Genomic DNA, 72,089 nt, shown 5'->3' with positions numbered 1-72,089 from the left:
TTGGTTCCTCTGTCACTTGCTGTTTCCCATACCCGCTAAGTAAATACTGGGCTCATATCCACATACCGCCTTGGGTACACTCTACATGAACATTTCAAAATCATTCTCATACTTAAACAGGGGTTGACTCTAGACGCAGACTGGTGGGGTACACAGATGCTGTCCTGGAGGAATGCTACAACGCATATAGCAAATGCAGTCCCTGTGGAAAAATGAGAAAAAGCAAGGGTGAGAAAGAAGATGACGATTTACAAACTGACGCTTCTTTCATTATGTTTCATATTTCAATTATCTGTCAGTAAATTTCAATAGAGCAGATTCCTCATGCATTCAGAAATTGTATTACACTAGGAACCTTGCACCTGGTAGGATCGTTAATTTGGTCACACATTTTTAAAGTGCAAAATTAACAGTAAAGGGATATTCTTACTTACTGTTAGCATCACACTGGAGTCAACAACTAGAAAGGTCTGTTACATGCCAATGACGCTGCAGAGGAGAGGGGGGAGGAGGGGGGGAGGGAATTGTGTGTGGCACTTCCAAGCCAACTGTTCTTTATTTTTAAGGTGATCTATGTAATAAAATCAGTTTGGTTTAATGTATGTCGTGCCTTATTAATTGATGTTTCCTTCACATAATCTGTTCACAACACTATACATCTCATCCTTTTTTTTTTTTTTTATCGACAGTGGTCTGGCAACGAGCAATCATTGCAACAGATAGATCAGGAGGGTCACCATATAATTTGATGCACAATAAGGGATTAGTAAAGTAAAACATTACAGTACCACAGTTTACAGCTTTTTTATATATTCAACATTTCTAAAATAATTATAAAAACAGCAAGATAAATTAAAAGGTTCACAAATTGTTTTTATATAAAAAAGGAGACTGCTTTGGTTGCCTCACTGGAGGCAGAAAAGCTACGGCAGCATAAATTGTATTAAAATATGGAAGTGTATTCAGAACTGTTCATTTACAAACTTGTAATGATTATATCATTACAATGATTTAAATAATTCTGAACACCAATGAATTAGATGGAAGTATGTAATCTGGACCAACTAAATGAACATTAAAATTACTGATCAGTGAGGTCGTGGTCGAAGAAACTCTTCTGTTCCTAACGTTTTTTCCAGGACTGTGCTGGACATCTTCAGAGGTGCTCCTCTGCTGAGTCTTGCCGACTGATAGGTCAGACATCCGAGAGCGACATATATACTGTAGGAAAAGGGGCGTGGTCGAAGTAACATGTGATGAGGAGAGATAATCCTTGTCAAAGATAAAACTTAACTATCGATTGTTGTCTTGAGAAAGATGTTTAAGTTTTATCTTTGACAATGATTCTCTCTGCTCATCATGTGTTACTTCAACCACACCCCCTTTCCTACAGTATATATGTCACTCTCGGACATCTGACCAGTCAGTCGGCAAGACTCAGCGGAGGAGTGCCTCTGAAGATGTCCAGCGCAGTCCTGGATGAAACATTAGGAACAGAAGAGTTTCTTGGACCACGACCTCATATCCCCAAAGGTCTACCAGCAACATTAAAATTATTGTTTCACAGCAACTATAAACTGAAACAGTGCACCTATGACATACACATCAACGACAAGGTGCTTTTTGAGTGTTCAGAATTAATTACTCAGTGCGCTCCCTGCCGCCGTTGGATAAGCAGCTGCCAGCAGCAAGTCGTATACTCTTAGCTCACTTATTTGTTACACAGTTTAATTCTTATTTTCTTTGCGTGTTTTTGGGTACATGCATTGTTCAATTCATAAATTTCGGGCGTATTGTAGTATTTGAGAGTTGTAGCATTGCATTTTAGTACCTGAATAGTGTAAAATCGCTCTCCTTCCGCTGCTGAACAGTGTGTCAGCAGTGCGCAAGTAGCAGCATTACCGCATTTACTAGGCAATCTTGTATTTTAATAACTGTTTAACTTTTGTGTCGAATTGTTTGTGCTCTCTGTAGATTAGTTCAGACGTTCTTTGCACAACACTTTTTAGCATGGATAGGGACTGCAACTGCTGTGTTCAGATGCAGGCTGAGTTAGCATCCCTTCGTTCCCAGCTTCAGGCAGTGTTGGCTTCGGTCACACAGCTTGAGGCTGTTGTCAATGGGCATCACTGTGGGGGTCCGGATGGGGGTTTGTCGGGGACGGCCAGCTCGTCCCACACATCCCCCGATCGGATTACGACTGTGGCTGCCCGGGATACTGCCCACATTGAGTCTGAACCCTCACCTGTGGTAGAGTGGGAGGTCGTATCGAGGTGTGGCAGGGGGCGAAAGACATTCCAGAGGGCTGAACGGAAGGCCTCTCCAGTTTGTCTGACAAACTGGTTTCAGGCTCTGTCTCAGGCTGATACTGATCTTCGGCTGGACATGGCTGCTTGTCCTGTTTCAGAGGTTACCCCTCAGTCTGCAAGATCCGGGCGGTCGCAGAGGGTGGGCTTACTGGTAGGTGGGAGCTCAAACGTCAGGCGCGTAATGGGGCCCCTTAGGGATATGGCAGCAAGAGAGGGGAAGAAAACCAATGTGCACTTCATGTGCATACCGGGGGGAGTCATTCCAGATGTGGAAAGGGTCCTTCCAGATGCCATGAAGGGTACAGGGTGCAACCATCTGCATGTGGGGTCGCTCATGTCGGCACCAATGATGTGTGTCCCTATGGATCAGAGGAAATCCTCTCTGGCTTCCAGCGGCTATCTGATTTGGTGAAGACTGCCAGCCTCGCTAGCGGGATGAAAGCAGAGCTCACCATCTGCAGCATCGTCGACAGGACTGACTGCGGACATTTGGTACAGAGCTGAGTGGAGGGTCTGAATCAGAGGCTGAGACGGTTCTGCCACCGTGTGGGCTGCAGATTCCTCGACTTGCGCCATAGGGTGGTGGGGTTTCGGGTTCCGCTGGATAGGTCAGGAGTCCACTACACGCAGCAAGTGGATACACGGGTAGCAGCGGTTGTGTGGCGTGGACTGGGCGGTTTTTTAGGTTAGATGGCCTCGGGCAAGTACAGAAAGGGCAACAGCCTCAAAGGGTGCGGGGCAAAGTCAGGACATGTGGGGACCAAGCAGCAATCGGTATTATAATTGTAAACTGTCGAAGCTGCATTGGTAAAGTACCGGAACTTCAAGCGCTGATAGAAAGCACCGAAGCTGAAATCGTTATAGGTACAGAAAGCTGGCTGAAGCCAGAGATAAATTCTGCCAAAATTTTTACAAAGGCACAGTCGGTGTTTAGAAAGGATAGATTGCATGCAACCGGTGGTGGCGTGTTTGTCGCTGTTAGTAGTAGTTTATCCTGTAGTGAAGTAGAAGTGGATAGTTCCTGTGAATTATTATGGGTGGAGGTTACACTCAACAACTGAGCTAGGTTAATAATTGGCTCCTTTTACCGACCTCCCGACTCAGCAGCATTAGTGGCAGAACAACTGAGAGAAAATTTGGAATACATTTCACATAAATTTTCTCAGCATGTTATAGTCTTAGGTGGAGATTTCAATTTACCACAGATATAGGCTGGGAGACTCAGATGTTTAGGACGGGTGGTAGGGACAGAGCATCGAGTGACATTATACTGAGTGCACTATCCGAAAATTACCTTGAGCAATTAAACAAAGAACCAACTCGTGGAGATAACATCTTGGACCTATTGATAACAAACAGACCCGAACTTTTCAACTCTGTAAGTGCAGAACAGGGAATCAGTGATCATAAGGCCGTTGCAGCATCCCTGAATATGGAAGTTAATAGGAATATAAAAAAAGGGAGGAAGGTGTAACTGCTTAGAAAGAGTAATAGAAGGCAGATTTCAGACTACCTAACAGATCAAAACGAAAATTTGTGTTCCAACACTGACAATGTTGGGTGTTTATGGAAAAAGTTCAAGGCAATCGTAAAATGCGTTTTAGACAGGTACGTGCTGAGTAAAACTGTGAGGGATGGGAAAAACCCACCGTGGTTCAAAAACAAAGTTAGGAAACTACTACAAAAGCAAAGAGAGCTTCACTCCAAGTTTAAATGCAGCCAAAACCTCTCAGACAAACAGAAGCTAAATGATGTCAAAGTTAGCATAAGGAGGGCTATGCGTGAAGCGTTCAGTGAATTCGAAAGTAAAATTCTATGTACCGACTTGACAGAAAATCCTAGCAAGTTCTGGTCTTACGTTAAATCAGTAAGTGGCTCGAAACAGCATATCCAGACACTCCGGGATGATGGTGGCATTGAAACAGAGGATGACATGCGTAAAGCTGAAATACTAAACACCTTTTTCCAAAGCTGTTTCACAGAGGAAGACCGCACTACAGTTCCTTCTCTAAATCCTCGCACAAACTAAAAAATGGCTGACATCAAAATACGTGTCCAAGGAATAGAAAAGCAACTGGAATCACTCAACAGAGGAAAGTCCACTGGACCTGACGGGATACCAATTCGATTCTACACAGGGTACGCGAAAGAACTTGCCCCCATTCTAACAGCAGTGTACTGCAAGTCTCTAGAGGAACGGAAGGTTCCAAATGATTGGAAAAGAGCACAGGTAGTCCCAGTTTTCAAGAAGGGTCGTCGAGCAGATGCGCAAAACTGTAGACCTGTATCTCTGATGTCGAACTGTTGTAGAATTTTAGAACATGTTTTTTGCTCGCGTATCATGTCGTTTTTGGAAACCCAGAATCTACTCTGTAGGAGTCAACATGGGTTCCGGAAACAGCGATCGTGTGAGACCCAACTCGCTTTATTTGTTCATGAGACCCAGAAAATATTAGATACAGGCTCCCAGGTAGATGCTATTTTCCTTGACTTCCGGAAGGCGTTTGATACAGTTCCGCACTGTCGCCTGATAAACAAAGTAAGAGCCTACGGAATATCAGACCAGCTGTGTGGCTGGATTGAAGAGTTTTTAGCAAACAGAACACAGCATGTTGTTATCAATGGAGAGACTTCTACAGACGTTAAAGTAACCTCTGGCGTGCCACAGGGGAGTGTTATGGGACCATTGCTTTTCACAATATATATGAATGATCTAGTAGATAGTGTCGGAAGTTCCAAGCGGCTTTTCGCGGATGATGCTGTAGTATACAGAGAAGTTGCAGCATTAGAAAATTGTAGCTAAATGCAGGAAGATCTGCAGCAGATAGGCACTTGGTGCAGGGAGTGGCAACTGACCCTTAACATAGACAAATGTAATGTATTGCAAATACATAGAAAGAAGGATCCTTTATTGCATGATTATATGATGGCGGAACAAACACTGGTAGCAGTTACTTCTGTAAGATATCTGGGAGTATGCGTACGGAATGAAGTGGAATGATCATATAAAATTAATTGTTGGTAAGGCGGGTACCAGGTCGAGATTCATTGGGAGAGTCCTTAGAAAATGTAGTCCATCAAAAAAGGTGGCGGCTTACAAAACACTCGTTTGACCTATACTTGAGTATTGCTCATCAGTGTGGGATTCGTACCAGATCGGGTTAACGGAGGAGATAGAGAAGATCTAAAGAAGAGCAGCGCGTTTCGTCACAGGGTTATTTGGTAACCGTGATAGCGTTACGGAGATGTTTAGCAAACTTAAGTGGCAGACTCTGCAAGAGAGGCGCTCTGCATTGCGGTGTAGCTTGCTCGCCAGGTTTCGAGAGGGTGCGTTTTTGGATGAAGTATTGAATATATTGCTTCCCCCTACTCATACCTCCCGAGGAGATTACGAATGTAAAATTAGAGAGATTCGAGCGCGCATGGAGGCTTTCCGACAGTCGTTCTTCCCACGAACCATACGTGACTGGAACAGAAAAGGGAGGTAATGACAGTGGCACGTAAAGTGCCCTCCGCCACACACCGTTGGGTGGCTTGCGGAGTATAAATGTAGATGTAGAATTCTGACTTTAGGTTGTACAGCTTTGTGACGCCACCAGTAACCCCCCCCCCCCCCCCCCAACCCATCTCTGATTGTTTAAAGAATCGAACCTCCACGCCCTAAAACAAAGTCACCGAGTGCTCTCTGTATCATGTACTGGATGAGTACAATCTGGGCAGTCTGCTCTCCATTTTAAGGAAGTCCAGCTTTTCATGCATCACAGTGTTTATTGCTTCATATCTACAGAACAAAGTGTCCTATAGTTGTATAATTTTGCAGGTATATTCAGTGGCATATTTGGATACAGTCTGCAAAATGTGTTGCAAATGGAATTAGTAGTAAAGAAATAATAAATTGTCATGCCACACGCTGAAGTCTTTCTAAACAAACAGTGAAAATACAGTAACTGATAAACTTTTTCCCTTTTCGTTATTTTTTGGGTGATGTTAGTGAGAATAAGTAACAAAAGTTTTTTGAATTGTGTGTAAAGTTTTTTGAAATTGCTAAGTGTTTACAGTCTCAAAGACTGGATGATTTGCAAGTCCTGAATTATGTGGCCACAAGACATATAAAGTTTCTAAATTTAATACTTACTGCATTAAACTATTAGCACATGATAATACCTCTTAATGAGTAGATTATGATAGCATCTTAATCTTTTTACTTCAGTAAATAATTATATGAAATACTGAAAAACAAATTTTTGTTTCCTGTGGAAGCCATTAGACAGACAACCTGCAACTAAAAATTTGTGACCATTTTAGCCTTTTAGTTGTACATACAGCACTGCATAGTGATAGCTTGTAATAATACAATGAGTGAATAAATGGATCAAACTGGACTATGCAGCAAATACACTGACCACCTAAAATGAAAACTAGAGAAAGTATGTTCCAGAATTCCAATGCATTGTTAATAGCAATAGTTCCTGCATAACAATCATCAATCAACATAACTGACAACAGAAAAAAAAAAACTGATGCAATAAGAGTGAAAAACTTTTTATAAATATTCATTTCCAATGGGAAACGAAAGTGTCATGAAACGCTGAAAAATTTAGCTGCTTAACAAACTGTTTCTAATCTTCAGGAAAAACAGTGATTGGGCTCTAAAATTGATGATTACAAGAAACAACATAAAAAAATTATTTATCACACTGTATTTTATACAGCAAAATATGTAAATACAGAAAGAATATAATTTTATTTTTCACAGGAACCACACACCCATTACTATTGACAAATGAAACCAATGATTGAATTTTAAGAATTTTTCACATCAAAAACTTGCACAAGAAACAACTGCATTTTTGAAAATTGAAATAAAATTCAACAACATAATTAATTATTTACAACAACCACATCAAAACAACAGTATAGTAGATTAATGAGCTTTGTTCACTGTCACCTGAAGAATAATTGTCAATCCAAAAACCATAACTGAAAGCTCAAATATCTTCAATTTGTGGCCTACAGAATTCCACTAGCTCTTCAGTCTTTAGTGTGCTTTCTTAATTTAAGACTTGATAACTTAGAAAAATTCTTGAACATATTTCATGAAACCAGTTAATGGACATGGTAACTTGATATCACAGAGATATTTTCATAAACAATTTCAAAATCAAAACTGAAATTAACGAAAATAACAGACAAAACACAACGTATAAATCAGAGGGTACAAAAATCACCTCATGATGTACTATTTTTTATTTCACATTTTCCTCTCTAAAAGGAAAGTCTGTCTTGATACTTTACATTGTCTGTTCTTTTGTGTTCTGCTGTTAATGGCACTGCAGTTCCCCAAGTGACACATGGTTTACCTTTATTTGCTTCCGTTTAAGGAGCACTGATAATTGTTTGAATAAACAGTGAGGTAGGGATAATTGGTTACTTGCCATTCACACTGCTTAGATGCCTAATCTATGTTCAGTAATATAAGTCACGCATATAACATATATTGCAAATATGAAACAAACAGTTAAACTAAGAATGTAATTAACCATTTGACTTCATCAGCTTGAATGGCCACAGTAGTCAGTGCACTTCACAAGAACAACAGGTTTTTCTGTGCAGTGACTATACTTTCAAAAATAAATTATTATATTCAAAAAAAATAAATATGATTCTAAGCCAACAGATTCTAGTTAAGAAGGTATTTTGTTCTCCTATGCACTTTATTCCCTAAAAACGATGGTACAACTGAAAATGGAAGACCAAAAGCGTATATATTTTATGGAATCAACTTACAATTAAAATACATGTATTTTGTATATCCACATGGAAATGCACTAATATAAAAATTATGTTTTACAACATTTTGTGTAGGGTTTTTGTACAATTGGCAAAGAGATATAAAATTAACTCATGTAAAATGGTTCACTTAAATTTTTCAGAAATAAAGATACAAAAACTGAATAATTTGTATATAAGGAACTGTAATAATATTGTGCATAAAATACTGACATGTAGAATTGCACTAAAATTCTAGACAATAGGTACCATGAGAAGAAAGGAAGATCAAGAGTTTAGCATTGCATGGATGATAGGGCCATTAGATGCTGAGTACATTCTCTACGTGAACATGATTGGGGAAGCGTCATTTTCAAGGAACAGTTTCAGTACTTGTCTTAGGCAATTCACAGAAACACTATTTTTGCACTGCTCTTTTCAAATATGAATCCAGTGCCTTAACCACTGCACAAAGAATGTGTTTAAAAAAAGGCATATTATACACACACACACACACACACACACACACACACACACACACACACACACACACACAGGCTACTTTTCTGGGTCCTTGCTTAGCAACATCTCATTTGGAAACACATTTGCTACTTTTTTTATTGGTTATGCCGAGTTTGTATGACCAGACTGTCAGTTTGATGCACAGAAGCAGTAAGTGACAGATTTGGAAAGCTCAGATAGCTGAGCACAATTTGTGAAATTAAAAGATCCAAAGCACAAAAATTGGACAAGTAACAACAAAAGCGCACACTTATCTTGCTCCTTCACTGCATTCTACATCACCACATAATGTCAATATTAAAGGTAAAAGTCAATCTACAAATTAAGTTGCCAGTAAAGTGTTAGGAGGGAGGGATTAGGATCAATAGCAGTTCTGTTAAGCATTATGTTCATTCCAATAGTGTTCTAAATAAGTATTGCAAAATGTGAAACTATTGCAGGGAGAAAGTCCGGAAAAGCAATTTATAATTTTTTGTGGAGGTATCTTTGCATTAAATGAGAAATCGTTTATTCATATTCATTCTTTTCTTATCTGCTACCTACTGTTGACATGCTGCACTGTTATCCATAATTGCGGATGTTTTAAACAATTAATTATCTGAATTTTTAGTGATGCAGATGAAACTGAAATATAAGTAATGTTGATGGTAATGAAGATTGTTTCAATTCTATTACTAGCACTTTGAGATTCTCTCACAAAATAGTAATGTATTATTAATAAATAACAATGGCAAGAAATCTGTGAATATAAATATCTACTATTTTAGTGATTTACAAATGATAAATTTATTAAGAAGTGCAAAGCATCTAAGTTCAACAAAAGTCCACATATGCTGAGTAAAACATATCTAGTGTGTACAGCTCCAGATAACAAAGACTTTTTCTGAGTTGGAAAATATTTGTTTCTTTATCTTGTATTAGCAAAACTATGTTCAAATTCCACAAATCTCTATGTCTACGAGCAGCTCAAATCTATAAAGAGAAGGTATCAAATTAAAGCTGGGATTCTCCTGCAGATTTCAAAACTGCAAATGTAGTGAACAAAAGGATTTTATGTTTTATCTCTCTCAGAAGAAACTGATGAAAGTGGCAGCAATTTCATTGTCTCTGTATTATACAAGTAATTTTATAGGAAAAAAAAAATGTAAGAGTTAGGACACTTGACACAGTTTTGGAGGACATGGACGACATGTTTGTACAACAATAGACACAGGCACTGTTAATACCTGAACAACAACTAATTGGAAATATTATTGACCAACACATTTTTAATCTTTTATTGATATTTCAATAATCTTGTGACAAGTCTATTGCCAAGAACTTCAATATGGAATTTGTGATTACTGTACTATGTGTCTACAGATTTTTATTCATCTGTACATTTAACCTAAAACAATTCACTATATGAATCTTTTGCACATGTCCAACAGAAAAAGTGAATGAAATTAGATAATGGTCCTCATTAGCGTAGTAGCTGTGACGAGGAGTCCATGCTATCCACTCAAGGAAAACAGGTTATTAGCAATGGTGATTTCCGTACACTGTTCCTGGTTTACTTATAAACTAAAAATGTGAGCAAAAATCTTTATGCAACTCTCCTAGTTTGAAAACATTAGTCTAAATTATTCTGAACAGAAAGATCAGTACACTTCCGATGAAGTTTACACCAAACTACAACAAACTTTTATTGTTAACCACAATTTATTAACATAAATTAGTCAGTCACAGACTTCTGGTCGATAATAAATATCAAGGACAATAAATAACAGGAATAAAATATTAAATCTTGATAACCAATATTTGTTTTTTCTTCCATCTTATGTCTCTGGAAATATGCAAGTCCTTAGCCTGGTGACACTGTACTTCTCTAAATGGCTGTAAATTATTCACACAGGCCAAAATTTGATACCTGTATAGTGCACATAGTACAAAAAGTTGTTGATAAAGGATAAACTTTTAACCTGCATATTGCTGTATCTATGAAGAATAATACTTCTACTGAGCTGATGTGAGGGATGCCAGAATGGATTTTAAGGAGAGAATCAATACTATCTATAGCTGTATAATAAGCATTCACAACTCAAAAGCAGATGAAAGCAATAAAAATGCATACAATAATTTGTATCTGAAAGCATGAGTTCTCGGACAATTGCGTGGTGGCAGTAGGACTACTGCTAATAACGCTGCAAAACATCAAGTTTGTCAGTAAGAGAGTGGGGGGAAAAATATTCTGTTCTACGAAGAATAGGGGAAGAATACAATCAAAATTGTAACATTTCTTCATCAAAAATTGTGCATAATAATGGTTCCAATAAAAACTTCTGCATTAGTTTTCCTTATGCTCAGGTCCACAACCATTAAACCTCCATTGAGAATAAGTTACAATTCTTTTGATTCTGTATGTTATTCGAATAAGGTGCTTTCATCCGCAATATTAGGTAATTTTTATCCAAGACATCATTTTCCTGTGTACCTACCACTTTGGGCCTATTCCCATACACAGGACAAAGAAATAACTCGACACTGTCAATAGACTCGCATGACTGCAGGATAGCATATCTGTGCTGTATAGTTTGTTGTGCATCAAGTATGAGCACAGTTACCGAGTATTATGTTCTGTAATGTTATTAATATTCAGCTGGTGTAATTTGATGCTACGTATTAGCTTGCTTATATACTGTACTCATCATAATACTAATCTATGCTGTATCAGGATTTTCACTTTATTTTTGATTTCATATTACCACTACCAGTAGCATATATACGAGCATATCTCCACATAAGCACCAGTTATTTCTCTTAGTATACTCATCACTGTATACCCCTCTTGGTTATGACTTTGTACACAGGTATCTCTCCTCATTCATGCCATCATACATGACCAATGTTAATACTATGTACACTTTAAAACTACTGTTATGCTGAAATTGGTCAACAGTGGTGAATAAAGCATCTTATTGAAATAATACACAGCCTCTGTGGAACCATAACTTTTCTAAATTGATCTTCCATTAAACAGAAGCTGTGGATTCAGAATGGCTGAGATAACTGTATAGGAAAGATCCCATGAAGAAAGAACCACATGCTACAAATTGTGTCTTACTTTGAGAAGTTTCATGACATCAGTTACATAAAATTTGCATGTCACTGTAGTCTAAAATGACTAGAAGACCAAATGCCACCAAGCATTCTTGTATCAAATTTTGGAATCTATCTTTTGTCAGTGGTGGTTGTTGTCCTTGACACACAAATTCCACATAAGCCAAAATCAGCCTAGTTTGGACACCGCATTGACACAGATTGCCACCAACACTGAGTCATGAAATCCAATATTAAGGGATTGAACATGGGGTTCAAATCACAATTGTAACTGAGGGGCTGCTCGGGAAGATGACCGAGGAGTTGTCGCAATCAGGTATTCAAACAACAACAGCATGGTGATATTCAGTACACAGGCTAAGTACACATGGAAACAGCCTCCGGTCAACCAGCACGTGACCAAGGTCCCGTATAGCAGCTTGTGACAGTGACACAAGTGCCTCGTGAGTTTCCCATATGTGGCAATGTACACTTCTCGTTGGCAATGTGCGTCAGGGGAACGTTCTACAAACTCAACCAGCATTATAAAAAGTGGACCCACCCCAGGCCAAGGGGGAGAACAGTTGGTAGTCATCTGGAACGCTAACCCTGTGCCGGGCGTCACCAGGCTGAGGACTTAGAACAGTAGAGAGTCACATCAGGATCAAGATAATATTGATAAGATAAGTCTCAGGACCATGAGATAGAAGGTAGCTGACAGAGTTACGTGAAGCCATACATCATAAAATTATGCAATGAATAGAAGAAGCTAAAGTCAAAAGTGCCAGAAGTGAACTTCCAATGAACTTTATTAGTCTTAGTTTGATTAGACGTGAGTTTCCTTCTGCTGTACACTGAGGTCTGTGTCATAGAACACCCTCTTTAGCTTGTTGGTTTTGTTACAGGGTGGAGTTCTGCAAGCTGCCTACACAAAATTCGCCCATCGAATGCATTGATCGAGGTAAGCCCTTGCTATTACAACATGTCCTCCTCACTCCCTCAAGACACGAGAAGCATGGTGAGCTCTTTTTGATGCCAGGTGTAGGGTAGGGTGTGTTTTGAGAACTGAGTACACGAATTGAGTCAAGTACTTACATGAATCTGAGCACTGGAATAGGTGCAGGTAAGCTCAGTGGGTCACTATCGCCAACTAGGAACATGTTGAGGGAACAATTTCGAGACCAAAGGGGCCGTTGCTGCCACTACAGCTGTACCACCGTGAGTTAGAGGCTCACCATACCAAAGGGGCTGTGACTGCCGCCGCTGACACACACAATGTGAGCAAGAGGCTCAGCTAACTCGGAAGCAGACACGGAGAGAACGACAACGACAGTAACGGAAGGTTAGTGAACATGAGTCGACCTAATGAGGCAGGGAGCGACTTCCCACACAATAGCGATTGAGAATTTTCAAGTTTTAGCGCGGCAACCAAATTAGTGCCAGGAAAATTTGATGATGATCATGAACAATTGTCCAAATTCATAAACAACTGTGATAATGCATATGAGTTAGTGGATCCTAGTTGTAAGAAACTATTTTAAAAATTTTTGTAGGGCAAATCACTGGATCATTTAATAGAAAATTATTAGTATGTGATCATATGGAAACCTGGTGCATAGTTCATATGATTTTAATTGAAAGTTACAAAAATAACACTTTAGACTGTTAAGTTTGAAAATTATTTGGCAGTAAGCAAGCATGCGATGAGAGTGTGGCTCAATGGGGCGCCAGAATAGATGCAATGCAATTTCATTTTGGGGAGGCCATGAAAAGAATAATGAATGCAGAAGATGTCTGGGGAAGTAATGCATTGATCGGAAATCCCAGACAAGCAGTTTTATTCTATGAGAATGGAGAGTGTCTAACATTGTCGCAAGCCATCGAATTAGCAGCAATCGAAAAGAGTGCCATGACCTCAGATCGAAAAGAGTGCCAGGGGACAGCCCCTCTCTAAAACACAGCCATGGAGTGAGTACCAAGTGTTTTACATGTAGTTGGGAAGGGCACTTGGCACTCAATTGTAGGTGCAAATATCAAGTACGACAAATCAATCAGACTCAGATGCCTCCACCACGACAACGTTAGAATAGAATTCCCATTAAAGAGATTGATATTCGTAACTTCAGAGGAGACGGGTCCAAATCACAGTGTCCATCTGCAGTATGGTGCAGTCAGTGCAACCTGATAGGACATACTACTTCCCCCCCCCCCCCCTCCCCCCCTACGTGTACACAATGAAAACAAGGGAGGTGTTTTACCTGTCACTGTCCAGGACACTATGCCAGGGACTGTAGAGAGAGCCGATGGCTGAATATGCGTAAGAAGATTGGGCAGGGAAACAAATGCAATGCTTAATGGAGCAGTCATGTTATGCTGCATCCAGCATTATATGTGCCGCGGACTGCACCAGCAAGAATGACTTTATTCAACTGAACTGTGTAGATATGTATAACCTTCAGGTAAAGTTATTAATAGATAGAGGGGCACATGTAAGTTTAATAAAAGAAGAAGCACTGAAGCCCAGGAAAAACTGGAATAAAAGGAAAGCTGTCACTATTCAAAGTATTGCAAATGAGAAGATCGGAACTGAACGCGGAGCGAGATTAGTCTTGTACACTCTACAGATGACAGAATGTGTAGAAAATTTCCAGGTCATTGGAGCAAGCATTGATTTACCCTTTGATGGGCTATTGGGAAGGGACTTCCTGGACCAGCACAGCATAATTGTTGACTATGCCAGCCAAAGACTTAAGATGTGGAATGAGTGGGTCAAGTTGCAAGAGGCTGACGAATATAGCTAAATTGGAAAGGTTGCCAAGCACAAGTACCAACGCAAGAGTTATAAGGAACCAGAGGTACACAAACAGCGAAGTGATAGTGCAGAAACCAGCAGCTGCACAATCAAGAGGGTATGTTTAACCAAGCAAGTAAACACAAGCGGAACTAGAAATATGGGCCACCGGCAAAAGCAGCCAAACAGACCATTAGCACATGTTGCACTTGACCAAACTAAGGCTATCAGCATCAAAAAAAGAAAAGAATTGCAACCGCAAATTTTGCCAGAGTGACTTGTTGCCAGGCAGCAGAGGAACCACAGTAGTCAGACGACAAGAAGCCAGCAGCAACGGCAAGCAGCGATTAACATAGAAGTGCAGATAGGTCCATGAGAAGAGTATTTTGTGAAAGTAAGGTTAACTCAAATAAAAAGGACCGGAACTATTATTCTGAGACAAGAAATACGACCAGTTGTGTACACTCCAACCACAATAGTGACCTTGAAGGGCGGAATAGGTATTATGAGCGTGATGAACACTAGCGAAGAAGTGTGAATGCCAATACCAGAGTTAACTGCGGAGCCTGTGGCTCAACCAACCAACTGCAAAATCAGACACGAAGAGACCCAACAGCTACTTTCAAGTCTAGGAAAAGCCTTCTGCTAAAGAACATGCAAGTAGGTCGTATGAATAGTGAAGAGAATTAATCGTTCACCGAATTGTGTGTTGCTTACAACGATGTAGTCCATTTACCTGGTGTTCAACTAATGCCTGTGACAGTAGTGAAGCACCAGATACTGCTACTAACAGAGGCAGCAGGCAGGATAATCAATCAAAGGCAATACAGAATTCTGCACACTCAGCAAGAGGCACTGAAGGAGGAGGTTGACAGTATGTTAGCAGATGGAGTAATATCCCCTAGTAATAGTCCTTACAACTTTTCTTTAGTTGCCAAACAAATTAGATGTGAGTAGACAGCAAAAGTGGAGAGTGGTAGTCGACTACAGAAAGTTAAATGAGATAATACTCAACATGGTGTATCCTCTTCCCCGTATCGGTGAAAAACTAGACAGCTTCGGAAAAGCAAAATACTTTTCCACATTGGACCTGACGAAAGGATACTACCAAGTGTACTACCAAGTGCTTATTGACAAAAAAGATCATGAGAAAATTGCATCTAGCACGCCCACAGGTCACTTTGAATATAATAAAATGGCCATGGGATTGAAGACTACACCATCCACGTTCCAAAGATTGATGAACACAGTGTCAACAGGAATACATGGTAACCAAGTTTTCATATATTTAAATGATACAGTCATCGTGGGAACTTTGCTCGAGGAACATAACGCTCAATTAAAGGTAGTGTTCGAACGACTGAGACAGCAACACTTTAAAGCTACAGATAGATAAGTGCGAATTTCTGAGAAAAAAAGTCACTTTTTTGGGTCATATGTGGACAGTCAAGGGACTTCAGACAGATCTATCCAAAGTGTAAGCCATCAGGAAATACCCACAACCACAAATGACAGCGCAGCTGAAAGCGTATTTAGGCCTGGTGGGGTAGTACTGGCGTTTTTCAAGCCACTTCAGTAAGACAGCCAAACTGTCGTACGAATTGCTGAAGAAGGGAGTTCCATATAGCTGAGGGACTCAACAGGAAGAAGCTTTTCAACAGTTTAAGGAGAAAATAATTAGTCCACCTATATTACAGAACCCAGATTTTGAACAACAATTACACAGGCTAAGACTAAGCAAACATTGGAGATAATGCCAACCCCAGAATTTATATTCAAGAAAGACTGGTAGCAAGTACCTTTTGACATTTCAAGATTCCCTGACGAAATTCATTGTGGCGGAGCCACTGGACGAACAGGATACAGATACCGTCATGAGGAAGTTGGTAGAGAACATTACTCTAAAATTCAGTATACCAACTGCACTGCTGAGTGATATGCGCAGTAATTTTGTGAGCGACATGTGTATGCAAACTGTTAAGAATTGAGAAGCTGCAGACAATGAGCTACCACTCGCAAACAAATGGAGCACTGGAGCAAATGCGCAGAATATTAACGGAAATGCTAAGACGTTATGTAAACAGAGATCAAACCAACTGGGATAAGTGGGTGCCATTCGCAACATTCGTATTTAATACGACCCCCCGTTGTACTACGGGGTATATGCTGTTTGAATTATTCTTCGGCAGAAAATGCAACCTACCCTGACTTCTGCAAAAGAAGCCGGCGAATGTTATCTATAACTACCATGATTACATCACAGAGATATGCCAGAGGATTCAACTGTTACACCAAGAGGCCTGGGCAGCCACACAAGAAAGTAAAGAAAGGAATAAGATTCAATACAATAGGACAAAAAATCCCAAGTCATTTAAGGTTAACGATCAGGTGTTATGTTATGAGGAGAGCGTACGAAAGGGTATATCGAGGAAATTACATAGCCAATGGAGAGGACCCTATCAAGTGGTCGTTGTGGATAGACCAAATGTAATAATTAGAATAAAGGGGTAGAAATGTAGGAAGATACATGCAAATAGGCTGAAGGAATTCTTATAACTACAGATGGCAGGAGTATGAGACTTGTGGAGAAGGCTAATCTTCGGCAGTATGGTAACCAGCATTGCAGGAGAAATTGAGATGGCAAGGGACATACAGTTTCAATGAGTCCAGTCCGCATCTGGGATTTATTATGACAACCAAGGAATGGTTAGTTTATAAAGTACTATTTAGCACATAGTGACATATTTGAATTTGAAGGACTTGCATGATAAGTTTGACAAGACTCACCAAGCCATGAACCTAGCAGTGTCAACCTGCATAACAAGATTACATACAGTGAAGTTGGCCACAGTCAAGTGTGAACACGCACATCAAGCCATAAGGTGGTGTGTAGAAAAAATAAGTAGAGCGAAAGAATTGATAGGGCAGTTAGCGAGACATGAAACGTCAGCTGGAAAAGAGGAATTTTGAATTTTATACGGGAAGCAAGCAAGATTTTGTTTGGCACTCGCGTCATTTTTCAACACTAAGACAGATGTTCTGGAGGAACAGAAACGGGAATTACTAAGGCTGTCCAAGGACCAAGTGACAGTAGTGCAGGCCTCCCTAGTGAGTTTTAATCAGACAATCAATGTGGTTACAAAGAATGAGAAAATAATCACTGAAGGAATTCAAAAGCTAAGTAAACATGTGGCAGATTATGAAAATAGTACACATAAAGAGTTACAGCAAGCCTCAGTTCTGTTAATGATGACTGAACAGTTGGTACAATTAACAGCAAATTTTAATGAATTGGAAAGGGAATATGATTTGCTAATTAAGGCCATATTGAATGCACAGAAAGGATTGTTAGACCCTCACGTAATAAACCTAGTATAGGTAGTGCGATACTTGGAGTTAATTTAAGATTACATTAAAGACAAGAGGTTCCCCATTGCACTAACTGAGGACCAGGGTTACCAACTGCTTCATATTATTGTTTTAGATGTATTTTTAGCCAGCAGTACTTTAAGCTATGTTCTAAATGTATACAACTAACAGATTGTTTACATATATTACTCCCACAACAGAATTCATAATAATCGATGAAGCCAAAAGGCAGAATGCGCACCTGTCTCTTGAATAATTAAAATGTAAACACATTAATAATAAGCATCACATATGTAAGCAGAGCTTTGTACTTATGTCTACCTACGATCATGAGAGATGTGAAGCACGAATGCTGCAGCTGTTTCGAGAGGTGTCAAAGGATTGCAATAAAAATACATAATTCTGAACGAAATTATCTGTATGCAGATATGGGAGACGAGTGGTTATATGTGGCTCCCAAGAATTGAGGATTAACAGATCTGTGCAATGAGTTGCACCTGACCAATGCCATAGTACACGGTACCGGCAAGTTAACATTTCTAGGAAAATGTAAGGGCTATGGAGCTCAAATCACACTACAAACAAAGTGTATGCTACATACCGATATAAGTAATGTAGGTATAGTACCTGCCTCAAACATTGAAGTAGACTGTTTTATTACAGAAGATGAAAAACAGCAAATATCAGAAATACCTGAAATGTTACCTTTAGAGCATGTAGTTCATCAGCTGGATAATTTTAAAGCTGCAGGGCATAAGATTGATGAGTTGCAAGATGAAATTAACTGTCAACAAAGAACAACTTTCAAGGGATGGTTGATGAGTGAGTATTCCACATGGGGTACTCAGGGTCCGCTAAATTAATTTTAATTGCAATTTTGTGTTCTCTGTGTGTTTGTTGTAGATGTTGTAGGATTTGTGGTAAGAAATTTTGTCAAATAGCCAGTACAGATTGTTGCGCAAGAATTTGTGTAACAAATACCATTGTACATGAACATGCCCCAGGCACATGTGTCTGATATAGCCTAGCTCAGCAAATTGATGTGAACTATGAGGAGAATGAGTTGGACTCTTATGACACTCAATCCAGTATCCTGTGTCAGCTGAATGACGACTAAGAAGGGCTACCAGTCCTCTGCCAGGGAGGATTAGGGAGAATGACTCCCTCGCCCCTATAATAGATTCCCTACAATTATGCACCAATAAACGATAAATTCCCAAAACAGACTGGACAATGATGCTTGCAGCATTTGGATGTTGAATTATTTTATAAATAAGTAACTACATCGTAAATAAAAAATAAGACCAGCTATACTTCTAATGATGGAAAGATGTACGTAATGTTGTCTAATCTTGTTGACAATGAGAAAATGAATGGTCACATGTAATAATGTATGCAATGTTGCCTAATCCTGTTGATAATGAGAAAAATGAATGGTCGCATGTACTGATGTATGTCAAACATAATTCTGCTGACAGTATGGAATGAATGTAATAAACGGAACCAGTGATCTGGTGGCACTAGTGATCATGCAAATAGAAAATTTTATAGTCCCTGAGGACAGATTCTATAAAAAAATTTCCAGGGGGATGGGAGGAGTCCCGAAATCTACTATTAAGGAATCGAATACGGCATTGAATTCAAAGTTGTAACTGAGGGGCTACTTGGGAAGACAACAGAGGAGTCGTTGCAATTGGGTATTCTAACACCAACAGATTGGCGACAGTTGGTACACAGGCTAAGTACACATGGAAACAGTCTCTGATCAGCCAGCGCATGACCAAGGTCCCGTATAGCAACTCGTGACAGTGACACAAGTGCCTCATGAGTTTCCCATATATGGTAATGTACACTCCTCATTGACGATGTGCATCAGAGGGAATATTCTAGAAACTCAACCAGTGTTATAAAAAGGGGACCCACCCCAACCCAAGGGAGAGCACAGTTGGTAGTCATTTGGGCTGCTAACCCTGTGCCGAGTGTCAACAGGTTGAGGACTTAGAATACTTAGAGTCATGTTGGGATCGAGATAATACTGGGAAGCTAGTCTCAGGGCTGTGAGGTAGAATGCAGCTGACAGTTACGCGAAGCTGTACATCATAACATTATGCACTGAATGGAAGAAGCTAAAGTCAGTGGCGCCAGAAGTGAGCTTCCAATGAACTTTATTAGTCTGAGTTTGATTAGACCTGAGTTTCCCTGTGCTGTACACAGAGTTGTGTGTCTGTCCCTGAACACCCTCTTTAGCTTGTAGATTTCTTTACAGGGTGGAGTTCTGAAAGCTGTGTATGCGAAATTAGCCCATCAATTATGTCGATAGAGGTAAGCTCTTTTAATTATGACATGTCTTTCTCACACCCTCTCAGGACATGACAACTGTTCAGGGTGACAATTTTACTTTCTTAAAAAAAATAGTATAAGAAAATGTGTGTAACTCAACATGAATCAAACATAAATGTCAATATTGTCAGTAATCAGTGTAAAGTACCACCTGAACACTCCCCCCCCCCCCCCCCCCCGCCCCCTGCCACACACACACACACACACACACACACACACACACACACACACACAAATGAAAACAGCACAGATAAAAAAAAGTTACCAAAAGTCAAGAATTAAGCCAAGAGATTTAAACATCTAAGGGACTAAGGGCTAAAGTAGTAAGTCTGACTGGTACCAAAATCCAAAACAGGTACAAAAGATGATACTAAATGAGTGTTTTACACATTTTTACAAGGCAAAAAAAAGATAACAGGGTAATACATTTCACAGATTTCAAATTTTTCTGCAGTTTATTTTTTGTAAAATAAATTAAATGGTTATTGTTAGTGTACAACTATTTCTTAATGTTTCTATTTTCATGTATGGTATATGTATAATATTTTTTCAGCACACAAGTAAATATGAAGTTCCTTTATGCCTGGGATGAGAAACCATAAAAATAATGACAAACTGCAGAAAAATTGCCTGTAGTAATAACATAAAACCTATTTTGATTCTTTTACATACTTTGGCACATACATAAGGATGTGTAATTTGCCAAATAGTTAAATATCGCAAGTCACTGATATCAAATTCAAACATAAATTTTGCACACATTCATAAATTGTGCCATTTACAGCTAACATATACAAAATGAACAAGGTCATCTATTTGATTGACACGTTCATAATCATGTTGTAAGATATTCATATAAACACGCATTTCATTTCATTGGTGTAAAACACCTAGGATACTTTGACAGAATGATTTTCTGCTAATGTGAGAGTAAGATGTGACTGTATTTGTTATAAGTTTCACATTATCAGTACATTTTACATATCACATTAGTAAAAGTTATTCTGAGGATGCACAGCACCTCGCCATGGGTAACCCAGGACGCTACGTTTTACGTGGTGCTGGTGACTTCCCATACATTGCATCTAATGTTAAACCAGTAAACACAAGAATGGCTGCAAGCCACTGACGTGGCCACACAAGACGATTCCCAAAAAATAACACAGATGCCAAAACCGTGAAAAATTTTCGAGTTGTCGTTGCTACAGAGCAGGCTAGTGGGCCAAATTCAGTAACAGTTAGAAAGATGAAGAGCTGACCAAGGGCAGAAGAAAGTGCCAATGTGGCCAAATGCGATGCAGCTGCTGGATGACGTTGGCAAAACTGCAAAGCAGCCAGCCCGTCACCAGTTAGCAAGACAGCTACACTCAGGAACATTGTTGACCTGGAATTGAAGGTTAATGATAACAGCATGAGAATGTGAAATGTTTGATTACAAAATCCATTACATCCAATACAACAGTTTACAATTAATTCTGATTTCATACCACAGGTTCATTCCACGCATCATGTGCCCTGACTTTGTTCCATGCTCAGCTGCCATTCGCTCTTGTGCTGCTGCCGTAAGCCCATCCATTGTCAATGACAACAGTAACAGCACCTCTCCTAGCCCTCCACCTTCACTCTGGCTACAAAAGAGAAAAACCAATAGTATTAAGTCACACTACTGTAGAGCGAAATATGTGGAAAACTGTCACTGAATATTTATATTACGTTGAACGACAGCTGGTGTTAATTAATGAGATCTTTCTATTAACATTCCCCAGAACAGTAATAAGAACAGTTAATCATCCACAACATCCTAATTAAAATGTAACATATTAAACATATTTGGAATATGGGGTGTAGCTTCATATCCCTCAGTCACATTAAACAAGATTTAACTTTACCAGCATATAAACAGCTGATAGTGTTATGTGTAAAGTTGGACAAATGCTTAGCTTGTGGGATTCGATAAAAACAGCAGCTGAGTGGTATAAGAATAAAAACAGTAGTTTTTTAATGGTCACTTTTCTGCTTATAAAGTAGTCTAAAATTGAGTGCATAGGCTTCTATGGCCAGTTGTTCAAATGGATTATATTCAAAATTATCTAAATGTAATTCCCATAAATTATCATCAATGTGGGTAGAGTAACACTGGACATAAGTGGTTTTTAGTACACTTTATAAAAGTACCCTCTAGAGGTCACTTCTGTCAATTCGTATAAAGGATGTTTGATGTATGTCACAAGTGCCATTTTTGGCATTGCATGAGAACCAATACACTTGTAGATAGGCTCCAATCATTGCAAAGGCACTCTGGCCCACTGACTGGACAACGTGTCAGGTGGTGTATCAGAGTTAAAACAAAATAAACTAAAAGAGTTTGGAGCGGTCATCAAATAAATCCAGAAAAGTCGCTGTGCCATTTAGCACTTCAGACTGGTGTGTTGCTAGCACATACTTACAGAGCTGTAAACAGATTCAAACCTTACTGTAGATGTGAAATGTTTATGTTAATCTCTATGCCATGTAACATACCTCTGTCTTTTGTTATTGTACTAAAATGTGTGTGTCTTGCTGTAGCAATCACATTGAGAGTAAGCTTTATATTGTGCCCTTTTTTTTCTTGAACTTTCTGCAATAGGTTATGGGCCCAGACTGCAGATCAAGAAAAAACTGGGTACCATAATTTTGTATTTTGTGACACCAAAAATGCATTAGCATGTGTTGTGGAATACATGTAGTTCATATCGTGTATATGTGAACAATTGCTGCACATTCTCGTGTAGAATCTTTGCAGCTGCAAATTTGTACTTTGTGACACCAGAAACGCATTAGCATATGTTGCGGGACATGTGTAGTTCATATTGAGTATATGTGAACAATTGCTGCATGTTCTCATGTGGAATTTTTGCAGCTGTTAATTTGCACTTTTTTACAGGACTGCAATGTATTTTCATGGTATTAAGAAACTATGTGGTGCTGGAAGCTGGACTATATGGAAGTCTACAGTACAAATATTATTATGTCCATCAGACCATGCATATGAAATGAATATTGGCGATGTAGCAAGACCAGCAGGTTTACCAATGGATGTGACATCAGCATAAAAAGATGCATTTAATGTTGACCTAAAAACATGGGACACAGCTGATCATGTAGAGTGTCACATCATTGTCAGTACTGTCAAAGCAAAAGTCATGGCACTGCTGATTGCACGTGAAAGTGCGCGAGATATGTGGGACATGCTACATGCCTTGTTTCAACAGAAAACAAAGCGAGCTGGACATTCTGTTCAATTAGAATTCTTCAATTTTCAGATGAGTTCAAGTGATAACATGGTGACACATCTTGCATTATTTGAAAGTTTGGTTCTTCAAATGCAGCAGCTCACTGTGAAACCTGATGAGTCATCATTAGTGGTGTGATTACCTGACACACTGCCTAACAGTTATGAAAGTCTGCGACAGTCATGCTAGGCGAGATCTAAAGATCAACAGACACTAAAACACTTAATGGCTGTATTAACATCTGATGAAAGACGTCATGCTTATCAGAGGGAGGAATGGGATGAGCTAGTTGCATTGTTCACTACCAAAGCAAACATCCAAGAAACAAAAAATGCAGAGAACACAACTGGCAAGAATGTTATTTCACCAAATAAATATGAAAAGTCGACAAACAAAAGGAAGCTTAAATTTTTTTGTGGTGAATTTGATCATATAAAAAAAGTGTCCAAATGTCAAACACAAACAAAAAAACTCCATAATCAAAGTAAAAGTGAACTACCTGGCTTTCATTGGTAAAGTAATGAGTGAAGAATTGGATGACGACTTGTGGATCACTGATTGTGGAGCTACTAATCACATGGCCAAGAAAATTGAGTTGTAGACATCATTTATTAAGTTTGCAAAACCACAGCAGATGGGCATGGACAATGATTCGACTATGAACACATTACGAAATGGGACTATTTATTTAAAGCTTTTGCTGATGGAGAACGGAAGTTATGCCACACCGATATTGTTCTGTATACTCCAGGAGGGCAAAGAAATCTTTTTTATGTATCATAGATAACACAGACAAGGTATTAGAGTTTTATTCACTGAAAGACAAGCCTGAGTTTTGGAACAATGGCATTTAGAAACATGTGGCATACACAGTGCCAACTTACTGAAGATGTTGATTTGTTTGACAAAACAAATAAATCCTTTTACTCCTGAGGTATATCTTACATCAAAGGAATCTCTGCAAATGGTATGAACGCTTTGGTCATCAGAACAAAGGCCATGTCTAACAATTCCTGAAGTAATGTGGTGCTGAAGTGAAGACTTTTGGGGAATAATTTTGTGAGGTATGGGTTAAGGGGAAGCAGCATAGGAGCAGTTTTCAGTCACAACAGCAGTATGCCACGCAAATGGAGAAGTGATTCATGCTGCTTTGTGTGGACCTATGGAGTGCAAATCATTGGGAGAAGCTGAATATTTTCTCTGATTTACTTGTGATTTGTCAAGATTATGAACAGTATATTGTCTCAGGCAGAAGTTTCAGACTACAGAGAAGACTGCAGAAATGGTGAGCATTGTAAATAATTTTTGAGTTCAACTACCAAAACCATTTCTACGTGATAGCGGATGAGAATCCAATAATAATGAAATTAAAGATTTGACAAAATTCAATGGTATACAACTAACCATCACAAATCCTTACAATCCAGGGCAGAACGCATGTGCTGTGCATACCAACAAAAATGTTGTGGAACTAGCTCGAACCATGCTGCTAGCTCAGGATCTGCCTAAGTTTTTGGGGACAGAAGCAGTAAACACGGCTGTTTGTGTGTTAAAGAGGACTACGACAAGTCGTGAATGGAGTACACCCTAAAAGGTATTCACTGGAAAGACAATAAGAAAATACAGCTAAATAAACTCCAGTTTGGGGGGGGGGGGGGGGGGGGGAGGGCGGGAAGTGGTTTTTTTTTTATATTTTGAGGGAAAAGCGAAAGAAGTGTGATCCAAAAGGAAGGCACTGATGGCTTTTGAGTGTGGGTTGAATCAGAAAAACAGATTATTTGGAGAAAGGATGTTGTTTTTGAGCCCGAGAAAACTGGAAGGGCGATGTTATTACTCTCACGTAAAACTGGCAATGAAGAATCAACAAGTCATCATGAAGGTGATGCAAGTTTGTTTAAAGAAACTAAGAAGCAAGTTCTAGTGAAAGAGAATTGAAGAAGTGGCAACAACTGAGGGAACCAGAGCATCTTACTGAAATGATGCTGGCTGAAATAAATGAGCCTATGAATTCTCCAGTGGCTATTATTTAGTACACCATGAACACTGGAGAAGAGCAGTGGAGAAAGAAATGGCTTCATTGGAGAAAAATGCTACATGGACTTTGGAACCTTGCCATCAGATCATAAGCCCATTACAAACTGTTGGGTTTATAGAATTAAGCGTACAGCTGACTACAAAGCAAGACTGGTTGTTCATGGATTTGTTCAACAAGGAAGCATTGACTATACTGAAACATTTAGTCCTGTTGCTTGATATGATACAATTATAGCAATGTTTAGTATTGCTCTTAGTAAGCACCTGCAGTTGGCACAGTTTGATGTAAAATATGCTAGGAAATTAGTGATGAGACTGAGTGTGTGTACAAGGTTCATTTAAGTTTATATGGATGAAAACAGATACCGAGGTGGTGGAACCAGTGGTTCATGGATGTCCTGATGAATCTTGTGGAAAGTAAGGCAAATCTGTACCTGTTCTATCAAGAAGATTATAACAACAAGTTACTGGTAGTTCTGTATGTCAATTATAGATCAATACTTGCAAGTAAGCAGAGAGACACTGAACTTTTCCTTAGGAAAATTCAAGATGAGTTTAAGATTACTGTTCAGCTAGTGGGATTATTCTTAAATATTAATATTATACGTCATAAGACTGAATCAATAGAGATTAATCAAGAAAGTTATGCTACTAAAGACATTCTTTGACAGTTTAACAGGAGAGAGGCAAATCCTGTGTCACCTCCAGTTGAGCATGTCTACAGCCAGGTGAGTCGAACAAGGGTAGACCAACTAATGCTCCATATCAAGAAGCAGTTGGCTGTCTTACGTATTTATCTGTTGGTATAAGGCCCAATATAGCATTTATGGTGAGCTGTGTGTCAAAATTTTTAAAGAATACTCAAGAAAATGATGGTCTTTGATAAAAACAATTATAAATTATATAAAAGATTCAGTATCATGGGGTATAAAGTGTTGTGACTTGGCAAGACAGCCAAGTCATTATGAGAGGAAGCCGAAATGCATGCGTTAAAGCTCACGCAAACTGGCGTGAGGTCTGGAACAGGACAATGTAATTAATATAGCCAATAAGGTACATAGCTTCTGGAATACTTAACTTTAATCCATAATTGGTGTACATCGCTCTTGTTGATACATTAATAACAATCTCAATATAAACTGGTAATGGCGCCTTGCTAGGTCGTAGCAAATGACGTAGCTGAAGGCTATGCTAACTATCGTCTCGGCAATTGAGAGCGTATTTATCAGTGTAGCGTCGCTAGCAAAGTCGGCTGTACAACTGGGGCGAGTGCTAGGACGTCTCTCTAGACCTGCCGTGTGGTGGCGCTCGGTCTGCAATCACTGACAGTGGCGACACGTGGGTCCGACGTATACTAACGGACCGCGACCGATTTAAAGGCTACCACCTAGCAAGTGTGGTGTCTGGTGGTGACACCACATAAAGTATATCTCATGCAAATGGAAGACTGGAGATATATACTGATGCTGATTATTCCAGTAACGCAGCAACTATATCCTCAGTTAGCAGAGTGACTGCAGTATTTTGTGGAGTAGCAGTTACCTGGGCTACTAACACACGAAAATTATATGACTGTCAACAAATGAGTCAGAAAATGTGGCTGTCAGTGAATTGGCAAGAGAAGGAATATGGATATCAAAGCTATATTAAGAAATGTCATCGCCGGAGAGTGCTCCTGTTGTTCTTGGTAGTAACTGGTCAAAAATCCTGAATGTCATACGAAATCAAAGCATACTGATGTTCGCATGCACTACATATGTTAGAAAATTCAGGGAGGCCAGCTAGCCACTGAGCATGTACAGGGCAATAAGCAAGCTGTAGATATTCTCACCAAACCAGTGCCACATGTCTAGCTTCTCCCCTCCCTCTCCCACTCCCTCAGATATGTGTAGCAGCATTTATATGGGTGCATGATCTCGCAGAACAATCAATGGTGGACTCCTGAAAATCCTCACCAGTTAGTACCTGGCAAAGTGAACTGAAAAACAAGTCAAGGTGCCAGCATCACCAATCGTGTTTACATCTGAGAAGTGGAGAATGGACACAGTAACAGGGTACATTGCAGTATTCTTTCAAGTGGAGAGCTGTCATGTGCTACACGTCTGTACACAACACTGAATGGAAAGACTATTTAGAATAACAACAGAAACAGGGAAACAGGACAGACAGCTGGGGATGTAGGAGATGAGATACTGGCAAAGATAAAGCTGTGAGAACAGATTCTGAGTCATGCTTGGGTAGCTCAGTTGGTGGAGTCATTGCCAACAAAAGGCAAAGGTCCTGGGTTCAAGTCCTGGTCCTGGTCCAGCACAAAGTTACTGCTACAAAGTTTCAGGACATACAGTACATTCCACCTTTGCTGCTCGTGGTACTTTGGTCACAGTATCAGTAAAAGTGCATTCTTTAGTAATATCGTCAACTGATTTTATTCTTCAGGACTACTATAAATGATTCATTCATTTCAAAGCTCTAGTATTACATATACAAATGTGATTGATGCATGAACGGAACCGCCAAATCACCGACTTCTGGTCACACAACACACATCCCAGCAATAATAAAGTTCATTCTATATCTTATGTACCAACATCCTGTCTATGGTCACCACAGAAGCAGTGATGTGGTCTCTGGGCTGTTTCAGCAAGTAGGGATATGTAAACATAGCCCACATAGGACGGCCTGGTGGGCCAAGAGAACAGAGCCATATCATCTTCTTCATTATGCTCAATCAACAATGCATAAGGTTGTTGTTTAGGTGACAAAAAACAACTATGCTCCAATGAGGTGATGCCTCATCTAGTTCCAAGAGGAAATTCTTGTAACCAGCAGTCAGTTGTGGAAGCATGTGGTTATCATGGGAAGAGGTACATGTTGCAGCCCTCTCACAAAAGAAAAACAGCCCATATTGTACAGAAAACATTAAGCTTCAGTGAATATCGCTTTTGCCCCACATTCTAGCATTGTAGCAAATAACATTTCCAGATACACTGAAGAGCCAAAGAAACTGGTACACCTGCCTAATATCTTGTACAGCACACACAAGCACACTAAAGTGCCACAACACAACTTGGCATGGACTCTACTAATGTCTGAAGTAGTGCTGGAGGGTACTGACACTATGAATCATGTGGGGCTGTCCATAAGTTCGTAAGAGTACGAGGGGATGGAGATCTCTTCAGAACAACACATTGCAAGGCATCCCAGATGTGCTCAATAATGTTCACGTGTGGGGAGTTTAGTGACCAGTGGAAGTGTCTAAACTTCGAGGAGTGTTTCTGGAGCCACTCTGTAGCAATTCTGGACATGTGGGGTGTCACACTGTCCTGCTGGAACTGCCCAAGTCCATCAGAATGCACAATGGACGTGAATGGATGCAGGTGATCAGACAGGATGCTTACGTACGTGTAACCTGTCCGTGTCGTATCTTGGCATATCAAGGGTCCTATATCACTCCAACTGCACAAGCCCCACACCATTACAGAGCTTCCACCAACTTGAACAGTCCACTGCTGAAATGCAGGGTCCATGGCTTCATGGGGTTGTCTCCATACCCGTTCATGTCCATCCGCTTGATACCATTTGAAACGAGACTAATCCAACCAGACAACATGTTTTCAGTCATCATCAGTCCATTGTCGGTGTTGACAGGCCCAGGCGAGGCATAAAGCTTTGCATCATGCAGTCATCAAGGGTACACGAGTGGGCCTTTGGCTCCGAAAGCCCATATCATTGATGTTGTGGTGAATGGTTTGCATGCTGACACTTGATGATGGCCCAGCATTGAAATCTGCAGCAATTTGTGGAATGGTTGCACTTCTGTCACATTGAACAATTCTCTTCAGTCGTCTTCGGTCCAGTTCTTGCAGGACCTTAATCCGGCTGCAGCGATGTCTGAGATTTGATGTTTTATTGGATTCTTGATATTCATAGTACACTCATTAAATGGTCAATGGGAAAATCCCCACTTCATCGCTACCTCAAAGATGTTGTGTACCATCGCATGTGTGCAGACCGTAACACTACATTCGAACTCACTCAAATCTTGATAATCTGCCATTGTAGCAGCAATAACCAACCTATCAACTGCACCAGACACTTGTTGTCTTATATAGGCATTGCCAACCGCAGTGCCATATTCTGCTTGTTTACATCTCTCTGTATTTTGAATATGCATGCCTGTACCAGTTTCTTTGGGGCTTCAGTGTATATGATTTAGCTCTAGACAGTACGGCAGCAGTATGACAGGAACAGTCTTCTTGCAGAATTTTGTCAGTGAAATAAAAAGGAGAAGACTGCTGCTCCTTAATTAATGGCAAAATATAAGATTCCCTTGCGTCTAAGTATTTTAAAATTTTCTTCTATATATTTCTATGTGATGGTCTAACGATTTGACTCTATAGTCGCATAAGAACCTACATGCACCACAAGAAAATGACAGCACTTTTGTTTTAGCATTACTCTTCGCAAACTGACTTTGTCAACATTTATTGACAATGTAATGCCTATGAATCCACATTTTGCATAATTAAGCACTGGCTGCTTTAATTCTGTTGCACGTTTTTGTCAGAAAATGCTGGAGTATGCCCTTTTTGCATGTGTCTTCTTGTTTGCACATGATGGCCAAATTATTTTGGCACCTTTTAAAACCAAACCCTACATACACAAAGGTGAAAGAAATCGTGAGATACCTCCTAATATCGTGTCGGGCCTCCTTTTTCCCAGTGTAGTGTAGCAACTCGACGTGGCATGGACTCAACAAGTTGGTGGAAGTTTTTTGCAGAAACACTGAACAATGTTGCCTCTATAGCCATCCATAATTATGAAAGTGTTGGCAGCGCAGTATTTTATGCACGAACTGACCTCTCGATTATGCCCTATGAATCCAGAATGAGATTTTCACTCTGCAGCGGAGTGTGTGCTGATATGAAACTGCCTGGCAGCTTAAAACTGCGTGCCGGACCGAGACTCGAACTCGGGACCTTTGCCTTTCGCGGGCAAGTGCTCTACCAACTGAGCTACCCAAGCACGACTCACGCCCCGTCCTCACAGCTTTACTTCTGCCAGTACCTCACCTCCTACCTTCCAAACTTTACAGAAGCTCTCCTGCGAACCTTGCAGAACTAGCACTCCTGAAAGAAAGGATATTGCGGAGACATGGCTTAGCCACAGCCTGGGGGATGTTTCCAGAATGAGATTTTCACTCTGCAGCGGAGTACAACTCAAAAACAACTGCAACAAAAAAGATCCTCTGCAACATAATCATAAAGCAACCCCCCCTTCCCACCCATCTAAATCCACAACCATTACCAACAACCTGCCCCCCCCCCCCCCCCACACACACACACACACATATACCAAACCCCCTCAACTAACCACCCTTGGCCTGTACATCTTACTCATTCCCATAAAAAAAATGTGAATAATACAATAATCCCCAGGGACGCTCTTCTGCCAGCGATACTCATCTAAATGAGATTGCGGGTTAGAAGAGCGCCTCTTCCCCCTCCCTGTGACTGATTTAACCACCTCCCAAAACCTCTCTATTGTATTAGTACATGCTCCAGTTTTGTAGTTTTTAAACTTTAAACTATGGTTTACAACTAAATGATCATAACCCCTCTTCCCCGAACCCCTGTATCTGTATGACGAAAAAGCATCTGACACTACAGTACTCCCCTCCTCTATATACTCTTCAATTAACCCCACCAATTCCCTCTTAGTACACCCCTCCAAAACCCTGAAAACAGAATCAGCATACCCACTCCCCAAAATAATAGCCCCCCCCCCCCCACACACCCATAAACCAAGCGGAGACTTCCCCTCTCATGCTTCCTCTTCTCAAACTGCAATTCGTCTATCTCAACCACCATCCCCGGCCCACCCAACTTATCCCTATACTCCACATACTAAGAACAAACTTCCCTACAAAGCGAAAACACTGTCCTCTCACTCACTCCAGTCCCATGCACACAAAAACCGATAGAGGACCTATAAAAAAAAATAGTAAGTCATCAAAACAATCTCTCTCATGGCCAACCTACATTTCTCGAAGTAGGCACCACGTCTAATAGAGCACCAAACGTTTTCCTTTTGACACCACCACACGTACCTGTCCCTGGTCCGGGACGGCGGAACTCACGCCCCCTCATATTTTCTCTGCAGGCCCTACATTTGACAATCTCTGCTATCAATCCAAACATCTGGAGAAACTTAATCAATGACATCATGTCCTTCACCATCTCTGCTCGCAACCTCGCACTACTGAACTTCATAGTCACATCCATACATAACAAAAGAAGTCACACAACAAATTAAATGTCTTACCGCACCACAAACAGCAAACCAATAACACCTGCCCAAAAAAAAAACAAAAAACTGATAGATAACTCACTCAAACCAATTTCAATCCTTCAGTTACAGACACTGCCAACTAAAGCTCAAATGAACCCAATGCACCACATAACACTTAGGCCAAGCACTTACAAACCACCAGAGGGCACCATCAACCAAAACAAGACGACATCTACAAACAAAACCAACTCATAAACTAAACTGCGCACCCTAATAATGTCACACACCACAACATCCTTTTGTCACGGATCAAAGCAGACAGGTGGGTTCAGAAGCCTCCATTGACCCAAATCGGCAGCCATTTGACTAGTGTATGTGCAGACACTGACACTTCATCTAGTACATACTGTGTTTAGGCACTGCTTATTGCAGCTTGGTGTCATTTGCCTGAAGTCCTGTGGCCTTTTATTGCTTGCACTTTTGACAATCTCTGGTTCTGGACTTTACTGGTTCTGTTCGCCAAACATACTTTTTCTTTGCTCATGATGACTTGCCAATGTCTCAGCTATTCTTTTTCCTGTTCACGGGACTTGTATATTTTTCTGTATTTAATCCAATAAATTATTATGGTAAGGAAAGTCGCTGCTAACCATATAGAGATGCTGAGTGACAGATAGGCACAACAAAAAGACTCTCACAATTAAAGCTTTCGGCCATTAAGGCCTTTGTCAACAAACACACACACACACACACACACACACACACACACACACACACACACACACACACACACACACACACACACGACTGCAGGCTCAGGCATCTGAAACCACACTGCGAGCAGCAGCACCAGTGCATGATGGGAGTGGCGACTGGGTGGGGGTGAGGAGGAGGCTGGGGCAGGGAGGGGAAAGGATAGTATCGTGGGGGTGGTGGACAGTGAAGTGCTGCAGGTTAGGTGGAGGGCGGGAGGTGGGGGGAAGTAGTGGAGAAGGAGAGAGCCTTTGACAGGATAGGTGATGTTAGTGACCAGTTTGGAGTAGGTGGTGGTGGGAGGATGTATGGGTTAGGTCTTGCATCTATGTCTATTACAGGGGTATGAGCCATGAGGTAAGGGATTGTGCAAGGAAGGATGAATATATTGCGTAGGGTCAGTGGATGGTGGAATACCACTGTGGGAGGGATGGGAAGGATAGTGGGCACGACTTTTCTCATTTCAGGGCATGACGAGAGGTAATCAGAACCCTGGCGGAGAATGTAATTCAGTTGCTCCAGTCCTGAGTGACACTGAGTTATGAGGGGAATGCTCCTCTGTGGCTGGACGGTGATACATTAGGGGGTGGTGGGAGACTGGAAAGATAAGCATGGGAGATTTGTTTTTGTACAACGTTGGGAGGATAATTACAGTCAGTGAAGGCTTCAGTGAGACCCTCAGTATATTTCGAGAGGGACTGCTGGTCACTGCAGATGCGACTAACATGGGTGGCTAGGCTGTACGGAAGTGACTTCTTGGTATGGAATGGGTGGCAGCTGTTGAAGTGGAGGTATTGCTGGTGGTTAGTAAGTTTGATATGGATGAGAGTACTGATGTAGCCATCTTTGAGGTGGGAGTCAACATCTGGGAAGGTGGCTTGTTGGGTTGAGTAGGACAGGTGAAGAATATGAGAGAGAAGTTGTTGAGGTTCTGGAGGAATGTGGATAGGTGTCCTCACTTCTATCCAGATAGCAAAGATGTCATCAACGAATCAGGTGAGCAGTCTAGGATTCTCGCTTTTTAGGAAGCATTCCTCTAGATGGCCCATGAATAGGTTGGCATAGAATGGTGCCATGCAGGTGCCCAAAGCCGTACCACGGACTGGTTTATAGGTACAACCACTGTGCTGCGTTCTATGTAGGCACAACAATCAAAAAGCTGTCTGTCCGCATGAATGGCCACCAACAAACTGTAGCTAAGAAACAGGTGGATCACCCTGTTGCTTAACATGCTGCCAAATATGATAACCTTCATTTCAATGACTGATTCACAGCCTGTGCCGTATAGATCCTTCCCACCAACATCAGCTTTCCTGAATTGCGCAGGTGGGAACTTTCCTTGCAATACATCCTACATGCCCATAACCCTCCTGGCCCCCCTCAACCTTCGTCAGTCACTGTCCTCACCCATCCAGCCTCTTCCCTGTTCTCATTCTAGCACTACACAGCCGTCATTCTACCACCACGCCCAGTCTTTATTTCTCTCGTTTTCCACTACTTCCTCCCCCCCCCCCCCACCCCTGCCCTCCATCTAACCCGCAGCACTTCACTTCACTGTCCGCCACCCCCACGATACTATCCTTCCCCCTCCCTGTCTCAGCCTCTTCTTTCCCCCACCCAGTTGCCATTCCCATCATGCACTGGTGCTGCTGCTCGCAGTGTGGTTTCAGTTGCCTGAGACTGCAGTCACATGCGCGCGCGCCTGTGTGTGTGTGTGTGTGTGTGTGTGTGTGTGTGTGTGTGTGTGTGTGTTTGTTTGTTTGAGCCTTAATGGCGAAAAGCTTTAATTGTGAGAGTCTTTTTGTTGTGCCTATCTGTGACTCAGCATCTCCGCTATATGGTTAGTGGCAACTTTTCTTTCTCATTATATGGTTACATTGCATCCTGCATTTTCCTTTGTTTAATTCAATAAATTACTTTGTGATTATAGCTCAACATTCAACACATATACATTATACTTTTGTCACACTTCAGACATAGATATTATATGTGTACTCCTTGAATACATTTGCTACAGTGGGGATAGCTGAATCGATTTTAAATCTAAGGTACTCACAGCTGGCACTGACAGCTTGACCTTATTATCAGCCTAGCCTGAATTTCTTAGCAGATGACACTCAATTTACAACATTGGCTGTTTTTGTGTATGAAAACATATGTGACACCTGGAGTTAACAACACAAGAAATGAAACTCAGTACAGTGATGACAGCACAGAGTGGCAACAATAATGTCAGTTTAGACTGCACTATAATCTTGGCTAAGGTAGGTAGGGACCAGAAACAGATTAATATTGATCCTAAGCCATGCACTGCCTTGCAACTTTTGCTGTTTCTAATATTCCCATTTCTCACCACACCAATTGTCTTCCTGGCATGCACAATTAGTACATACAATATAAACAATCTACTTCTACTATGAACTGACATCTGTTTACTGTACAGGGATGTCTTTTCTTTGACTGGTGTGAAGAAGCTGTTCACATGTTGTCCAACAATGTTTGACATGAAACATCCAAAAGACTTGCTGACTAAAAGTAAACAATGAAAGCTTCAGTCACTCACTCAAACATTGTGTTCACAAATTTCATCAAGAAAAATCTCCAGGGATGCAGAACGAGTCAGGGCTATACATTAACAGGCAGAAGCAGCCACTATGGGCGATTTCTGTAAAGTAACCAATAGCTTTCAAAAACGTTTAACTTTCCCAGCATATAAGGAGAAAAACTCACTCAAAGAAAAAAAGGGGCACTGTCCTTCCTTTTACACTAGCCAGTAATTGTTTTTAATCATTGCTTTGTACTAAGTATTTCTGTAAATTTACTGATTTCAGAGAATATAGTGTAACAGATTAAAAAAATTCTTTAACATGAATGTTAATGTTAACCAGAATTTACATCCCCCAAGTCTAAACATTCTAGTGGATTATAGGAATGGCCATGGGAGTTTTAAAATTAGTTTTTTAATATCTTGAGATTTCGTGTCCCCTGCCCGATGTGTACTGGCAACCTATGTGTTTGACCAGAATTACAACCTCATTCTGGGCTCTAAGCAGGGCTACAACATACGGAAAATATTTTTACTTTTACACAGTGGTTGGGAATTTAATAGTTTTTCTTAAATTTATTGCTATTACCAACCAGAAATATCAAAAAGCTGTAAGTATAATGGCAGCTGTGTGTAAGAGACCCAACATTACAATGTCACAAATTTCCAGCAAACCGGTTGCAAATAGAATTTAAAATTCTTTAACTATATTCTAACTAAAGTTCAGTCTTGATCACAACACTTATGTCTCAATAACATAGGTGACCGGTTTTGGTTATTTTTATATAACCATCTTAAGACTCATGGCTCCCTCAGAGGATGGTAGGCGGAGCTCTCCTCAGCTGCTACGAAGTCAACTGATCAGACTTTGTAGCAGCTGAGGAGAGCTCCGCCTACCATCCTCCAAGGAAGCCACGGGTCTGAAGATGGTTATATAAATATAACCGAAACCGATCACCTATGTTATTGAGACAAAAGTGTTGTGATCAAGACTGAACTTTAGTTAGAATATAATACTCTATTGATCACTGTTTCCAAAAATGTTTACCAAAATTCTTTAACTAGTTTTCAACACCAACTAGGGGTGCCTCCTTCAAAAGAAACTGTTGCCTTACATGTGGTTAAAAGGAAATTTGAGTGACATAGTAGGTATAGTCAAAAATTTAAAACAATATGTAGATATGGCACTAAGGGCACTACAGTGGTATAGGACACGAGTGAGTAACAGCGACAGAATTTTGAATTCTATTTGCAACCGGTTGGCTGGAAATATGTGACACTGTAATTAATTACGGTTGCTGATCACAGCCATGTTCAAAACATTAAGACTCAACATTACTGAAGAGGCTTTTGCAGTATGGTTAACTATCACCTTTAGTAAAATAAATACTTTTTTGATATTAGCTGCAAGGGTCTGAATGGACATACCACATGGCTATTCTAAGTGAAGAATTGCAAAGTGTGTTAGGAATCTCACCTGCAGATCAACACAAGCACACACATTTCTATGTGGACATTGAGCAGAACTCATCTTTTTGTCAACAAAGTGCTCGACCTACCTCAGCTTATCAATCTGGGTGCCTAGTAATTTTAGAGACAATTTTTCATTTAGTGTGTGCCTCTTTTCTCTATGTCTGGAACCCTTCAAGTCATTTTGATTTGCTCGAAATTCCATAATGAGTTTTTGTAAGGTTAAGACTATTTGCTGTGAAGCAGTTGTAAGCCTGTTCCCACAAATGCCCTGGCTGTGTCTAATACATATGTATTTGGGTCCTTTGGTGTTATTGCATTTTTATTTTATTATTTTATGATCTACACCAGGGGTAATCAACTACTGAGGAATCACACTGCCTTATGATAATGGAAAAGGTCATAGAAAAAAGATTGCATAAAACTCTAGAACATCAATTAGAGGAACAACAGCATAGACCAGAAGTAATACGGGAACAATAGATCTCATTTTCTCCTTCTGTCAGTTAATGGAGCAATATTGGGAAAAGGACTTGATAGTAGTATTCGTGGATTTGGAAAAAGCATTTGACAGTGTACCAAGGGATAAAATATGGGAATGCTTGAGAAAACATAATGTTCCTGATTCATTAATTAAAAAAGTCCAGATGCTGTGTGATGGTTGTAAGAGCAGTCTACAAGTAGGAGGTGGAAGATCAAAATGTTTTAAGACAAAGAGAGGTGTTCAGCAAGGCAGTTCGCTCTTCCCTTTACTCTTCATTACACTTATGGACACAATCATGAAAGAAATCAAGGAAGAAGAAAATGAAGATCTCAATGATTTTGTTTTTGCTGATGACATTGCCATTTGGGGAGAGACATAAATGGAGGTTTAGAGGAGGCTAGATTACTGGAACACAAAATTTAATAAATTCAAGTTAACTGTGAGTAGGAATAAGACAGTGGCTATGAAGAAGAGAAGGACACCCACACCTTGTAATGTCATACTCGAGGGGGAGAAGGTTGAATGTGTGAAAAGCTTCAATTATCTGGGTTGCATCACATCATGTGATGGAAGTTCCAAACTAGAAGTCTTAAACAGAATAACAAAAGGATCTAGCTTCTTCCACCAAGTATGAAATCTAATCTGGGACAAGAAAGTCTCTCTAAGAGCCAAATAGACCATGTATAAAACTTATCTCCTGCCAATTATGATGTATAGTCTAGAGGCCTGTGTCATAAATAAGAGAAAAGAGAGTCAAATACAAGAATGTGAAATGAAGTTCCTCAGGTCAGCTCTACAAAAAACTAGGAGAGACAAAGTCAGGAATGATTATGTAAGGAGAGACCTGCAGGTGACATTGACTACAGGGGAGAGGGTGAGGGCTCTGAGATTGGAGTGGTTTGGTCATGTAAAATGAATGCACCGGCTCTGACTCTACGCCAGTATCTGGAGATGGAGGTACCAGGAAGGAGACCAATTGGGAGGTGTAGAAAGAGATGGATAGACCAAGTTAAGGAAGATCTCAAGAGGAGAGGAGTAACATGGGATGTAGTGGAGAGGGAAAAGCTATACCAGGACAGAAACCAATGGAGGCATATCGTTCACCAAGTTCCTACTCAGCTTGCATGAAGGAAATCCTGATGATGATGAGTTCCATCACCAAAGAGCCTGGGTAATATTCTTTTCTAGGCAGAAAAAATATTTTGTAATGCAAAGTGAGCAGTTTTTAAAAGGTTATTGTTATGGAGATGGTTCAATATGCCAAGCTACCACCCCAAACATTGAGAGAGAGAGGAGAGAGAGAGAGAGAGAGAGAGAGAGAGAGAGAGAGAGAGAGAGAGAGAGAGTCAAAGACTTAGGGCCTATAGGTCACTTGGTTATCTCCAGTTTTCTAAATCAGTATTAGTACTGCATATTTCAATCTTTTAATCAACTAATCACAAAGATAGCTCATGAGAACAATATCAAATCAGAATAAGAGTAGGGCCTACAGCATTTTGGCTGAAATACCATCACAACCAGAAGAAACCAGCTGATTTGGCAAAACTGATTTTATCACTGCTACCGTCATCAAGCAGATGAATGCCATTTGTTTCATGCCTAATAATCCTCCAAATTGCTTTTAATTTGTTCTTCAAATTTTTATTTATAATGCACTGTTGGGGCTTTTTTTATGGCACGGTGGACTACTTCAATATTGCTTGTACTCTGCCTTTAAGTTTTGATCAGCGCTACCTGCGTAAAATAAAATCTCTCCCCTCATGGCACAGATTCCTTTGATACCATATGTTACTCACCTTTTATTTCAGCTTTTACTGGGATTGTTCTTAATCCACTTGTAAAGAAAAACTGGATTAATACTGTTATAAGATACATACTGAAGGCTGTAATGCAGCCATTCTGCTTCGACCATAATGAGTGGAGGCTGTGATGACAGACTGATCTGTAGCATAGCTTGGAAGATTTAGCTTGGTTGCAAACTAGCCAAATCAGTGAATATGCCACAACAACAAGCTATCTTCAGAAAATAAAGGCTGTAGTGGCAGATGATCTACAGCATAGGCTGATGTCGAGGTTAGGTTGGAAAGTGATAACTTAGTTGCGAGGTGGCATAGGTCGTGTCACAAAAATTAACTTTTTTTATGATGCTTGTAGCGCTTTATCTGTAGCATAGCCCAAGTCTACGTTAGAATGGAAGGTGACAGTTTGGTTGTTAGTTAGCAAAACCAATAAAAGTCACACTGTGGACTCACCACACCCTGAATTTTTTTGTAGTTTATCTGTGCAAGTGCAATACATAACTAATATGCAGCAAAATACTCAGAGATTTGTACATAGATCTTTACTGAACTGATCTTACAGTTTTAGTTTTCATTGCAAAAACAGTATTAAACATGATGAGGGCATTTAATATGATGTGAACATAGACATCAGGTTACATGACATTCAAGCGCATTACCACAACCTTTATTTTGTATTACAGTAGTATTTGTTGGCTTCACCACCTCTCACCCTATTATCACTTTCCAGTCCCACCTAGACCTTGTGCTAGTAAACAGAACTATCTGTCACCACAATGAAGATTTCAGTGAGGGGAGGGGGTTCCACTGTTACACTACTGCTGCAAAGCAATGAATGTGCAATGACAATCTTAATCTCATTATTTAAAAAAAAAACAACTCACAACCATTCCTAAATGCCATAGACACTCTCCTGCAGATGCAGCACATTTGGAAAAAAAAAAAGATATTATGAAAATATGGTTAAGTCATGGTTACCAGACTGATTGCATAATGAGACTTTCAGTCTGTAGTTCTGTGTGCACTTTTTGAAACTTCCTAGCAGACTACAGCTGAGTGCACGGCAGTGACTTGAACCTCGCCTTGGTCAGCATTGCTCACACAAGGCAACACTCTGTGTTTAAGCCTCAGCTAAGTGCAGTTTTAATCTGCCACAAAGTTTCAAATATTATTTTCCTGCTAATAAATAAAGGACTTAAGATACTGTATTTGTTATTTTGACTCACCTACTCTTTGCTGCACTGTCTTTGTACATGAAAGCCGCAACACCAATGACAATCAACAACACAAATAAATATTTACGTGGTGGATATGTCTTCCTTCCCAGCAACACACCAAGAACCATTACAGGAATGGGTTTTCCTGATTTTCCAACGACCTGTGAAGAATAAAAATAACGTTAAACTGCTGGATAATGGGTGAATACTCATAGGCAAGTCACTATGAGAGAGTTGCATACAAATCAAGTTAACTTTTACCAACAAAAAGCTTCTCATTAGATTATGATCAAGAACTGACCCCTGGCTATTAATAGCGGAATAGTTAAACCAACAAAAGCTATGTACAGGAGCAGCTTACTCATTACTTTACAGAAATTGAAAACGTCGTAAACGGATGAAAATGAATAGGCAATGCATCATAGTAACGCAATACTTGGCAAAAGTATTTCCTGTGGAAATATGTTATATGCCAATGTGGACTCTCCAATGTAGGCCTACTCCCTAAGACCTACACACAAAATCCTACTCCTACAGCGATATAATGTAATCAAGGGCTCTGTGGCATCATAATGATTCTCTTAAAAAGAGTAAGACTACAAATTACTAACGTCACGAACAGCCACATATTAACAATATGGGATCTGTCACGACATATGGCACTTCTGGCAAGTAAACTCAGTCAAGCAATACATGAAGTAATTGTGTGATTACAGACCTGTGTCGGGTAGTTAACCCACTGCAATGCCATATTGCTGCAAACCATTGCTAGTAAATATGTCAAAGCACTGCAGGCGTAATATATCGTCCGGGTATGGTCTTCTCCCTGGTTTTTCATTATTGTTGCCAATAAAATATTGGCAAAGCCATAATTCACAACACACTGCACGAAAACGAGCGACAAGGCAAAGGTGAACTTTTCTTTTTCGTCGCCTTCACCGTAAGTTCCTCTAGTAATTTTTTCCTGTATAATACCATAGTAAAAATAACACACGAAAATCCCTAAAGAATATAAAATAAGCTTTGTGTTCCTATTGAGTCCCACGCTAAAGATCGTCATTTCTAGCTGTTGATGTCCACTGCCCCAACAGCACCGTCGTATCAACAATAAACATTCCCACCAAAACAACTTTCACAGCAGACACTCATTTCACTCCCACGAACCCACGTCACATTGTAAACTCCAATCACGGCCGACCAGACACTCTGCTGTCAGCTTCCATAACTACCAACATTACAACTCCCCAGCTAAACACATCCCTTGAACAAAAAACCATGTCCAATAGTTGAAATAAAACACAGGTCACACCCATCTTCAAGAATGGCAGTAGAAATGATTAATGAACCTACTATTTAATAACCTTGACATCAATTTGCCGTATAATCTTACACCATATTCTAAGGTTAAACGTAGTAATATCTCTGCAATAGAATTAGCTCCTCCACATTACTTGCCTATATTTGAAAATACATAGGGGGAGCCGGGAGGCACTGTGGCCGCGCTCCTTTCAAAGACATACCTTGGCAGAAGCACTTGTATAAGGCCATATTCGATTTCGTCAATCTTATATTTGGCGTGTTTTATATTATAACGAACTTATAATTTACGTTCTCCAAATAAATACTGTTCCAAAATGCTAGCGCATTGAGGACCTCTCGAAAAGGTACAATTTATTGATAATGTCAAATAATGAATTATTAGTGTTTAAGGGTTCCAGTAGCTGCATGACACAAGACAAGACTACAAATTGTAAGTGAAAAACATTTATGGTGAAGAGAAATGTGTTACATGCCATATTATTGTAAAAATATCAGAAGAAAGGATGGGAAAATCGACAAATTTTGTTAATGCAATCGTGAGTATGGCGTCCACATCGTCTTCTGATCAACCTTGTGGTGAACATTATCGTGTATACTCAGACAAGTGCTACTGCAACAAGCGAGCGGCGAAAGGTATTATGCAAAACTTTACACCATTACAGTTTGTGCAAGTGCTATTCCGAAACAAAAATTCTGGACTTTTCGGGAATGTTATATAGACGACATTGAAAAAAAAAAAAAGAACTGATCAGTGCAGAATGCGAAAGTGAAGTGATTGCAACGTTGCTAACTGAGATCGGCATTTTAAAACGTAAATATGACGCCTTAAGACAAGAAGACCTACAAACTGATATATTAAAATATAAAAGCGAACTGGAAGAAGCAAAAATAATAATAAGTTCATTAACTAATGAACTACAAAGACAGGCCTCACATAGAAAATACGCTGAGATCGATGAATTTCAACAGAAAATGCATACCAGCGGAGCAAAAGTCTGTGCCCAAGTGAAATATTTGTCTCGAAGAATAAATAAGAAATTTTCAGGAAATCTCACCGAGTTTAATATCTACTCAGAGAGCCACGGACGTGGATTGGCGGAAGTACTACGAAACCATTACGATCTGAAAGTATGCAGTCATGTGAAATCAGGAGCACTGCGTGGAGGGTCATTAAAGCAGAATTAGGTACAGGTAACCATAGTGTAAAAGTTACAACTGATGTTAATGTCACCCCAAATGAATTTAACCTCTTTTTTTATCAATGCAGCAAACCCTAATCCCTCGTCCCCTCATAAGAAGAGTGCAAAATCAAATTCACAATATACTTACATAAACCCGTTTTTACAGAACTTTGTTGATACTGCGCCACCCTGTAATTGGAGACATGTGGAGATAAGTGATGTAATTAAATCAGTGGCAAAGTTAAGTGACTCCAGATCAGAAGACATTTATAGCCTCTCAAATTTTGTGATTAAAAAAATAATCGACTTGATATCATTCCCTCTCTGCACACTCATAAACTGGATATTTGACAGTGGTATTTTTCCAGAATGTCTAAAGAAGACAGTAGTAATTCCATTACACAAAAAGGGTGATAAATTCTGCACTAGTAATTATCGTCCAATTTCTCTGATACCTATTTTTCAAAAAGTATCAAATATTGTATACAAAAGGAAATTAACATGCATTTGTCAAAAAACAATATACTGACTAAGTCTTAATATGGTTTTAGAGCCCAGTTATCAACAATTAATGCTGTTGAAAATGTTGTTTCTATTGTGCAATCTTCTTTTGAATCCAAATTATTTGCTGAAGCCACACTAGTGGACTTTGATTCTGCAAACCATACAATACTGCTGGAAAAACCATGGCATTAGGGACGTGGAAGTCTCCCTCATTAAATCATATCTCAGTAACAGAAAGCAAACTGTAAGCTACAGCAGCCAAAAGTCACAGTTACTGAATGTCACTAGTGGTGTACCCCACGGATCAGTGCTTGGGCCATTACTGTTTATAATATTTATAAATGACCTGCCCAGCAATATGCCATGCAAATCTGTGCTTTACGCATATGATACAACTTTCATCAGTTCAGGGAAGACATAAATAAACTGAAGGAGCAAAGTAAAGATTTTCTCAGATTATCCAATATGTGGTTTGAAGACAATGAGTTAGCTATTAATTATGAAAAGACTGTAAATATATCCTTCAGCTTATCCAATGCTGATATTGAGTACACTTCTACCAAACTTCTTGGCATATACTTAGATACGAAATCAACCTGGCAGAGTCACATAGACAACGTATCTCGAAAGCTTTCACAAGTTATCTATCTACTGAAAAAATTATGCACCTGTGTTTCTGAAAGCCTGCTGATTAATTCCTATTATGTATTCTTTCATTGCCATATTAGCTATGGTATTCTTCTATGGTGTAATTCTCCATGGTCCAGGAAAATTTTTATTTTGCAGAAGAAAGCCATCAGGAGCAGTCTGTTACTACCAAAAATAACATATCATGCAGGTCATACTTCAAAGAATTACAGATAATGACAGTCCCTTCTCTTTTTATATAGAGCTGACTTTTGTACATAAAAGAATACTTTAACAGTTACAACCTTAAGCAGTCCGTTCATAACCATAACACTCGTTAAACATTTAAGATAGACATACCAGCAACTCCACTCAAGCAAACACAAGACAGTTATGAATACATTGGAATAAGGCTTTTCAACACATTACTTGTGCAGGCACATTCTGTCTCTCTTAATATATTCAAAAGCAAGACTAAAATATGGCTGAAAGACAAAGCTTTTTACATTGTTATAGAATTTGAAAACTCTTCAAAAATAGACCTGACTTACGAAACAACTTGCAACTCTGTTTGTTTGTCTCTGTAGTTCCACATTTAACTATTAAACATGTGGAGAAATCCTTAAGTATGAAATGTATTCTTTTATTATGCACATTCTTTAAAATGCACACTTTAGTTATGTGGGATATCTTTATGTATCAAATGTATTCCTTTATTATGTATGTTCTTTTAAAATGTATACTTTAGCTTTGTGTGATACCTCACAATAGTTATATTTCTTAATATGTAAATTGTACATTTCTCATGATGACATCGATTGCATGTAAATGCTTAAAGATGGATAAATAATTAGATAAATAAGCTCTATGATGTTGAGGATAACGAAATTTCGTCTGATGAAGTTGTTTGTATGGAATTTTTGTTCACATCCTGCCACCCGCAAAAAAAATTAACATTCATCTTCACATTTCTGACAGCTTCTGTAGCTTGGCATTGCCAATCATTTCCAAACTAAGCGTGAAATACGCAAGTGAGAGTAAATATTCAAAACACGTTGATTATCTGCTTAAAAAAATACAACTCATCGTCAGAAAAGAAAACTTAAACAAGACTGACGCATGTGAGAAAGATTTAAAAGGCGACTTAGTCTCACTGTCAGCCACCTATAAAGTATAAAAGAAAATTTACAAACTAGTTATTTTCTGTTACTTTCAAGAGGACAGAAGAAGTTTACTTTCCTGGCAATGAATTATAATTTTTTGCGGATGTTAGATTATTCTTCACACAACAAGTTTACTTTCCTGGCAATGAATTATAATTTTTTGCGGATGTTAGATTATTCTTCACACAACAAGCACATTTATTTAGCTTGTGCTTCAGTAATTTTTGTGATACATATCACTACGCAAATAACTAGTACTTGGTTGATAAGTTCTCACTTTCAAAGAAAGAAAAGACAGCAAAAGTTCCCAGATTGGTAATGGATAAACCATCTGAACATATAATGAGCTTCTGTTGAATACCTTCACAACAGAGACACCTATCGATGCCTTCAAGAAAACAAAAGTATATCTTCAAAAGAAACGCAGCCACGGTACCTCTCATTATGTATTTGCAAATAGAGGCACATCTCCAGATCAACGAGCATTGATTCCAAAAATATCGATCATGAGAAAGGAAACTCGCACTTCCCTCATGTGAGATCCAGAAAGCCATGGAACAAGGCAGCCCGATTGATATAGTTTTTCTTGGTTTCTGAAAAGTTATTAACTCTGTATCACACTTATGCTTGTTATCAAAAGTACGATTGTATGGGGAATCAAGTAAAATTTGTGACTAAATTGAGGATTTCTTGGTAAGAAGGAGGCAGTATGTTGTCTCTGATGGAGAGTCATTCATAGATATAGAAGTAACTTTGGGTGTGTACTGACACATTTGTTGCTCATAATATATTTTAGCAACAATCACAGGCAATATTAATTGTAACATCAGACTTTTTGCTGATAATGCAGTTATCTGTAATGAAATGTGGCATGAAAAGAACTGCACAAATATTCAGTCAGATATTGATAAGATATGAAAGTGGCACAAAGATTTGGCAACTTGCTTTAAATGTTCAGCAATGTAAAGGTGTCCAATTAACAAAACGAAAAATACAGTATGTAATGATTACAGTAGCAATGACTAACAACTGAAATCGGTCAACTCATACAAATACTTGGGTATAAAACTCTAGGGCGAAAAAAATGAAACAGTCATGTAGGCTCTGTCACGTGTAAAGCAGGTGCAAGTTGTCATTTCATAGGTAGAATACTAAGGAAACTTAATTAGTCTACAAAAAAATTTGCCTATAAACCACTTGTGTGACCCATCGTAGAATATTGCTTAAGTGTGTGTGACCCATACGAAATCAGACCAACACGAGATATTTAACATGGTCAAAGATTTGCAGCATATATGATCGCAGGTTTTGCTGACCTGTTGGAGAGTGTCATAGATTCTGAAGAAACTGAAATGCCAAAAACTTCCAGACAGAAGTAAACTATCCTAAGAAAACCTATTTACAATGTTTCAAGAACCAAATTTAAATTATGAATTTAGAAATATACTACAACTCCATATGTATAACTTCCATAGGAATAACGACAACAAGATTAGGGGCCAGTTGTACAATCTCTGGTTAGCAACCACCTAAACGCCATTCTTGGAATAGCTCTAGAAACGCCTTCTACGAAACCGTAACAACTCGTAACCAGAGAAAAACTCGCGATAATTTAACCGCGGATTTCTGGCCAGTTAATGAGCTTACCTGGGGAATATGTTTTCAAGATGGCAGGAACTGTGACAGATGCAGACAGCAATGACGATATTTTGGCTGAAGCGTTCATAAGAATGATGGAGAACAAAACGAGATACGCTGACTCCGAATTTATATCCAGACTTCGCTTATCAAAGGAAGCCATGATTTCACCTATCAAAGGGAAAAGGCTTAATACTAATAATAATAATAATAATAATGGCTTTATTCAACATCGAATGGTACACTGCACTTGTATAAAGAAACAGTAATGATTAAAGTTATTTGCACAATACATAAGACACATTCTTCTGAATTCATCATTAATTTACAACAAAATTACAATAAGATGTTTACTGATTTCTATTCACATAATTTCACAAAGCATTTGATGTTCTCCATGTAAGTATGGTACTCTTCTAGCGTGCTTCTTGGTTTCAGTCTTGTACATGAGAAACTGGAGCACATGAGGGACAGGTAAGACTATTTCTCTGTTTTCACCAATAATATTGTTTACTTATAGTAATATGCATTTAATTTCAGTATTTAGTTAACTCCATCGCGTTATTTATGTAAATCAGGTACATTAAAATGACGTTCTTGCAAAAATATTGTTTTATGTGGCATGTGTTACAATTGCTGCAGTAGTGGAAAGGACTGTTTATTTCCATTACCAAACAGTGTCATAATAGACTTAAGCAAATCAAAAAACCACATGTTTTATGTGTTTTTAACACCTTTTTCAGCTTTAGATAAAACATCGATTTTCGTGTTGGAAAACGTATTGATAAATCAGCAGTGTCCCAATTTCACTCCACTACATTATGTCAATAGCAGAAAACATTGTTCCACTCAGTTTTCTATTGTGAATGCTCCTTTTTGGAAACACCACTACAGTGTCAGAACATTTCGCCTTTTAGTCAGAATAATGGGATCACAGGCCAATTAATGTTTCAAAGCAACAGCATTGACTTCCATCTACCATTATTCACTAAAGCACTGAAGTGTGTGAACTATTTGTGGTTAGTGATGCTAACTTTAACACAGTAGGATTAAGAGGAAAGCTACTTTTTTTTAAAAAAAAGAAAGGTGATGATTTCCCAGTATAGAACACAGCTGCCGTGTTTTTCAGTTATTAGTGGTATCCACATATGCCCATCCGCATTTATCATAAAATAACAGCTATATATGTATGTTATAAGAGCAGAACAGGAATCTGGTTATTGAATGTGCATGGTTGAAGCGTGTAAGAGGAGTGCATGGAACGCTACATTTTGAACTTTCCTTAAATATCAAGCAATTTCCAATGTCCTCCTTTATGTCAAATTGTAGCTAGTTGAAGCTAACTTAAATCAAAATAACTTGTATTATACTTGTGCGAAGTACCATTTTTCTGAAGTTCATGGCTATTATTATTGTTTAGTTAAACAAAAAGCTTGATAGTCAGCTAATGTCTTGGGTTCACACAGCCACATATATAGAAGAAAATATTATTCACTCTTATCTCTCATTAGGACAACAACTTCCCATCTTTTAACGAATGCTTCAGAGCAACAAAATTGTCCACCACCTAGCATTATTGCCACAAACATGTATATTATTTTTGCTTACTCAAGCTAAATTTAAGTATGAAAATTTAACAGTAAAGTCATTTTTTTAAGAAAGTTATAGCAGATAGCTTGTACTTCTCAGTTATTAGTGTTATCCACATAACTATCCGTATTTATCATAAAGTAATTGTTATCTTTGTGCTACAAGAACACAGGTACCTGTCATTCAGGTAACAGGAATTGTTAGTTATTAAACCTAATAATCAAAACAGTGGAAGGGGTGGCTGGGAAGTCATGTTTTTAAATTTCTTTTGAATTGCCTCAGGTCATTCTTTTCTTTCTTTCAGAACCAACTCTGTTCTATCAAGCTACTACTGACACTCAGATATTTGGCCTCTGGTGATTTCCTTCTGTCCTTGTCCGCCCCGGTAGCTGAGTGGGCAGCGTGACAGACTGTCAATCCTAAGGGCCCGGGTTCGATTCCCAGCTGGGTCGGAAATTTTCTACGCTCAGGGACTGGGTGTTGTGTTGTCCTAATCATCATCATTTCATCCCCATCGACGCGCAGGTCGCCGAAGTGGCGTCAAATTGAAAGACCTGCACCAGACGAACGGTCTACCCGATGGGAGGCCCTAGCCACACGACATTTCCATTTCCAGTGGAGACTTAATTGTTATTGGCAAGGGGGCAGCCAGCAGAATTATTAAGAAGACTGGACAACATACATGAGAGACAGTTGTTTTAGCTATTTCAGTTCTGTGATGTAATTAAATGAAAATAAAATAAACCAATGTATATGGATTAATATATTTTATTGTGAAATAATTTGTTTCAGTTTTTATTTTCTGATCTTATTTTGAGCTTTACACTTAAAAAAAAACTCAGGTCTTCCTCCGTTCTCTGGTTCTTGTCAAGCTACTTTCGAAGCAGCACTATCCATAAGTTTGCTAATACTTTCACATTTGAGAACAGGTATTTTTATTCTGAAAACAAAACTGACTGTTCTAAGCTGAGATGATTGTAGAAAAGAAGGAAGAAGACAGTGAAGATGTCACATCTGCAGTTACTTTCCCTTCCCTCCCATATAACATATAGCTACTATAGATGACTGCATAAGCCAAATTATGTATAATATTGTTACTATTCCTCAAAAATACAGGGTGAGATCAATAACAATAGCCTCCAGTTTGATATGTGCCATAGGTACATTTCTACTCCAGGATTATCAGAAAGATAATGGTTTCTTGTTATCAATGCTGGCATCTTATTCTTCACATATACCCTCAGTATAATTATTAAGCACCACATCATGGAAACAGGATTTTTTACATGACAGAGAACGGCAAATTTGGTGCACAAAAAGTGTTCAGTAATTCAGCAAGAGTATTTTCAGTAGAGCAGCCACTGCTGTCATAACGAATTAATCACTCTAAGACATAAATACAACAGCAAGCTAGCCAGTAATGTCTTTCAGAATTTTCAGCCAAATCAATATCCATAACGTCTGTGATGTCACTCTTTATTCGAGAGATTGAAAAGACCGACTATTTCACAAAACATACCACATTTCACAGTTGCTTCTATATTACATGCTTAGCTACAATTCACCATCTACCATACAGCTACATTTGATGGCATAGTATTGTGTGTGGAAATGTTACATCTGAATCGAACTGATGGTGTTGTCCTCCAGTTGACAACTTTATCAAATCGTGTATTTCGTTGTACTCAATTTGGAACTTACATCCCAAATATGAGGCGCGATAAATCTGTAGCTGCTGCTACTTTTGTGGATAAATATTTACTTATTTCTTTCTTAAAAAAAGAAAAAAAATCTTAAATCTATTATATCTGCTCTGTCGATCTACATGAAGTTGTTTGTGAATGGAAACTGTTGCATACTTTTTCTCATACATTATTCGGAAATCTAAAAAGATTTATTACTGGTCAAACACCATATACATAATCCTTCATCTAATTTCAAGACAGATGTGAATGTGAAGACAAATCTACAGACTATGCTGTTTCTTTCCGTCATTTTCTTCTAGGTTTTAGAAGTCTGTTTCTCTGTTATTTTTCGCTTCATGGAGGTTCTTTTCATTTCTGTCTTTCCTTATTCAATTGATTTACCTGTGAATACATACGTCATATTGGATTTGTTGTTGGCAGCTGTTACTGTCAGCTTGTGAATGTATACCTTTGCCTGGTTGGAGTGTTCTCTGTAGGTAGTCAGGCCAGAACCCATCCACATAATATACCCTCATGATAATAACTGAAAACTATCCCATTTCAACAATTAATTTCTAGAAAACTATGCTATTTTTTAGCCTCACTTCATTTTATGAATGTTTCCTGAGAAATTTGTAAACTTCTTATGTCTGTACCAATTCCAAATTCTTTACACAATCAGAAAACGAAATATTGCCTTCTTAGATGGCCACTGCAAATACAGATTAAAGCTGCTTCTACTTAACAGTTACTTCTACATCATAATAATAAGTAAGAATTAGAAAACTGTAAATGGCCACCACACAGCCACATAAATGTTTATATTTCTTTAACTGTTTCCATAAGTTTTCGTTCAATTAACATGTTCCACAGTGTAACATTTATCACAGATATAATCTGTAGATTACTGAAGTAAATAACAGAATATGAACTGTATAGCAGAAGTAGCAATAGAAACAAATTTACTGTAATTCCATATTATTTTTAACATACACGTTGTTCAGTTTCAGAAACGAAAAAGTCATCCTTACGCAGCTACTAGAATGTTATCTTACAGATTGTGTCTTGATTGTGGAGGATATATGATGTGTTGAAACTGATTACATAAATTTCTGGAATGCATGAAATTGAAAAACCCATTTCCACATTGAATCTCACCCAATTAGCATAGGACAACTGACTAAATATTAGGAAAGTTTCATTCCACATCCACATACGTTGCGTAAGTGTATTTGCATTTCATTAACGTTCCGGCAAAATGTATTGAGTGTTTGTTAATCTCTTCAGGAATATATCATTCGTTGTTGTTGTCTTCAGTCCTGAGACTGGTTTGATGCAGCTCTCCATGCTACTCTATCCTGTGCAAGCTTCTTCATCTCCCAGACCCTACTGCAACCTACATCCCTCTGAATCTGCTTAGTGTATTCATCTCTTGGTCTCCCTCTACGATTTTTACCCTCCATGCTGCCCTCCAATGCTAAATTTGTGATCCCTTGATGCCTCAGAACATGTCCTACCAACCGGTCCCTTCTTCTTGTCAAGTTGTGCCACAAACTCCTCTTCTCCCCAATTCTATTCAATACCTCCTCATTACTTATGTGATCTAACCATCTAATCTTCAGCTTTGGAGGAAGTTAATACTTATATTTGAGTTTCTAAATGGAACAAAACTGACGCCACTTGGCCGCTACTTGAGTTGTACCACCAAAATTGCACATGGAAACACCCAAATTCCTGCTGCGCCACTTTATAGCAATGCCACAATAGTTAAAAACGCTTTAAATATATGTCTCCACTTTCCATCTCCCACCACCAGTTAGCATCAGAAGGCGCCACCATCTGAAAGCTAACATACTGTGGCGATCCTACAGATGTCCACCACATATGAGTTCTTTGATCAGTCCTCACCAGTAGCCAGCCCAGTTACTGCTCGCACTGAGGTTGACCCCTCACCCTTGATCGAGTGGGAAGTCACCCTGTAGAGTGGTTGGCGGTGAAATACTACCCAGGAGGTAGCACATAAGGCCTCCCCCATCAGTCTAACAAACAGATTCCAGGTGCTGTGTGTGCTGATAAGGTCGCTCAGCCAGATGCAGTAGCCTGTCCTGTTTCAGAGGAAACCTATCAGCCTGCAAGATCCACACAATCACAGAGGGTGAGTTTTTTGGTAGTTGGGAGCCCCAATGTTAGGCGCATTATGGGGCCCCTTAGGGACATGGCTGCCAAGAAGGGGAAGAAACCCAATGTGCACTCTGTGTGCATACTGAGTGGCGTCATTCGAGATGTGGAATGGGCCCTTCCTGATGCCATGAGGAGCACAGGGTGCAGCCGACTGCAGGTGGTGGCTCACATTGGTACCAATGATGTGAGTCGCTTTGGATCGGAAGAGATTCTCTCACTGGTTTCGAGAGGCTAACAGAAGTGGTATAAAGGCTGCCAGTCTTGCTTGGGAGATCAAAGCAGAGTTCACCATCTGCAGCATAGTCAACAGGACTGATTGCGAACCTCTGCTACATAGCTGAGTGGAGGGTCTGAATCAGAGGCTCAGATGGTTCTGCGACTGTGTAGGCTGTGGGTTCCTTTACTTGTGCCATAGGGTGGTTGGGTTTCAGGTTCTGCTGAATAGGTCAGGAGTCCACTACACGCAGGAGGCGGCTATATGAGTAGCACGTCCTGTGTGGCGTGAACTGTATGATTTTGTAGGTTAGAGGGTCTCGGGAAAACACAAAAAGGGCTTCAGTCTGAAAAGCTGCAGGTGCTGGACGAACGCAGGAAGAAAGTAAATACGGGAACCATTGGTATAACAGATGTAAATTGTCATAACTGTGTTGGGAAAGTACCAGACTGTCAAGCGGTAATAGAAAGCACTGATCCTCAAAGGATTATAGACACTGAAATCTGGCTACAGCCAGACATAAGGTCAGCCGAAATTTTTGCAAAAAAACTAACAGTGTTGCGAAAGGATAGGCTAAACACAGTTGACAGCGGCATGTTTTTTTTTGCTTTTAGAAGCAGTTTATCTTGTGGTGAAACTGAAGTAGATAGATCCTGTCAGTTAGTATGAGCAGAGGTCATTCTTGGCAACCGGAATAAAATAATAATTGGATCCTTTTACCGACTTCCCAATTCAGGTGATAAAATTACTGGAATGTTCAAAGAAAACTTGAGTTTAATTTCAAACATCTACCCAACTCATACAATTATAGTTGGTGGTAAATTTAATTTCCCCTCGATATGTTGGCGAAATGTGGTACTAGAGAAGATTACTGAAGATTAGATGGGTAGATCACGTAACTAATGAGGAGGTACTGAATAGAATTGGGGAGAAGAGTAATTAGTGGCACAACTTGACTAGAAGAAGGCATCAGTTGGTAGGCCATGTTCTGAGGCATACAGGGATCATCAGTTTAGTATTGGAGGGAAGTAGGGAGGCTAAAAATCGTAGAGAAAGACCAAGGCATGAATAAACTAAATAGATTCACAGGGATGTAGATTGCAGAAGTTACTCGGAGATGAAGAAGCTTGCACAGGACAGAGTAGCATGGAGAGCTGCATCAAACCAGTCTCTGGACTGAAGACCACAACAAAAACAACAACAACAACAATGTTCGCGAAAGTACATGTTTAAATCCGGAGATACGCATAAAACATCATCCAAAATTGTGCTGAATGCATTCTCTGAAAATTATTTCTAGCAGTTAGTTCATAAGCCCACGTGAATATTAAAAGGTTGTGAAAACACACTTGACGTCTTAGCAACAAATAATCTGGAGTTAATAACAAGCGTCAAAATGGATACAGGGATTAGCGAACACAGGGTTGTCGTAGTGAGATTGAATATTGTAGCCCCAAATCCTCTAAAAATAAACGAAAAATATACCCATTCAAAATAGCAGATAAAAATTCAGTTGATGCCTTCCTGAGAGACAATCTTCACTCTTTCCAAATTAACAATGTAAGTGTAGACCAGATGTGGCTTGAATTCAAAAATTAGTATCAGCAGCGGTTGAGAGATTTATACCAAGTAAACAAACGACGGAGCTGATCCTCCTTGGTACACAAAACAGACCAGAACACCGTTCCAGAAACAACTAAAAAAACCTGCCAAATTTAACTGGCCGCAAAATCTCCAAGATTGGCAATCTTTTACAGAAGCTCAAAATTTAGCGAGGACTTCAGTGCGAGATGCTTGTAATAGTTTCCACAAAGAAACTCTCTCGCGAAACCTGACAGAAAATCCAAAGAGAACGTGAACTATGCTAGTGCCAAGACACAATCAATGCCTTCTCTATGCGATAGCGATGGAAATACTATAGACGACAGTGCTGCCAAAGCAGAGCTACTAAACACTGCCTACCGAAATTCCTTCACCAAAGAACACGTAGTAGACGAAGTAAATATTCCAGAATTCGAATGAAGAACAGTTGCCAAGATGAGCAACATACAAGTACCCCAGAGTAGTTAAGCAACTTAAATTACTTAACAAAAGCAAGTCTTCCAGTCCCTACTGCATACCAGTTAGGTTCCTTTCGTAGTATGCTGATACAGTAGCTCCATACTTAAAGATCATATACAACCATTCACTCGACGGACGATTCGTACCAAAAGTCTGGAAAATTGCACAGGTCACATCAATATTCAAGAAAGATAGTAGGCCTAATCCACTAAATTACAGGCCCATATCATTAGCGTTGATATGTAGCAGAATTTTGGAACATATATCATGTTCGAACATTATGAAATACCTAAAAAAGAACGGTCTATTGACAAACAGCCCACACGGATTTAGAAAACATCGTTCTTGTGAAACAAAACTATCTCTTTACTCACATGAAGTGTTGAGTACTATTGAAAAGGGATTTCAGATTGATTCTGTATTTCAAAATTTCCAGAAGGCTTTTGACGCTGTACCACACAAGCGGCTTGTAGTGAAATTGCGTGCTTATGGAATATCGTCTGAGTTATGTGACAGGATTCGTCATTTCCTGTCAGAGAGGCCACAGTTCGTAGCAATTGATGGAAAGTCATCGAGTAAAGCAGATGTGATTGCTGGCATTTCCCTATGTAATGTTATCAGCCCTTTGCTGTTCCTTATCTATGCAAACGATTTAGGAGGCAATCTGAGCAGCTATGTTAGGTTGTTTGCAGATAATGCTGTCATTTGTTGACTAGTAAAGTCAACACAAGATCAAAACAAACAGCAAAACGATTTAGAAAAGATATCTACATGGTGCGAAATTGGCAGTTGACCATAAATAAGGAAAAGTGTGAGGTCATCCTCAAGAGTGCTAAAAGGAATTTATTAAACTTCGGTTACACAATAAATCAGTCAAATCTAAAGGCCATGAATTCAACTAAATACCTAGGAATTACAATTATGAACAACTTAGATTGGAAGGAACACGTAGAAAATGTTGTGGGGAAGGCTAGCCAAAGACTGTGTTCTATTGGCAGGACACTTAGAAAATGTAACAGATCTACTAAAGAGACTGCCTACACTACACTTGTCCGTCCTCTCTTAGAATACTGGTGCGTGGCGTGGGATTCTTACCAAATAGGAGTGATGGAGTACATTGAGAAAATTCAAAGAAGGGGAGCACTTTTTGTATTATCGCGAAATAGGGGAGAGAGTATCACTGAAAAAATGCAGTATTTGGGATGGACATAATTAAAACAAATGCGTTTTCGTTGTGACAGAAACTGCTCATGAAATTTAGTCACCAATTTTCCCCACTGAATGTGAAAACATTTTCTTGACGCCGACCTACATAGGAAAAACGATCATCATAATAAAATAAGGGAAAACATAGCTTGCATGGAAAGATATAGGTGTTCGTTTTTTCCATGCAATGTACGGGTTTGGAATAATATAGAATTATTGTGAATGTGGTTCAATGAACCCTCTTCCCGGCACTGAAATGTGATTTGCAGTGTGTCCATGTATATGTAGATGCTGTATTTGATGTTTTTTATATTCATACTCATGTGTTACAAAAATATGTAGTTCCAAAGATACACTGCATTAAGGATCTCTGCAAAACAGTTTAGTTTATTGGTAAGTATGGTGTATTATGCTGCAGTAGTAAAATGTTCAACTTTGGTGTATAAAGGTTTTACCATTGTGGTTATGAGCAAATAATGGTTAATTTATGGAGTGAAAATAGATTATGTTTCTCCTATATAATGCATGGATAAAATTGTGTGTGTGACTAAACAAGTATTATTTATTCAATGAAAGGTGACTTGTGGTTTCACAGCAGCTGAGTTTATTCTAAGAAAGGTGAAAATTAATGGAATACTGGCAGTACATTGAGATAACCAGATTCTAGTACTGGAAACTTCAATATTGTTGAAACACTTGCTCACTGTATTTAAGAAGGGTAAGAAAGGGAGTAACAAGGTTTCTGGTGGCAGTATTATTTCAGACTGAATGTAGCTTTTAACAAACGAAATCAACTATATTACAATGTCTTTTAAAGCACTTGCACAAAGCACAGTTCCAAAATTTAGTATAAAATAAATTTAATGTTTACTGTTATTTAGTTAAGTGAGAAGCAAGAGTGAAAATACTAGCATTTAAATTTGTCTTTAGGGCATTGTAAATAGAACTCAACATATCACATAAAAACTTTGAAACTGTACTTTTGAGAAAGATATAATCACCAGATGTCAAATATCGAAGTGTCACTTCTGATGAGTCACTTCCAGTTTTACTTGAGCTATAATTGCATCTTTAATTTGAGTGTGGGACTTTTTTAATAGAGCTTGAATCACACCTCTACAATTGCTCGAAATAAACTTCCATTATCTGGAATCATTTTGCATTTGGGTCTGCATTTATGAGTGCTACGTCCACTACTTTGTTCAATGCCTGTCTGTTATTAATGCATAAATTTCAATTTCAGCTCCAAAATTTCTAATTTCTGTTCTTTCTGTTGGACTCTGTCTGAGTTATGACACCAGAATGTGAATGAGAACACTAATGTCCATATTAACAGTTCCAGCTGATCCCATTTTGAAAACAGTGCCACAACAATTTTGAGAGGAGCACGTGGAAACAGTAGCACATGGTGGCACTCCCATATCAGTCGCCATGTCACTTGCTATGATGTCACTTGTGTGTGAAAACCCAGCTTTTAACAGGTAAGGGAGAAGTGGGTACAGTGAGACTGACAGAACAGTGAGACAGGTTGTATTCTGGGATAAATATTGGAGTGTAGATATTGGCAGCGCTGTCCTTGAAAGGTGTATAAATGAACAACATACTATTATACTCTCTGTGAGATAAATATGAGTGAATAATTTGGTTTTTATCATTCATCGTTCCAAAGGTAAAGTATTTTACTCACTTCACGGTTTTTGAAGTCTTGGTGGAGATAGTTTTATGTGTCCAGCTATGATAGCACCCTTTTTAAGCAACCATGGTGAATGTATGGCGCACACTATAGAATAGTAGCTGTGTTGCAGAAATATCTGCATTGCATACATATTTCCTACAAGAGGAAACACATTTGCACTTTCTCATATTTCATTAACAGCAGTCCGATAGCGTTGCTGGGTTGAATTTTACCGCAACTTTCTGAACCACATTGGTGTGGCCAGAGGCTGTGAATGGCTGAATGAGTTTTGAAAGCTATGACATTGCATCTGTCAGTAAAATCAGTATGCGAGTAAAGTAGAACTGGTACAGACCTGTCATGGTGCATCTGTGGTTTCTCCTGTAGCTCTTATGGAACTCTGTTTCATTGACATAAAGTCTGCTGATTTTGACACAAAATCCAATTATTTCGACACAAAATTAACTAATTTCAAGACCTAATTTTGCAGATTTCGACACAAAATTCGCTGATTACGATTAAAAATTGATTGATTAAGACAAGAAATTGATTAATTTCTGGGACTATACACATTCATTACCAAACATCAGTTTGCTCTGACAAGATCTTTATTATGAAGTTCACAATAAACCAAAGCACATCAGACTCACTTCCCATATGTACTAAAAGCATTAGAGAAAATCTCACTTTATTAGTATGAATGTTCCAGAGCCTTACATACATCTTTACAAGTTTAAACGAATATTTGACCATGCACTGGATACATATGTACCTTCTGTAACAGTTCATAAAGGAACGGACCATCTGTGATACTCACTCATTGAAAAAGAAACTGAAAAATAAACAGCAGCTGTCACATTACAGGCATAAAACCATAAGATGGTACCTTTTTCCTTACTCTCTTTCAATCCAAGCATTTCTATCTTCAGCTTACACTCTTATGATTCCCTATTATCTTGTACTTGCTGTGATTACGCATTTTTCTCTATAGACTATGATTATTTTTTTCTTACAATTTCAAACATCTGTTTGATATCCTATTGTAAATTCTAAAAGGATTTTCTAAATGAGTCGATTTTGACACAAAATTTAATTATTTGAAAGTAAAATTCAGCAATTTAGATATAAACTTTGCTGGTTTCGACACAAAATTCGCTGATTTCAAATCAAGAGTGACTGATTTCAATATGAAAATGGCTGGTTTTTTTACTTCAGCGGCAGGAAGAGCGACAGCATAGACATCACCAGGAGGTGCCCCTACTCACATATCTCAGATGGAATGACATTGTGGCAGGAAGTGGAGAGGGAGAAGATTTAGTACATACACACACACTGAGGCAATGGCCTCATACAGAACGTCAGACATGAGGGGAATGGGGAGGAGATATAAGCCCTGCACCAGCCCTGAGATATACAGTTCATCAGTGCACCCAATAGTGGCAATGTGGTTGTTTGCTGAAATAATGTGCCCATTGGACACTGACATGCGGCCATTCACCCATGAACTATTTCATTAAATCCTACGGCATTCTCTTCATTTGTGCTGTACAACTAGAATTCTTCTTGGGTATGAGTACTGACAATATCACTTCAAAGCTGACATACAACAAAAATCAATGTTAGTTAACTATTTCATTAAATCCTATGGCACTCTCTTCATTTGTGCTGTACAACTAGAATTCTTCTTGGGTATGAGTACTGACAAATTTATATCACTTCAAAGCTGACATACAACAAAAATCGATGTTAGTTAAAGAATATTGTCAAATATCATGAGAAAATATAGTTTTGCCAAATCTGAATCTGACGGTGGCTTTACTTGTAAAAATTGTCAACCATACTCAAACAAAGATCGCAGATTGCGCTGGAACATGTCATTACACAGCCAGGAGAAGGCTGAATCTCTTAGCAATATTATTATGCAGGGAGTAAAGGCAAGAAATTAAAGTTTTAGAATGATGTTGGTACCTTCATCAGAAATACTATAAGAATCTTTGATGTGCGAAAATTTTCTTGCATTTCACTAAATGGACATAGCAAAGCAGATAAAACTGTGTTAAAGAAGGAAATGTGTGACACATTTAACAGATATCTGATGCTGTATCGAACTACCAAGTATTTGTACTGGTCCTTTATTTCACTAACACCAATTGTGTACACTGATCAGCCAGAACATAGTGACCAACTACCTAATAACTGGTATGTCCACCTCTGGCACCATAACAGCATCAACACGTCATGGCATGGAAGGAATGATGCGTTGGTAGGTCGCTGGAGGGAGTTGGCATAACGTCTGCACACACTAGCCACCTAACTCCCGTAAATTCCAGGGAGGAGGGAAAATGAGCTCCAATGCAAATTCAATCACATTCCAGATGTGTTCGATTGGGTTCAGATTGAGAGTTGGGGGGTGGGGGTGGGAGGGAGGAAGCACATCAGCTGGAACTCTCCTCCGTCTTCCTCGAGCATCTTTATCACACTCCTGGCCTTGTGACATAGTGCAATATCTTGCTGATAAATGCCACTGCCATCGAGGAACATGATCAAGGGTGTTACATGGTCTGCAACCAGTGTATGATACTCCTTGTCCGTTATGATGCCTTGCATGAGCAACACTGCATCCAGGGGTGTCCACATGAATGTTCCCCGGAGCATAATGGAGGTGTCACCAGCTTATCTCTGTCCCACAGTATAGGTGTCAAGGAGCTGTTGCCCTGAATGATGACGGATTTGCACCCTCTGATTGGCATCATAAAGAAGGTATCAGGATTCATCAGACCATAAAACACTCTGCCACTGCACCAACGTCCAATGCCTATGGTCATGTGCTGATTTTTGTCATAGTTACCAATGTCATAGTGTTAACATTGGCACATGCATGGGTTGTCAGCTCTGGAGGCTAATTGTTAGGAGCGTCTGGTGCACTGTGTGTTCAGACACACTTGTACTCTGTCGAGCATTGAAATCTGACAGTTCACCAACTATCCTGTTTTACCAGTCTGCCGAGCTTATGACGTCTGACTTTTGTAATTGGGGGGGGGGGGGGGTGACTGCCCAACTCCACAACATCTGACCGTGGTTTCACGATTTTGTCATGAGTTGAACACACTCACACAGCACTCCTCAAACAACCAAAAAGTCGTCCAATTTTTGAAATGCTCATGTTGAGCCTCCAGGCCATCACAATCTGCCCCTTTGTCAAATTCAGATAGATCATGCTCCATCCCCGTTCTATACATGGACAGGTACTCACTGGTACTACATGCACTGTGCACCTGTCTGACTACCAGTCATTCCTCGCCAGGTGACGCTGCTATCGCCTGGACGGGTTTATATCGACAGTAGGTGTGCATCAGTCTGATGATGAGTCATTCACCGCTAGGTGACGCTGCTATCGCCTGGAAGGGGCTTGTATCAACAGTAGATCGGTGGTCGTAATGTTGTGGCTGATCAGTGTTCAGTGAAAATTGAATTGCAGTCTGCAGACCCTTGTGCCTAGCTAGAAGGTTGTTGGTCCTGGCTTGGCAATGTATATTGCTATGAATACTTCTGGCTGAGTGGTTATACACGTCGTTGCATTCCTGTCACTGGAAATATCCCAGAAAACTGTCTGGACATGTTGGCACCCAGTTCTAAAATTAGTGCAGGGTTAAGTGTAAAATCCTGTAGCCTCAGAAATATATCTGGATGTGGTGACATAGAGTGTCCCAACTGTGTTAGGGTGGACGACAGAGCAAGCCTTCTGACATTAGTCAAGGTACCTCCACTCGCCCAGTTAGAATGCAGTTAAGAAAGCAGTGACCATGTGATGCCATCTCGAGCAAGCACTGGTGACAGGGACCATCAGTGGTGGAGCATGCATGTGTTGGCTTGCTGCTGAATCTTGTGCCATCGATCACCTATGATGGACATGGGAACTGGCTCCACAAAATGGTGTATCATGGTGTAGTTTCCGTCATGTTAATCATGTTGGTGCACCACCCAGCATAGAGCTACCTAGTTTGCATCCCTGACAGCCCATTCTGAAGCATTTGTTTAAATATATAAAAGTTCTTATCCTACCCCAATAACCATATTAAACATGTGACCAGCTGGGAGATTGGAGCAGCCGCGATGAGTGGCAAAGGTTAGCAGCTGTCATCAGCAAGCAGTTGGCATCTCTATTGGATATCACTGAATGACATCTCCTGTAATTGCAAATACTGCTCCTATAGCTAATACATAGTGGAAGTGTGGTACTACATAATAAGTTTCATGAAGCACAATATCAAGGCAAGAGTCCTATTAATCCCCCAATTGTGAATACTAAAATAAATTGTAGAGCTCATAGTGAATGTGGGTTCAACGTGAACTTCATTCCATACAACGTTGCTTGTCATCTGAATACCTTAATTCCTGTTGGTAATTATTGTTGCTGATGTGAAATATGCTCATGTGTCAAAATCAATTCTTACTGCAAATATATAGTGTTCTCATACAATAAATCCTATTTGTCCAATCGATAGTATGACATAAACTGTACCTAATGTTCTGAACGATCCAATTTTTCTTCTTTCTTGACATATAGACTCTGAAATAATACTAAATCCTGTTAAAATTAAAATATAGACCTCTGGATGTCCAAAGAATCAGAATAAGTGTTGATATAAAACATGGTCTCCTCCTCCTGTAGAGTTAAAGAATGATGTATTTAGGTTTCTGTCGATTAATAGTTTAGGAGTAGCACTTGCTAGAACAGGAAGTGAAAGAAGAAGAAGAAGAAGAAGAAGAAGAAGAAGAACTGTAATAGGTACAGATCAGGCAAATAATGATGTTTGATCTAGAGTTATTCTTCTGATCGTATATTAGTTGTAGCAGACTCATCTGTTGCTATGGCATTGACAGCCACACCCCCAGACTGGTCTGAAACTGTTTCAACAAATAAATAAACGTTCTGATGTTACCCTAGCAGCGGTTGTAATTTCAACAAATAAAATGCTGCGCAATTAATCTTACCCTGTCACAGCAGCGGTGTAGGACTGTGGGGTCAGGGGTGTGTGTTTAAAGTTAGTATATCAGAAAGAATTGTGCCATTTTAAAGTTGTGGCAACTGGGCTTTTGAATTTTCCACAATTTTACACTTAGGATATTTGGTTTTGTGGAAATGAAGAGAGTTTTTGAATTTGCTAAAAATTTTGCTTAGGGGGATTTTTGAATTTACTGCCATTGGACAAATGGCCAAGTTCTGATGGAACATCCAGATTTTCGAATTTACGACCATTTTAAACTTAGATTAACTGGTCTACGGTCATTTTAAACTCAAACCAACTTAGAATTCTGAATTTGCCTCCATTTTATGCTAATATGAATTTGAAACCGAATTTCACACGTTTTACACATTTTTGTCTTCGTGTCTTAGGTTGTCACGTCAGAGGAGTGGGGGGAGTAGTAGGGGGTGAAATGTGGCAATGTTGCATGATGTCTTCAGTTGACGTCATGGGAAATCTAGCAATAAAGCAGATCCAGTACTGTCTTTCCACACAACTTCCTGATCTACAGCACGATGCATGATAATTTTGCACTTTCATCACAGTTCTTCTACATTATTGCATTCAAAATATATTAATCCATTCATTTTGTAAGTAATGTGTTAATGACAGCAAGTATAAAATCTCTCCAAGCCCTGTCAAGAAACTTATTTCCTCTTTTGACCATAGCAGCTATAGTGAAATGGTGGTTTGACAATCCTTGCCTGTTTAATTAACCTATCGATGAGGTTATGTCTGTAGCCACTAGGTCTGAAATATTTCAGTTGCATGTGGACTGTCAAATAACTCACTGAATGTAGTTTTCGGATAAAAGTATCAGAACTACTTCGTATTATTGCCTGTTAATTCAATGGCAGTGAATAATATATAGACGTGTCATTGTCAACATGGCACATTCAATATTCCTCCAACTTACGTTACATAATTGGGGTGGTATACGAGGGACACCCAATAAGTAATGCAACACTTTTTTCTAGGCCAATTTCGGTTGCAAAAATGCGGAATTTGTTGTTAGACATGTTGGAATTCCCACTTCATCCCCTATAGTCTCAACAAGGAGCGCTAGGTGGCGGTGCTGTAGCCTTCTAAATGGCGTCTGTAACGGAGGTATGTTCCAAGCAGAGAACTGTCAGTGTCTTTTGGTGGCAAACAAGAACATAGCAGATATTCATAGGCGCTTGCATAATGACTACGGAGACCTGCAGTAAACAAAAGCACGAGTGGCTGAGCGACGCGCCCGTCCGATATCCCACGTGCCGGCCGATCGCAAACAGCTGTGACTGTTAGTTTGTTGGAACATGCAAACATACTCGTTCTAGCTCATCAAAGGATCATAATCACACATCTCGCTGCATAACTCTGTTGGTAGTGCTGACACACCTAGTACAACAGTTGGGGTACTCAAAGGTTTGTGCCTGCTGGATTCCTTGCTGCCTAAATGAAGGCTAAAAAGATCAATGAGGGGCCATCTGTGATCAATTGCTTCCACGTTACGACGCTAATCGTGAGAATCTTTTTGTCGAACATTATCACATGCGATGAAACATGGGTTCATCATTTCGAACCGGAAACAAAATGGCGTTCCAAGGACTGGTGCCACACCATCTCTTCTCCAGAGCAAAAGTTCAAAGCCACACCCTCAGCCAGTAAATTCATGGTCTTCTGGCACTCTGAAGGGGTTATTCTGTCTGATGTTCCCCACATGGTGCAACGATCAGCTCTGAAGTGTATTGTCCTAATCTCGTGAAACTGGATGAACGACTTCAGCGTGTTCGACGCCACAAAAATGCAAACGAACTTCTCTTTCTCCATGACAACGCAAAATCTCAATGGACTGTTCTGACTCATCCACCCTGCAGCTCGGATCTGGCACCTTCCGACTTTCATCTGTGTGGTCCAATGAAGGATGAATTCTACAGGAAGCAGTGTGTGGATGATGGAGAGGTGACTCATGCGACAAGACGGCTCGAACTTCGATCGGTAGAGTGCTACCATGCGGCCATACAGCCCCTCCCAGTAAGGTGGTGTAAGGCCGACGCACTGAACTGAGTTTATGTTGAAAACTAGGGATTTGCAGACAAAAATTAGGGAAATATACGTTGTATTGGAATCTGAACAGAACCAACTTGCTATCAGAAAAGACATGTTGCATTAGTTGTAGACCGGCCCTAGTACAATGAAAGGATGACACCAGTGGGCACAGAAATGAGTAGAGTTCCAATTCTCTTTGACTGATATAATGGCCACCAAAATGCAGTAGTGTTGTTTATGTTCATAGCCTACCATGTCTACCAGGCATCGTTGGCTATGTAAGTGGCGTGAACAGCGCCACATTGAATGATCACTACGGACGACACAGACATACCGAGTATACGTTTGAAACAGCGTTATCAGTGCCCTACAGGAGTTTGAAAGGGGCCTCATTGACAGTTCCCACTTGCCTGGCTGTCTAGGGCGTCGCCGGGCACCTTTTCACTGGTCATCGGGGCACATTTCTAAGAGGGACTCGTCACTGAAGACAGTTCCACCCCAGTCAATGAGAATCTAGGCAGAAAATGTGTCTCGAGAGGCCTCAGACAGCGGTGGGACAGTGATGCTCTGTAGTGCCATTTCATTTCATAGCCACTTCGCCCGTGGCGTCCTTACAGCACAGCGGAATGGTTCAAATGGCTCTGAGCACTATGGGACTAAACATCTGACGTCATCAGTCCTAGAATTTAGAACTACTTAAACCTAACTAACCTAAGGACATCACACACATCCATGCCCGAGGCAGGATTCGAACCTGATACCATAGCGGTCTCGCGGTTCCAGACTGAAGCGCCTAGAACCGCTCGGCCACACCGGCCGGCCACAGCGGAATGTCGACGATTTTCAAAGCTCCGTTTCTTGCCTTTATGGCAAGCAATTTTGGGCTTACCACTTCAGCAATATAATGCCCTTCCACACAAAGCGAGAGTTTCATCTGCTTGCTTTCGTGATTGCCATACTCTACCTTGGCCGGCAAGATCACCAGATCTCTCCCCTGATGAGAACGTTTGGAGTATTATAGGTGGGGCCCTCCACCAGTTTGGGATTTTGACGATGTAACGCGCGAATTGGACAGAATTTGGCACGAGATCCCTCAGCAGGGCATTCAACAACTCTATTAATCAATACCAAGCCGAATAACTGCTTTCATAAGAGCACGGCAGGGACCTCAAGTTACTGACTTGCTCAATATGTGAACTTCTTTCTCTTGAAGAAATCATCCAATTTTTCTGAAATTGTAATGATTTGTTTGTCTGTAAGTGGATGCCGACTGTCGCGTTTTCACTAAGAATGGGGAGTGAAGTACTTCTTTGTGAAAACAAAGAACCAGACAACTGCTAGAGTAATAAGAAGTGGAAGTGTCGACGTTTTGGAAACATACTATCTTCGGCGTCATTAAGAAACAATGTATTTTTCAGCATATTCAAAATTTTCAGGAAAATTACGCTCTGAGGAATATGAGACCGTGGAACGTAACTTAGAAACCAAAGAAAATCTCTTCACGAGAAAGCTTGCTGGAAATTAATCTGTCACTCATGCATGTTACAGAGTAGAGCACAAGATGGCAGAACGTGAAACAGCATTTACGGGTGACGGGTTCATCAGAGAATTTATTGTGGATTGCTGATGGAGCAAATGACTTGTATCCTAAGGAAGCTGATTTGTTTGGAAGTTTAGCCTTTCGGCATGTCCAGTTGTGTAGAGAACCGAATAAACTGGAGAGAACATAGTGCCACAGATGCGCGAGAAAGCTTAAAACTTCTTGTGGTATTCCCTGGCGGTAGGTTGAATCTACTGATCACTCAAGTACGTCACAGCTTCTCGTGTTCATTTCGTAGACTTTCAAATAACGTATGAGTTGGTATCCATTTGCAGCATGCATGGAAGAACAACTGGGAAAGACCTTTTCATGGAAGTGTAGATAATTTTTCAAAACTGGAAGCGTCAATTGAAACAGTTTTGAGGTGTTGAAGTTGGAGGGAAAAACGTGCTTGAAGTGAGGAAGGGTCTGGTGACACATAACAGGACTCAGTTGGAAGATCTGCAAATTCTGGACACTTTGTTCATACACTGCACCATATGTCAGCAAGAACTCTGTGTGAAAAACTTAGGTATTTCTTGTGTAGTGAAACCAGTAATTTCTGCTGAAAACTTCATTTGGATTTATGCATTCAGTCACCGTCATTTAAGGCTTTTCTTGAAGCTGTTGATTCTGAATTCTGTGACCTGCCTTGTCATACAGCAGTGAGGTGGGTTTGATAACTTTTTTAGCACATAATACAATGGATGGACAAAAGTTCGGTAACACCAAAATCCAATACGTCACAATGCCTAATACGACGTAGGAAAACCTTTAACATTTAAGAAAGCTTCCAGTCGTTTCAGTATGGATAAATACAAGTCTTGTGTGGTTTTCAAGGGAATCTTATACCATATCTCCTGCGAAATAGTGACATATTCAGGTACCGGTGATGGAGGTGGATAGCGATGGAGGACCCTTCTATCCAAAGCAGACCACAAAGGCTCAATAATATTGAGATATGATGACTGTGGTGGCCAGGGAAGATGCAACTGTTCATCCGCATGCACACAAAACCAGTCCTGGATGATATGAGCTGTGTGGGCAGGAGCTTTTTGTCTTGGAACAAACATTGTATCATGGCGTGGATCAGATCTGCCAAAATGGTCACCCCTGACAGCTATGCGATCTTGCAGAGTAACCATGGGGCCCATGGAATGCCACAATATCGCTGTCTGATGCGTCAACAAACGTTAAGTCGTGTTTCACTCTTAGGACGTACCTCCAGAAGTTGGAAGCAGTGAGAAACAAGACTTATCCGACCAAATGAAGTTGTTCCATTGCCTCAGAGTCCAGGTTTTATGGCTTCAGCACAACTTATTCCTGTTAAGGGCACTTGCATCACTTATGAGTGGTTCTGGAATTCCACCTCGCTCTGCAATTAACTGAATACGGAGCTCCCTTTTGTGTTTTTTTGGTCCCTAAAGGGTTCGCAAGTGCGACATTCAGTTGTGCATTGACTGTTGCAACCGTCGCCATCTTATTTCTCGTCACAATCCTCTTCAATGATTACCCGTCACGATCACACAACACACACATTCCTCTGCATTGTATCTTAGCGACTGATGGTTTTCCGCTTTTGCTGTACCCGGCGCCTCCTGGAACACTAAATACTTAAGCTCCCTTTGTTATGGAAACACCCACGATAGGAGTACCAACAATTTGCCCACGTTCGAATTCACTTAGCTTCGACATAATTAACATAAGACAAGATTTTCTTACCACTAGAGATATAACGTTATATTTTGATGATTCACACTTGCCTATGCATCTATTATTTTGTTAGGGCCAGCTATTAATTTCTGTTTATGAGGTTAATACACAATGTACCGAGTGCTTTTCCGTTATTTCCGTAAATTTGATATTTTTCAGTTCATCTATCTGTCTGTCTGTTAAGACAGGTATGGTACAGGTGTCCAGTTGAAATTTATGTCAAGTACTGATATCCACAGTCTTTGGTGGTATAAAACATTTAAGATTCATGGTGTATACAGTCATAAGATGCGGCCACATATGTCACTTATATTGAAACCCATAAACTCAGTCATGAAATCCTGAAGACGAAGGGCTTTATACATGTCGGTCTTGGTGGTACTGAGGTAAAGTGCGTGTCTTCAAGTCGGTAGGTCGCGGGGGCGAGTCGTGGACAGATCACGGATTTTTCGGTCTTCATTTTAACCTCGTCATGAACTCTCAGTATTGTGAGGAGGAGCCGAAAACAACACGTGATTCGGATTCCACGTCAAACCGTAGGCCCGCTTTTCCCAGATGGGTATCTGGGGTGGGCTAGGGATACGGAAGTGTCGTCCAAAAATGGTTCAAATGGCTCTGAGCACTATGGGACTTAACTTCTGAGGTCATCAATCCCCTAGAACTTAGAACTACTAACTAACCTAAGGACATCACACACATCCATGCCCGAGGCAGGATTCGAACCTGCGACCACAGCGGTTGCGCGGTTCCAGACTGTAGCGCCTAGAACCGCTCGGCCACTCCGGCCGGCAGGGTCGTCCAACTGAAATGCTTGCACCAGGGCATCGAGTGACTCGAAATTATAATTATTAGTATTATTATCATTATCTATAAACATAAATTAAGTTTCGCGGAAAAGACCGCGAGTTCTGCTCGGACTTGTTCGGTATTTTTTAGGTAAACTTACCCTGGTGGATTAAATACATCAATACTCTCCACATAATATGCTGCATGAGAAAATGTCACTACGCCATTACCTACATCATTGTGAGACAAAATACGGTTTAAAAACGTAAAGATGAGTGTGTGCTCCGTATCTGGTCTTCGCATTTACAGTGCGTCATGTCAGTGAGTAGGCCATAACTATATACATCAGCACATAATTGTAAATGGTAAACAACACTAGCTGCAGAAGTTTGTACAGCCTACCGTGGCTGTTACGTCATTTTATTTTAGTGATTATAAAATCAAGTCCTCAGCGTGCACTGGGTAACCAAGGCAGCTAGTGAATATCTATGTGAAGGAACATGGAAATCAGTGTTCCGAACGGACTCTAATCAGTCTTCAGGGAATCAGAATTCTCTTTCAGTATGACGCATCCATACTTATGATACACCATGAAGCGATGCTATGCATAGGTTGGCGGTCTGTTGGAAGGATTCTAGCTTCGTATGCACTCACATCAGACAATCATTTTTAAAAAGTACGAATACCTCTGGTAACCGCTTGAACAATGTGAGGATTCACCGTGGTTCCCAATTCACATTAAACACAACGTCCTTCGCTACCTGTTGGAGGTCAGTCGGTGTAGATTGGGTCATAACAGAGGAGGAAGTCACGCCACGTTGAAACAATGTCACCAGCAAGTTTTCTTACACGAAAGTTGTTTTATTAATGAGCCATCGCCGTATAAGGTCACAGAGTACATATTTCTTATTGTGTTGGAACATGAGATTTTGAGATATTGATGCTGTGCTAGACTCGGACTAACATCTAAGCTTTCGCTGGGTTTGACCCCTTTGAGATCACACATTTCCACCGTTTCATTGTATCCCCATGATTCCGAGCCACTTAGCGTCTCCAAAAAATGGTTCAAATGGCTCTAAGCACTATGGGACTTAACATCTGAGGCCATCAGTCCCCTAGACTTAGAACTACTTGAACCTAACTAACCTAAGGACATCACACACATCCATGCCCGAGGGAGGATTCGAACCTGCGACTGCAGCAGCAGCAGCGCGGTTCCGGACTGAAGTGCCTAGAACAGCTCGGCCACAGCTGCCAGCTTCGGGTCTCCACAATTTGAGCATGTCTGGGTTCGAATTCTGGCATGACACAAAAGTTTCTAACCTGTCATGTCAAGTTGTAGCATGTACACACCAAACTGTTGTTGTTTGTTGTGGTCTTCAGTCCTGAGACTGGTTTGATGCAGCTCTCCATGCTACTCTATCCTGTGCAAGCTTCTTCATCTCCCAGTACCTACTGCAACCTACATCCTTCTGAATCTGCTTAGTGTATTCATCTCTTGGTCTCCCTCTACGATTTTTACCCTCCACGCTGCCCTCCAATACTAAATTGGTGATCCCTTGATGCCTCAGAACATGTCCTACCAACCGATCCCTTCTTCTGGTCAAGTTGTGCCACAAACTTCTCTTCTCCCCAATCCTATTCAATACTTCCTCATTAGTTACGAGATCTACCCATCTAATCTTCAGCATTCTTCTGTAGCACCACATTTCGAAAGCTTCTATTCTCTTCTTGTCCAAACTATTTATCGTCCATGTTTCACTTCCATACATGGCTACACTCCATACAAATACTTTCAGAAATGACTTCCTGACACTTAAATCTATACTCGATGTTAACAAACTTCTCTTCTTCAGAAACGCTTTCCTTGTCATTGCCAGTCTACATTTTATATCCTCTCTACTTCGACCATCATCAGTTATTTTGCTCCCCAAATAGCAAAACTCCTTTACTACTTTAAGTGTCTCATTTCCTAATCTAATTCCCTCAGCATCACCCGACTTAATTAGACTACATTCCATTATCCTTGTTTTGCTTTTGTTGATGTTCATCTTATATCCTCCTTTCAAGACACTGTCCATTCCATTCAACTGCTCTTCCAAGTCCTTTGCTGTCTCTGACAGAATTACAATGTCATCGGCGAACCTCAATGTTTTTATTACTTCTCCATGAATTTTATTACCTACTCCGAATTTTTCTTTTGTTTCCTTTACTGCTTGCTCAATATACAGATTGAATAACATCGGGGAGAGGCTACAACCCTGTCTTACTCCCTTCCCAACCACTGCTTCCCTTTCATGTCGCTCGACTCTTATAGCTGCAATCTGGTTTCTGTACAAATTGTAAATAGCCTTTCGCTCCCTGTATTTTACACCTGCCACCTTTAGAATTTGAAAGAGAGTATTCCAGTCAACATTGTCAAAAGCTTTCTCTAAGTCTACAAATGCTAGAAACGTAGGTTTGCCTTTCCTTAATCTTTCTTCTAAGATAAGTCGTAAGGTCAGTATTGCCTCACGTGTTCCAGTGTTTCTACGGAATCCAAACTGATCTTCCCCGAGGTTGGCTTCTACTAGTTTTTCCATTCGTCTGTAAAGAATTCGTGTTAGTATTTTACAGCTGTGACTTATTAAACTGATAGTTCGGTAATTTTCACATCTGTCAACACCTGTTTTCTTTGGGATTGGAATTATTATATTCTTCTTGAAGTCTGAGGGTATTTCGCCCGTTTCATACATCTTGCTCACCAGATGGTAGAGTTTTGTCAGGACTGGCTCTCCCAGGACCGTCAGTAGTTCCAATGGAATGTTGTCTACTCCGGGGGCCTTGTTTCGACTGAGGTATACAGGAGACAAATTATGACTTGTAACACCCCTCCGCGCTTTGCCAACGATGAGTACTTGTTTCGACTCCCAGCCAGAAACAGAACTCTTCGTCATGCCATTTCAGGTGCAAAGATGCCACTCCTAGTTACTGGTTAAAAGTATTCGATATTCAATGTCTCTTCATACGTAGTCAACAACGATGATATGTGTAGAGGTCGCTGTCAGCGGCGGACACGGGAATGTACGGTAACGAAAAGACCAGACTCCAAACGGCTACATCGCACTACCGACAGGGAAGACCATCGAGTTCGGCGTAAGGCTCTGCCGCATCGCATGCATCTGCAGCAGCAATTGGCACCACAGTGACACAATGAACGGTTACAGATCGGTTACTTCAAGAACAGCTCTGAGCCAGACACCCTGTAGCGTGCATTCCTCTGATCCCATACCACCGCTATCTGCGACTTCTGTGGTGTCAAAGTAAGCTCGTTGGATGTTGTGTTTTCTGATGGAAACTGGTCCTGCTTCGATGCCAGTGATAGCCGTGTGTAGAAGTGTAACTGGGTTTTCTTTTTTGATGATAGTCAATTGTCAGGATGAGCATTACTGCAAAGGGCATTTGATTGTAAAGCATTATGTCAGGGTGAAAAACACTAAATAAATTACTTTTTCTCTCTTAACAACATGTGGGCAGGGTGGGTTCTTCCTTGGCTCAGGTATGAGGTAGAATGAAACAGCATTTTTATATAAGATAACTTTTATTGAAAGTTTTGTACAACTGTTTCCTTCCTGGATGTTCTGCCTGGGAGAGCGGCAGCTGTGTCGTTTGCGAAGCCTTCTGCTGCGGCAGCGGCGGCGTCTGATTAGGCGTGGCGGTGTGTATCTCGTGTCGCCGTCTCGCCCAGTTGACTGGAGACGCGGCTCGTGCGGTGGTCCGTTTAATTATTGAGAACGAAGTCGTGCATTGGATGGTGATACCTTGGATGTAGCGTCCCAGTGTCTAAGCGGCTGCGTGTGCCAGTGTTGTGCGTCGGCAAGCGGAG

The 72,089-nt window shown here is 40.0% G+C and overlaps 1 protein-coding gene and 1 non-coding gene across 2 annotated transcripts; both read right to left on the bottom strand.

Annotated features, from left to right (window-relative positions):
• Window positions 1–20,718: 20,718 nt before the first annotated feature.
• Window positions 20,719–41,201, bottom strand: LOC124798484 (solute carrier family 35 member B1 homolog). Its single transcript, XM_047261922.1, has 4 exons — window positions 40,762–41,201; window positions 40,053–40,204; window positions 21,666–21,806; window positions 20,719–21,562 (listed from the first exon to the last, which is right to left on the bottom strand). The coding sequence occupies exons 1-4, from the start codon at window positions 41,101–41,103 to the stop codon at window positions 21,223–21,225; spliced, it is 975 nt and encodes a 324-aa protein (XP_047117878.1). The 5' UTR covers window positions 41,104–41,201; the 3' UTR covers window positions 20,719–21,222.
• On the bottom strand, window positions 30,433–30,509 carry Trnas-cga. Its single transcript has one exon. It is a non-coding gene; the product is annotated as a tRNA-Ser (tRNA).
• Window positions 41,202–72,089: the final 30,888 nt, after the last annotated feature.

Source organism: Schistocerca piceifrons, chromosome 5 (assembly GCF_021461385.2).
Source record: "Schistocerca piceifrons isolate TAMUIC-IGC-003096 chromosome 5, iqSchPice1.1, whole genome shotgun sequence".
Classification (NCBI taxonomy): domain Eukaryota; kingdom Metazoa; phylum Arthropoda; class Insecta; order Orthoptera; family Acrididae; genus Schistocerca; species Schistocerca piceifrons.
This window is presented reverse-complemented; position numbering and strand designations above follow the sequence as displayed.

What these genes read in the sequence shown, in the direction of transcription:
- LOC124798484 (XM_047261922.1), bottom strand. Translation starts at nt 41,103, where the DNA reads ATGACGATCTTTAGCGTGGGACTCAATAGGAACACAAAGCTTATTTTA. An exon ending in GGGTTAACTACCCGACACAG is followed by an intron (nt 40,205 to 40,761) that starts GTCTGTAATCAC and finishes TATTCTTCACAG; the next exon opens with GTCGTTGGAAAATCAGGAAA. An exon ending in GACAGTGCAGCAAAGAGTAG is followed by an intron (nt 21,807 to 40,052) that starts GTGAGTCAAAAT and finishes TCTCTTTTGTAG; the next exon opens with CCAGAGTGAAGGTGGAGGGC.